General features: G+C 44.3%; 1 protein-coding gene and 1 long non-coding RNA gene across 4 annotated transcripts; one reads left to right on the top strand and one right to left on the bottom strand.

The window, feature by feature from the left end:
- Nucleotides 1–17145: 17145 nt before the first annotated feature.
- Nucleotides 17146–35514, bottom strand: LOC103181031 (E3 ubiquitin-protein ligase TRIM39-like). Of its 3 annotated transcripts, none has more exons than XM_007897226.2 (7): nucleotides 35472–35514; nucleotides 21645–22166; nucleotides 20586–20681; nucleotides 19897–20127; nucleotides 18759–18781; nucleotides 18088–18203; nucleotides 17146–17737 (listed from the first exon to the last, which is right to left on the bottom strand). In XM_007897226.2, exons 2-7 carry the CDS (start codon nucleotides 22056–22058, stop codon nucleotides 17223–17225), a joined length of 1395 nt encoding a protein of 464 aa, XP_007895417.1. In that variant the 5' UTR covers nucleotides 22059–22166; nucleotides 35472–35514; the 3' UTR covers nucleotides 17146–17222. The 3 variants fall into 3 exon arrangements, with proteins under 3 accessions (XP_007895417.1, XP_007895416.1, XP_007895415.1); XM_007897225.1 differs by lacking the exon at nucleotides 35472–35514 and adding an exon at nucleotides 33848–33908; XM_007897224.2 differs by lacking the exon at nucleotides 35472–35514 and adding an exon at nucleotides 33418–33540.
- Nucleotides 35515–38379: 2865 nt separating this feature from the next.
- Nucleotides 38380–48063, top strand: LOC103181030. Its single transcript, XR_488159.2, has 4 exons — nucleotides 38380–38524; nucleotides 44414–44515; nucleotides 44971–45201; nucleotides 47818–48063. It is a non-coding gene; the product is annotated as an uncharacterized LOC103181030 (long non-coding RNA).
- The last annotated feature ends 24026 nt before the right edge of the window (nucleotides 48064–72089 follow it).

Here is a 72089-nt window from a genome sequence, read left to right as displayed (position 1 = left end):
TCAAGGGAACAGGTGGTGGGTTTCAGGGATAGGATGAGTTTGGTGACAGAGGGTGGGGAAACGGGTACGAAACTGTGTAGGGGAGGATGGGTAGGAGTCGGAGTGTGGGAGGGAGGGGTTGGGGGGTGGGTGGAGGTTGGAGGGGAAGTGACCGCGGAGCGGATTCCCTTGATTTTGGATTCAAGGAAATCCAGCATCTCCTCACATTGAAGGTTGGAGGAGATGACCTGCACGGGGTGGCGGGGGGGACGGAGGAGTCGGGATGTGGTAGAAAACAGAAGCCTGGGGTTGTTCTTTGCCTCCAGGATTAGCCTCTTTGAGGTTAAACTTTTCCACGATTGTTGCATTCCTCGATCTTAGTTTTTCGAGCATTTGCCTCGCAAGCGAGAGGACTCGGTTTCGATTCCCAGATGGAACAGTGCAATAGCTTAGGCAAGTTTCCTTACTCCACACACATCCCAATGTTTTCCTAGCAGTATGTCCGAAACCGGATGATAGTGGATTGGTGAATAGTTTTCTGGGGATAACAATCCCTTCAGAAATTAAACAAATTAAATGCAATATATTACAGAGGCTTGAAATATGAAACAAAAACAGAGATCAATGGGAACACTCAGCATGGCAGGCAGCATTTCTGTGAGCAGCACAGAAACCCAATTGGAGGGCTCATGGAGGGAGTGGGAGGAGAGGCAAGAGCGAAGCTGGGATGCAATGGCTCTCTCAAGGACCTTAGAGAGAAAAAGAAGGTTGGAGATGGCCTGGTAGCTGGACAGCTGTGATGGGTCAAGAGAAGGTTTCTTCAAGGTGGGGGTTGTGGATCTGTGGTTTGTAAGTGTTGGTTCACTGGTACTTGAAGATTCATGAAAGTCTATGGAGAAAGCAAGAAAATGAGATATGTTATTGCTGGCCTGTCATTCTGTTTGCTGCATAACCTGCTGTGTATCAAACTCTCACATTTTACACAATTAAGATATGAATTGCATCCCAGAAATAGGACAGTGGTGGATTAGCCATTGACATTTCCAACTGAAAACAGCAGATGAACCAAGTATCTTGTTATGACTCCACCATATACTCAGTTATTTCACTGAATTGCATTCTTCTTTATAAGTAACGTATCTAATTTGTTTTGTGAAGACAGGCTGTTGTTGTGCAAAGCTATTGGTAGAAATGGGAAAGAATATTATAGAAACAAAAATGAAACATACAAAAATGAAAGGAAGGAAGGAAGGAAGGAAGAAAGGAAGGAATGAAGGAAGAAAGGAAGAAAGAAAGAAAGAAAGAAAGAAAGAAAGAAAGAAAGAAAGAAAGAAAGAAAGAAAGAAAGAAAGAAAGAAAGAAAGAAAGAAAGAAAGAAAGAAAGAAAGAAAGAAAGAAAGAAAGAAAGAAAGAAAGAAAGAAAGAAAGAAAGAAAGAAAGAGGATATGGGCCATCCAATCTATCCAACTTGAATTGTATTCCTTTGAGTTTAGAAGGTTGAGGTGTAACTTGATTGAGGTGTTTAAGATGATAAAGGGATTCGATAGGATAGATATATAGACCCTATGTCCTCTGGTGGGGAATCCAAAATGATAGGGCATTGTCTTCAAATTAGATCCAGGCCATTTATGAGTGAAAATCAGAAAGCATATTTTCACTCAAAGGGTGTAAAAATATGAAACTCTCCCCCAAAATGCTTTGGATGATGGATCCATCCACCCCTTCAAGGATGAGGTTGATAGAGTTTTAGTATCAATGGATTTGGGCAAAAACGCAAAATTGGAATTGACAGAATCAGTTGAGGTACAGATCAGCCATGATCTAATTAAATGCTGGAAAGTCTTGAAGTGCTGAATGGCTTATTCCAGTTCCTATGTTCATATGTTCCTAACCATCACAATGATTTACTCCCGACTTCTCTCCTCGGAATTGAATTGCAAATCTAATAGAATTTTTCGATGAGGTAACGGAGAGGGTGAATAAAGGCAGTGCAGTTGATGTAGTTCATATGGACTTTCAAAAGGCATTTGACAAAGTGCCACATGAAAGATTTGTAAGAAAGATAGAAGCCCATGGTGTAAAAGGGAGAGTGGCAGTATGGATCCAGAACGGGCTGGGAGACAGAGAGCAGAGAGTTGTGGTGAATGGCTGCTTTTCTGACTGGAGGGAAGTGTACAGTGGTGTCCCCCAGGGATCGGTATTAGGACCACTGCTCTTCTTAATATATATAAATGATCTGAACTTGGATATAGCAAGCACCATTTCCAAGTTTGCGGACGACACAAAGTTAGATAGGGTGGTACACAGTGAGAAGGATAGGAGCCAACTGCAGGAAGACATAGGCAGAATGATAAAATGGGCGACACATGGCAGATGAGTTTCAATGTAGAGAAATGCGAAGTAATGTATTTTGGTAGAAAGAATGAGGGGAGGCAATATAGGCTGGTAATACAATCTTAAGGGGAGTGAAGGAACAGAGAGACCGGGGATGCAGGTAAATGAATCCTTGAAGGTGGCAGGACAGGGAGATAAAGCTGTAAAAAGGGTAAATGGGATTCTAGGCTTTATAAATAGGGGCATAGAGTACACAAGTCAGGAGATTACGATTAACCTATATAAACACTGGTTAGGCCTCAGTTAAAATACTGCGCCCAGTTCTGGGCACCACACTATAGAAAGGAGGTTAAGGCATTGGAAAGAGTGCAGAGGAGATTTACGAGGATGGTACCAGGAATGAGGGACCTTGATTATGAGGAAAGGCTGGAGAGGCCGGGATTATTCTCATTGGAGCAGAGAAGGTTACGAGGAGTCCTAATAGAGGTCTTCAAAATCATGAGGGGATTTGATAGGTTAGAAGGGGAAAAACTCTTTCCACAGGTGGGTGTGTCGGGGACTTGAGGTCACAGATTCAAAACAGTATCTAAAAGAAGCAGAGGGGAGGTGAGAAAAAATGTTTTCACGCAGCAAGTTGTTCGAATCTGGAACGCATTGCCTGAAAGGGTGGTCAAGGCTGATTCGATAACAACTTTTAAAAACGCGATGGACGGGTATTTGAGGAGGACGGGTTTGCAGGGTTATGGGGAAAGGGATGGGGAGTGGGATTGACATTAATTGATCTATTCAAAGAGCCGGCACAAACTCGATGGGCCGAACGGCCTCTTTTTGTGCTGTACAATTCTATGATTCTATTTCAGAGGAGAGGAATAAATGGTTTGAAATCCAGACTCATAAAATTAAGATTCAGTATTCAACTCGATTGGAAGAGTTTGCAGTAGAATAGGCAGACTAGCCTCCTCCTGTTCACCAATTGAACATGATTCTTGAAAGGACAAGATCCATAAAGCTGAATATCCAACTTCCTGATCTTACCTTTGTAGCACATGAACTGGTACGTTTTATTGCAGCAGTCATCAAACCACAGTCCATTGATCACAGCCACACAGGTTTCAGACTTAAGGTAATCATTTGGCTCCATATATTTCCAGTGTGTATAATTCACCTCTTCTGCATTTGTCCACATCCAGTGGCAGTGGAACCATTTTTACTGAACAGCCCAATCCAGAGAATACAATCTCTGACAATCAGCTGAGATGTGACCATAAGGCCATAAGACATAGGAGCAGGAGTAGGCCATCGGCACCTTGAGCCTGCCCCACCATTTAATAAGATCATGGCTGATCTTCTAACTTAATTCCAGTCCGGTTTTTCAGTTATTCAGTTGGGTAATAATCTGTGCCCACAAGTTTATTCCTCACGGCCCAAACTTAAGGGAAAGTATCATATTAGCGACCATTATAGATCCAAGTTCATTATTGCTGAACACTGAATGCATTATCTTCTCATGCCTTTGCAATGACACTCCTTCCTACCTCAGCAAACTATTCTTGCTTTGTTTTCCTACAAGCGCTTTTATGTAACTCATTGCTCATTCTTCTGTTCCACCATTCATGGTCTCAAAACACTTTACAGAATGTACTGTGAAGTGAATTAACTGTATATTTTGAGGGCAAGATGTTTACAGTGTAAATTGATAGATACATAGGAAGATAATGGTTAGGAGATCTCCTTTATTAAGAAAGACCAGATTGAGTGGGCTGATTGGCCTACTCCTATCCTGATGTTCCACTGGAGCTGAGATGATAAAAATTTACTCACCTTGAGTAAGAAGGAGGATTGCGGAGAAAAGGAAAATGGTTCCAAGTACATGGAATATTTACTGGGGAGATAAAATTGGCAGTTATTTTGCACCAGGAGGGACTTGCAAATAAGAATGAAAGGGATATAATGCAGGGTATTTGGGAGACAAGCTCCCCCGACCCACCTCCCCCTCCCCCACACCCCACCACCACCCCAGGAACATACATTATCGACTCTCTGAAATGCAAATAGAGTAAATGTGGACCCAGGTGAAATTACCAGACAAACAGCACCTAGATTCGATGATTTCTTGCAAAACAAAATGAAAATCTAGTGTAAACGGTAATTATTGTTGTTACAGTACTACAGCATTTTCATATAACACGATGCAACTCATCACTCTGAAAGCAACACTCTGGCTGTCCAAATTAAGGCTAATCTGGAATTTTATACAATTCAACTAGAATTACAATTTTAAGCAACAAATCGTCTTGAGGGTTAAGATGTGGAATTTTGCTATGAAGCTCTCACACACAGTCTTTCTCTGTCACGCAACCTCTATTCTCCTTTCTCTCTCAATCACACTCTCTCTCCCTCTCTCCCCACCAGCCACAGGTCACGATATGCAGTGACCGCAGTTCACTATCTGCAGTGATAGGAGGCAGCAGTTTTACAGAGGCAGTGGATAAGGATCCGCCTTTTTGACAGACTGCAGTAACAGCCTAAAAAAGCCACTGCCCACAGCGCACACTTAGCCTTGGCTCTTGCCAAACTGCATCTAATACTTTCCAGAATTAGATAAGCGGGAGGTATCCCTCCAGGGAGTGAGTTGCATTCCGTGAAAACAATCTATCTCTGGGATTTCTATATGTGGTTGGATGCATTGGAAATCTCAGCTTAATTTGGATACTCTGAAGCAGATGACCAGGTCACTTACCTAGTAACTAAACAGATGACCTGGTCAGTTACCCAGTAACTAAATAGATGAACAGATTGCCCGCTGACTGACCTAACAGACAGCTCACTGACAAACACGCTGTTCTATGGCTTTCTCTGGGGGATTGTTGGCTGGGTTACTGGGAGGGAGTAACTCCCTTCTTTATTCCAGTCGCACTGCAGGAACGTGAACTTACACTTGAACACACAGACGGGAGCTGGGTTTAATGTCTCATGCACACGATGGTGTCTCCGACAATGCAGCACCCCCACCATCCCCTGCACTGTGATGGACTAACATCTTAGACTGTGTGATTCAAAGTCCCCGACTGCGAGGCGAGGCGACCAATAAGATAGGCGAACACACGGTTGCTCCCTCACCTCGATCCCCCGTGTGACGGTGCGGGTTCCATACTTTGCTCATTGTGGCTAACTTCCTCAGCCCCTTTGCTCGTTTCACCCTCCCTTACGTCTCCATCAGCCTTCTTCTAGAATCTCAGTTAATATCCTTTTGAACGCACTGCCTGTCACCTCCCTATCTCTCTTTCCCCGGCTCTGTGCCAAACCGTGTCACTTTCCGAGGTTCCAAGTCGCTGCACTGTGTGAACACCAGTTATCCCCATCGCACCAGCCAAAAGTGGCTGAATTCTTCATGTACAAGAATTATTTTTAAAAATCGCCCACAAAATATAGTCAATTCAGGTTACAGCATATTCTGTGAGGCGTTTTAAGACATATCAAAGACTTGATGAGGCACTGTATCAAATGCAATAATTATTATTATTATTATTCAATCCTTCGTTAGTTTGCCTTGTCACAGAAAATGATTTAATATGTATTATGTCACAAATGGTTTGTAGGTTTTAAAATGGGTGCAGTTTGCAATATTATTGGCATGTGCTAGGGATATTTTTAGTTTGATTTGGGATGATTGAAAGGTTCTTTTATAATCAACTCTACCTTTGATTCAAACAAATTTTTCCACGATTGTTCAAGTCCTGTATCTTAGTGGTTAGAGCGTTCGCCTCGCAAGCGAGAGGACCCAGGTTCGATTCTTGTTAAAGAATATGTTTTTGAAATCCTCCAATACATGAAAAATAAAAGATATGTCATCCATAATAATATGAAACTGGTGGAAATAGCAAAGAGTAAAATGATGGATTTCCTTTGTTTCATCATCTCTGGATCACTGTTAGTCACATCTCTATTTCTGTCTCCATTACTGTGACCCGCAATCTACGGCGGGCTCGACTGGCCACCAGTACGTGCCTGACAGTCAGGGCGTTGAGCAGCAAAATTATAATGAATGGGAGAATTGGGGTTAAAATATAATTAAGCGTGTCAAAAGTAGCCCATGCTAGGGAAGTGAGATAGTTTGCTTTAGAACTGCACCCTCATGGTATATTTTTAACTATATACAGTGGTTCAACTACAAAATACCAGGGAATGTTTTGAACAAAGAAAAATAAACTAAATATCGCTATCACTGTACCAGAAGTTCTTTTGGAAGAATATTTTGATTTCAGATTTTGGCAACAGATGGCCACATATCGATCAAAGGTAAAAGCCACAGTTAACCAGACAGAAATTGCCGATGTTGAAGCAGCCAGGGCCATTAAGATTCCACACACAGGTGTGATGGACACCAATGGATGTTGGAAATAAGAAGGAATAACTAGAAAGAAAATCACTGATATGATAATCACCATCAGATCAGCCACTGACATGGCCACCAGATAGTGAGTGATACATTAGGAGAGACCGCACCGCCCTCGAGATAGGATCATAATCGACATTAGGTTAGCTACAGAGAGAGAAAGAGAAATAACCGTCACAATACAACAACTTGCATGTTCTTAATTCACTGTTATAGTTGATATAATGCTGGTAAATTGAAAGTAATAGACGTTCTGCTGGCAAAATAGTTGTCTATCTCTCCCAGATAGACAAATCCTAACCTTGCGGGTTCAAAGTGAATCGGCTCAAAATCTGCCTCGCAAAGACACAAATACAGGAAAACAGAGAGAGACTGATACAGATACACACAAACAGAAATATACAGAGACAAACAGACAGGGATACAGCTACAGAGACACATACTGAGAGAGAGAGAGAGAGAGATACGGAGACAGACACAGAAAGAGAGAGTGAAAGATACAGAGACAAACAGACAGAAAAACAAATTCAGGGAAACAGACAGACAGAGAAAGAAGGACAGATATAACAAATGGAACAACTTGCATTTATAGAGCGCCCTTTGCGCGGGAAGCATGCTTATCCTTATGCAGCGATTGAATACAGCACTGCGTGCATGTTGCCCAGGCCTGGTCTGAACCCCAGGGCAAAATATTAGCAGGAGAAATTGTCAATCCCTTTCAAACCAGCAACAAGAGAGAGATTCGCACGCACAAAGACACAAACAGAGATAAACACACATGCACACAGGGGAAAAACACTTAGAAAGACAGCGACAGGGAAACAGAAAGATACACAACACAGATAGAGAGACAGAGACACAGAGACACATGGAGAGATTCACAGAGACAGAGATGAATTCGCACATTGCGATAAACACACTCAGAAAGAGACAGATATACACACAGATACACAGACAGAAAGGTACACTCACACCTACAGAGAGAGGTACATAGACACAGCGAGAGAGAAATACAGAGAAAGGGATACACAGAGACACAGAGCCACACAGCAACAACATTTCAAACGAATAGCGCCTTTCACGTCGAGAAAATGTCCTAAAGACAGAGAGAGATATGGAGAAACACAGAGACGGAGTGAAATACCCAGATAAATACACACAGACTGGCAGAGAGACAGAAAAATACAGAGAGAGTGAGATACAAGAAAACACAGAGAAACAGTGAGATACACAGACAGATAAATACATACATACTGGAAGAAAAATAAAGAGATAAACAGAGAGAGAGATTCAGATAGAGAGATATACATTGACAGAGAGGGATAAACACAGGCAGAATGTGATGCACAGATAGAAAGAATGAGATAGAGATACACACAGGTACTGAGATACAGAGAGGGAGAGATACGCAAAAACAGTGAGACGGAGAGACCCAGAGAGATACGCAGAGAGTCATACGCATACCGAGATAGATACGGATACAGTGGCAGAAACAAAGACACATACAGACAGAGAACGACAGATAGAGAGATACACACATACATTGAGCGAGAGATGCAAAGGCACACACAGCCAGAGAGAGTGATAGACATAGAAACACACAATGACATAGAGAGATACAAGGACAGATACAGAGATACAGAGACATACAAAGGCAGAGAGAGGGGACCAGAAAACACCACAGCCAGAGAAAGAGATACATACAGCCACAGACAGACATAGAAATACAGAAACATGCAAAGACACTGAGAAACACAAGCACACGGAGACATAGAGATACAGCGATATACAAAAACAGAGAGAGAAATACATAGAGACACACGCAGACACTGACATACCGAGATATATAGAGACAGAGCGATACAGAAACATACAGACAGAGAAAAAGCTGCAGACAGAGAGAGAAATACAGAAACACACACAAACGGAGAGACACACAGAGACAAATACCTAATTGTTGTAGGTATTAATGTTTGAAAATTTGGATGAAATTATTACACTGCATATCCAAAGTTTGAATTGCAAATCAAATACAGTGTGATTAAGTAACATCGGTATACAATTTGAAACATCGGATTTCTGTATAATTCTTACAGGTTATGTTTCTGAAAGTCAAACATAGAAATATTGCTTATGTGGCTGGCATCCAGCCCTCACTAATAATAATATTATTATTAATAATAATTAGTAAACCTTGCATTCAATTCAGTGCCTTAACATGTTGTTGTGACGTTTCAAAGTTGGTTCACAAAATATCCTGTAAAATAAATTGATAGTATTCTCACCACTGAGCTACAGTTGCCTATTAATATATATATTAATAGCACTATACAGACTGACAAACATTTCGTACAGCATCAGCTGGCGCCTTCCTAACATCTCAAAGTATTTGACTAGATCTCCTGGCAAATATTGTATTTGCTGTCAAATGCGGCAGCTTAGACGGTGCACAAACAGCCACAAAGTAATTATTCAAGTTTATCTCGGAGATTGCTTCCAAACACACCCAAATAATTTCCTTTTCTTTTCATATTGTGCTGTAAGACCTTTAACGTTTGAAGAGGCAAGTCAGACTTTTCTTATTAAGTTCTTGTTCAAATAATGGCTCAACCAACAATGGTCAATATTCCGACACGTGCTTGGAACCCACACCTGATTGAGTGGGGAAAGTGCTACCAGCTTAATCAGGCTACAAACTTTACTTTACTGCAAACTTATTTGACTTATGAATTGGTTAAACCACTTGCCAGGAACTCCAAACACGGCGAGAATAGGATAGTAAATTTGTTATATCCTGTCTATTAGCGCAATTGCCATCCTCGCAGAGAACTGATGATACCTCCTCTGGACCCACACAGCAGCTCACACTAACAAGATGATTTTCATGAGCAAAAAACACAGTGTGATTTATAGCAATGTGAACACTTCATTGAGTAGATTAATCCACGAACATGGATGAGTTTCAGCGATGCGGAAAACATGCACTCTCCTGAGCTGTGTGACATAACTCAATTATTTATTTTGACCAGCTTGTTGTCTCATTCATGCAGAAACCCATCATTATGATTTCAACATGCGAAAGGCTACCCTGCATGAAGGGCACTACATGAATGCTAATTGGAGTCCTGTAGTTCAGTGGTTAGAGCATTCGCTTTGCAAGTGAGAGACCTGAGTTCAATTCCCAGCAGGTCAGGGCGAAACCTTGGGCAAGTTTCCTTACTCCACACAGAGCCTAATAATAATCCCTCCAAAACCAAAAACAATAATAAAATTGGTCATTTTCAATCCATGACTGTTTGTGGGACACTGCTGTGCGCAATTGGCTGCCGCGTTCACCCACAAATATACAGTCAATTCACGTTACGGTGTGTTCTGTGAAGCGCTTTGGGACGTCCTCCCGACGTGAAAAGCGCTATATCAAAATGCAAGCATTATTATTATTATTATTATAATTGTTGTTCTTAAAATATCCAAACATAATGAAAGATCCATTTTTGCAGCCATTTACAATGGAAATCAACCCATGTCTTAAATAAAGGCCCATTCTCTGCCTTAACTGATTCTGGAGGGTATTGGTTACAGGACATCAATGACCAATGCTTTGGGACCCCATTGTTTGCGCTGAGATTCTGTTGGATATTAACCGGCTAATCAGGAAATGCTTGCAATGGAGAATAACGCTCATAATAATAATACTTATTATTATTTGTTGTAGCAATTTATCACATCTTCGAGACGTCTTAAAGCGCTTCACAGAATATAATGTAACGTGAATTAAATATACAGTTTTTGGGCGAAACACACAATTCCAAAATGAATTCTCCTCATTTCATACATTGTGATATATAATTTGGTTTCAGACACAATACATAAAGGTGTCAGGCTGGCTCAGTGGCAGCACTCTCGCCTCTGAATCAGAAGTTTATGGATTTAAGCCCCAATTCACTCCAATGAAGTGTTGGACTTTCTCTCTCCTTCTTGCTGAATTCTATCCCTCTCTTTGACCGCGCATGTGTCTTTCTTTGCCTTTGTGTATGTTTCTGTGTCTGTGTGTGTCTGTCTGTCTGTCTCTCTGTATGTTTCTCCGAGTTTCTCTGTGTATCTCTCTCTACCTGTGGCCCTGTATAATCTCTCATTCATTGTTTATCTCTATGTTTGCGTCTCCTGCTTAGTAATGTCATCCACACACATGGAGTCAATTTCCACATCTTTGTGGATGACACAAACTCTATCTTGCCGACTCCATCCTCGACTACAGGACCATTGATGTTCTGGTTAATTGTCTGTCAGACATCAGATCCTGTACGAAAGCCAAGTTGCTCCAGCTGAATGTTGGCAACACAAAGGCACTTCTCCTTTCCTCCCGGCAGTGTATCCTCCTCGCCTTAGGCACTGATATTGTCACGATACACCTCACAGAGTTAATAAGAAACCGGTTTGTTCCGAATCCACAAGATTACGAGTTTAGATAGGTGAGGCAGAAAGTCCACAGTTTTCGCTTGATCAGTATTAAAACAACAGATCATTATGACTGGTTATTTGTCTTTTTCTCTCTCACTCTCTCTAGCTAAACTAGTGGCGATTGCGATCCTGTCTCGAGGTTGGTGCGGTCTCTCCAAATGTATCTCATGCTGTCTGATGGCCATGTCATGTGTTGATTATCATGCCTTCAGCTCCGCACTCGACTCTCTACCCCCTCCTCGGTCGCTGGAGCAACTTGGCTTTCCCCACCCCTTTACCCAAAACCCTGCAAACCCGTCCTCCTCAAATAGCCGTCCACCGCGTTTTTAAAAGTAGTTATCGAATCGGCCTCAACCAACCTTTCAGGCAATGTGTTCCAGATTTGAACAACTCGCTGCGTGAAAAAATTTCTTCTCACCTCCCTTCTGCTTCCTTTAGAGACTATCTTGAATCTGTGACCTTGAGTCACCGACACACCCACCAGTGGAAACAGTTTTTTCCTTTCTATCAAATCCCCTCATGATTTTGAAGACCTCTATTAGGTCTCCTCGTAACCTTCTCTGCTCCAATGAGAATAATCCCGGCCTCTCCAGCCTTTCCTCATAATCAAGGTCCCTCATTCCTCGTACCATCCTCGTAAATCTCCTCTGCACTCTTTCCAATGCCTTAACATCCTTCCTATAGTGTGGTGCCCAGAACTGGGCGCAGATTTCTGAGGCCTAACCAGTGTTTTATATCAGTTAATCATAACCTCCTGACTCTTGTACTCTGTGCCCCTATTTATAAAGCCTAGTATCCCATATGCCCTTCTTACAGCTTTATCTACCTGTCCTGCCACCTTTAAGAATTCATTTACCTGCACCCCCAGGTCTCTCTGTTCTTTTACCCCCCTTAAGATTGTATTACCAGCCTATATTGCCTCCCCTCATTCTTTCTACCAAAATGCATTACCTTGCATTTCTCCACATTGAAACTCATCTGCCATGTGTCTGCCCATTTTACCATTCTGTTTATGCCTTCCTGCAGTTGGCTCCTATCCTTCTCACTGCTTATTGCCCTACCTAACTTTGTGTCGTCCGCAAACTTGGAAATGGTGCTTGCTATACTCAAGTACAGATCATTTATATATATTAAGAAGAGCAGTGGTCCTAATACCGATCCCTGGGGGACAACACTGTACACTTCCCTCCAGTCGGAAAAGCAACCGTTCACCACAATTCTCTGCTCTTTGTCTCCCAGCCCATTCTGAATCCATGCTGCCACTGTCCCTTTTACACAATGGGCTTCTATCTTTCTTACAAGTCTTTCATGTGGCGCTTTGTCAAATGCCTTTTGAAAGTCCATATAAACTACATCAACTGCACTGCCTTTATCCACCCTCTCCGTTACCTCATCAAATAATTCTATTAGATTTGTTAGACAAGATTTGCCTCTAACAAATCCATGTTGGCTGTCCCTAATTAACCCATATTCTTCTAAGTGAAGATTTATTCTGTCCCGGATTATAGTCTCCAGGAGTTACCCCACTACTGATGTTAGGCTGACTGGCCTGTAGTTCCCAGGTCCCACCTTTTCCAGAACTGAACCCAATGATCCAGAAACCTAAAGCCCTCTTTTCTGGACCATTTCTCCAGCCAAGCATTCATATGCTTGATCCTCCCATTCTGGTACTTATTTGCCCGAGGCACAGGGAGTAATCCAGTGATCGCCACCTTGGATGTTCGATTCTTTAGTATGTTCCCCAGCTTTTGATATTGACCCTGTAGAGTCTCAGCCCTTTTTTTTACCAATATCATGGATCCCCACCTGGACTATCACTTCTGGATGCTCGCCTTCCCCCTGAAGAATTTTATACACCCTTTCTGCGATGTCTAAGACAGTTGCACCAGGGAGGCAACATAACTTCCTTGACTCCCGTCTTCTGTTACAGAAACGTCAGTCTATACCTCTCACTGTTGTATCCCCTATGACAACAGCATTGCTCCTGTTACCTATGTCCCCCTGTTCTACCAGGTAGTAGCAAGTGACAAGTGCCGTGGCAAGTGTGGTTGTGGCAAGTGTGGCAGTGGAAAGTGAGGCTGTGGCAAGTCAGGTAGAGGCAAGTGTGGTGGTGGCAAGTGAGTAGTGAATAATATGGTAGTGGCAAGTGTGCTGGTAGCATTGGGAGTTGTGCGATGTTAATAGGATTAGAGAAGATACTTTTAAGTGGATATAAATAGAAATTCAATGGGACTTGGATAGATTACAACTCTGGCGATTATACGATTTATCTACATCAGACTTATGCGTGTTTCGCTGCACTAACAATAAAAACCTTCATATGTTGTAGATTAATATTGCTCTGATATGTCCTTCTGAAGGGCAACATATAAATGTAAGCGATTGTAGTTTTTATTGTTGCTAGTCTTTGTGGAACTTGATAAAATTTCAGAACAGACATTAGTTAGGAAATTCTGTAGAGACGGTAATTCATCCCATAAGCCTCCCAACGTCCAGTATACATTGCTTTAGCTCCAAGCAACAGATTTTGGATAGTTTCATTGACCTGAAAACCAACAAATCATCTGGGTCAACTGAACTGTACCCGAATGTACCTAGGGGGATATGGCTGGATAAGCATTATTGGTGGGTCAAAAACAAAAGCAGAAGTCAATGGGAACACTCAGCAGGTCTGTTAGATCATGGTTGATCTCTACTTCAACTCCAATGAGCAATGAAATTTAATACTGTTAAATATGAATTACTACATAGGTGATGCACGAATAGGAAACTCAATCGATGTGATAGAATGTATGGGGCCGAATGGTTGTTTTTGTGCCGTACTTTCTGCGTAAATCTAATTAGATTTACTAATTAGATTTACTAGTGAGTTGTTAGATTTACTTGTGAGTTGCAATATTTGGATATTACAAAAGGAATATCATACGATCAATTTTCAGTAAGTTTCTTGCATTTCCCTTGATTTTACAGTGATCTGTATGGCTGGCATTATATAACAGCGAGTTATTTGGTGTTAAATGGAAATTGACTTGAAGACGCTGCAATTATAATTTCAAAATAATTATAGTTCTTTCTATATTTCCATTTAGCTTGAGACTCGGATAAAATGAGATGATAACATTAAATTGAACAGAATAATATGAAGTAGTATTTCAGTTATTACTAACATTGTTGCGCATAACATGGACCACGTGGCCTAAACCGTAAGGTGTTTGTCTTTGGAGTACACAAAGAAGATTCCAAATTCAAGTCCTGCCATGGTCTATGCATAACGCCATTGTCAGTGTTTAGCACCCCACACACCAGCACCCCCACCCCTCACCCCATCCCCCATCCCCCGCTTGTGGCCACAAGCCTTTTTTTNATAAACTGTGGATATTTTTTGTCTTTTGAAATATTTGAGAAAATTGATTTCTCGAGTCATACATTTGTCATATGAAAATATGACCACATTGTCAGAAAGATTTTCTTTGCAAATTTGTCCCAACATAATGAGACGCCTGGATTTGAACTAGGCTTTGCAGTCAATGATTCTACCAATGAGCCACCTAAACTGTTCAGTGATAACTGAACATAATTATACTGTCAATGAATGTATAGAAAATTTAAATGCTCTTGAGCTGGTTCTTCCTTCACCTTATCATATTGTTGTCAAAGATTGGCATTGGTCATCCTTACCTGAATGGCGCTATACAAATGTAATTTGTTGTTGTTGTTGTCTAAGTCTTTTTTCACCAGAAGCTTAATGTTGGTCGGTTACTTCTCATATGTAAAAGCAATAAATTCTCCTGCCCTTGTGCGTAAAGCAATGGAGATTTTCTCCTTATAATAATAATCCTTGCCTTTAATACAATGTCTTATCATGTGTTTGAGACATTTCAAAGCGTTTCCCAGTTTATACTGTAAAGCCAATTTACTATACAGTATGTGCATTGTGGTAAGTGCTGAAGTCTAACAAGCTAAAACCACATATCTTGCTATTGCCTGGCAAGCTTTCCTACTGCTTGTCCAGCCTGGACCACCCTAGATTGTGGCAGAGAGTGACAGAGAGAGACACAGATAGAGGGAAACATACACACACAGCAAGAAAGACAGAGAGAGATTCAGAAAGAAAGAGACCCTGAGTGCGTATATGAAATCCTCTATCCTCGGACTTAAGACTTATTGCAAACAGAATAGATATTCATTCAGAGAGAGAATAATAATATAATAATCCTTGCATTTCATATAGCGCTATTTACATCTTGGAGACGTCTCAAAGCGCTTCACAGAATATACTGCAAAGTGAATTGACTGTATATTGGTGGGTGAAGCGCAGCAGCCATTTGCGCACATGAGCATTTCACAAATAGTCGTGGACAGAGTGAACAAATTATTTTTAAGGATTATTAGCCCCAGAAAAGCAATCCGTCAATTGATTAACAACCATGCCCCTGCAATGATAAAATGAAAGAGCGAACCAGAGAATGAGGGAGAGAAAATGAGAGATAGATTGAAGCAGAGGAATTGAGAGTTTGATTAAGAGAGACAGAAAAAGGGTGTGAGAGGCTGGGAAGCGAGAGGGAGATTGAGGGAATGAGAGAGGGAGGGAAGGGTATGACTGAGGAATTGTCTGATGAGTGAAACCATGATTGAGTGCGTGATTGATTGAGTGAATAAGGGAGGGAGTGAATGAATTACACCGAATACGAGAGTGAGGGAGTGAGGAAGGGAGTGAATGGGTGAGTGAGTCTTGAATGAGAGCTAACTTTCTCCAGTTAAATGACACCTTTCATGCCCTTGGTCCTTCAAGGCCAATCTCAAGACGCTCCTCTTCGACTGTGCCTTTGGTCACATGCCAACATCTACCCTCATTTAACAGTGACAATTCTACACAGTCTGATATAACTTGTGACAACTCTACTTAGTCTGATATTAACAGTGACAACTCCATATAGACTGTCCTACCCTGTTACACTATAATCTAGAGTCTCCTATATCTGCTCCTCATTCTGTGTCGTGCCTCATATCTCATCATAGCCAATCCTCATATCAGAGATTCACAGGTCACACGGAGAGATTGTATATTGGTCCAATTTATTGTGATACCAACACAACACAAATCAAAATGGCGCTTGTATATATCATCCCTCACATCGGGAGGATGTTGCAGGTTATGAAGAGTTAAATTATGAGAACAAGTTGCATAAACGTGTTCGCTATTCCATTGAGTTCAGTAGGCTGAGGGGAGATCTAATTAAGGATTTTAAAATAATAAAGGCATTCGATAGTGTAGATACAGATAAACTGGTTTCCCTGATGGGGGAATCCAGAAAAGGGGGGGCATCATCTTAATATCGGAGCCAGACCATTTAGCGTGAAATTAGGGCTAGTTTTTCACACAGAAGTTAGTGGCAATCTGGAACTCTCTCAAAATGCTGCGGATTATGCCTGGATCCATTCATATTATCAAGATGGAGGTGATAGATGTTTGTTAGGTTGGGGTGCGAAGGGATATGGGGCAATGGTGGGAAACTGGGGTTGATGTAAAGTTCAGCCATGACTTTATAGAATGATGGAACAGGCTCGATAGGTTGAAAGGCCTCCTCCTGTTTCTATGTCGCTATGTCACCTCAATCTCTGCCCGGTAACCCCCATACCCGCTTACTGATTAGTTAACCTCATCCCTCTCTCTGCCTGGAAATAGGTGACTCACGCCCATAGTCCTGTAGCTCAGTGGTTAGAGCACTCGCTTTGCAAGCGAGAGACCTGAGTTCAATTCCAGGCAGAGGGCGAAACCTTGGGCAAGTTTCCTTATTACACACAGAGCCTAATAATAATCCCTCCAAAAAAACAAAACAATAATAAATTGGTCATTTTCAATCTACGACTGTTTGTGGGATATTGCTGTGCGCAATTGGCTGCCGCGTTCGCCCACAAACATACAGTCAATTCACTTTACAGTATATTCTGTGAAGCGCTTTGGGACGTCTAGAAGACGTGAAAAGCACTATATCAAATGCAAGGATTATTATTATTATACCCTTGCTCTGATTTGTCGCCCTCACTCCTGTCAGCGGATCAGTGTTAGGTCAGTGTCCCGCCATGTGCTGAAGTAAGGGAAGAGTTTCCCGGTGAACGTGTGGGTAAATGTGAAGAAATGAGACATATGGTCAGCGTCGTACAGCGACACCTGTCCTCCCGCATAGTCCAGGTACACGCCCAGCACCCGGGGGCTCACACTCAGGGGGAGGGTGGTAAGAGGTGTGGTTAGAGCTTGATATAACCCATTAAGCAGCCTCAGAGCCCAGACTCCAGCCTCAGGTCCATGTGTGAAACTTTCCTTCCTGGGCACTGACTCTTGGGCCACCCCCACTATCCAGTATGTGTTGTTCCCCACCCCCACCTCCCAGTAATGTCTCCCTGATGTGAACCCCTCAGATCCCAGGACACTGGGCCAGTGACTGAATCTCTCCAAGTTGTTAGGAACCTGTTGCTGTCGGAAACCGAGTCTCACTCGGATCCGGTCCTTAGACAGGATGAGGCTGGGATGGGCTGTTTTAGGATCCAGATTCACAGAGGCTGGAGCTGAAACAGAGAATAATAATAATAATAATAATCCTTGCATTTAATATAACGTTTTTTACGTCGGGAGGACGTCCCAAAGCGCTTAAATTTGTTGACTTGTTGGTGTTCGTGTGGTGAACGGTTGATATTATATTTCAATGGTTCATTCAGTGAGGTTTGGATTCCTGCTCTGTGTGTCTCAGGTTACACGTGGGGCACCAGTAATGTCAGGGCTGAGGTGGGCTGAGCTCCCAATGGTCTTATTTAGCATTCCCGACCGAGGGGATGAGGAGCGAAAACAAGACATTTACTCCACATCTATTCCCAGAGTCAGAATCCGATCACAGGAACACAGCAAGAGCGAGTATTACCTGCAAAGATGCCCTTTAACATGAATTTCCACTCTCTGCTCTGCAGAGGCCCAATAAGGTCCCCCTCAGCCACATCAACAGCCACTTTTGTGGGTTTCTTGATTTCAACACCAGACCTGGGAACAGATAGAGATTTGTTTAGTTAAATTCAGATACAACATCGATGACAAAGGTGGAGACTTTCACCATCACCACCATTGTGGAGTCTTGTAGCTTAGTCATTAGAGCACTCACCTCACAAGCCAGAGGATCCTTTTTCGATTCCCGAGTAGGATGAAACATTAGGTAAGTTTCCTTACTTCACACCAAGCAGTAAGTAGAAACATGGTTGTTAGTCAATTCACCGGTCAATTTTCCAGAGATAATAATCCCTTCAAAAATGGGACACTGCTGTGCCCAATTGGTTGCCGCGTTTCACCCACAAATTATACAATAAATTCGCTTTACAGTATATGCTATCAAGCACTTTATGTCACATTAAATATGTGATAAAGCACTCTAGCAAATGCTAGAACTATGATTATCACAAAATAATAATTCCGTACTATTTGAAAACTGGACAGATGTAATGTTCTGGGCTCTCACGCAAGTATGTTTCTCTGTGACCGTCTGTTACACACTGGGTTTAGGGAATGTTAATAACTAGATGGATATAAGGAAAGATTACAGACCTCTCAATGATGGATGTGATGTCCTGAAGAGGAAACAAAACACAAGGAGAGTTACAATCAATCTTGCACACAGCAATCAGGACAACTTAGAACAGGTATTAGGCAGCTTGATGCTGTGAATCATGTTAAATTGAGATAAACTGATAACTCGTCATTTCTCGGCAACAGGTCTCAGTGACGAGGTATGAGGAATGGCCAGTTATGTATCAATACATAAATAAATGTGGCCGCGATAGTGACAACAGGATGACTTAAATGATCGTGACAAGTTAAGGCATCATTGTGTTATCAGCAATATACTGTATTAATGAATTTAAACTAAATTTCTGATGTGAGTCACAGCAGATTGTAGCAATTCAATCACTTCAGGTCACACATCGTCCTTCGCCCTCATCTATATCTCTTTCTAAATTCAGCGTTAACACCCTCATGTGTCTGTCTCTTACACAAGACACAAACCAGCATAAAACACATTCACTGTCTGCGTATCACACCAGACACACACCAGCATTAAGACAATCACTGTCTGTCCATCCAATCAAACACACCAGAATTAAAACATTCACTATGTGTCCATCACAAATCACACACCAGCATTAACACACTCATTGTCTGTTTATCACACCAGACATACACCAGCATTAATGCACTCACTCTTTGTCTATCACATAGACACACACCAGTATTAACACACTCACTGTCTGTCCAGACACACACTAGCATTAACATGCTCACTAACTGTCTACCACACCAAACACACCAGCATTAGCACACTCACTGTCTGTCTATCAGATAAGTCAAAGACCAGCATGAACATACTCATCGTCTGTCTTTCACACCAGACATTTACATACTCATTGTCTATGCACTAGATAGACACCAGCATGAACACACTTACTGTCTTTAACACCAGACGTTTACAAGTTCACTGTCTGTCTATCACACTTGACACACACTGGCATTAACACACTCACTTTCTCTTCAACCCACCATACACACACCAGCATTAACACAATTCTGTCTACCACACCAGACATGAACCAACATTATCACACTCATTGTCTGTCTATCGCACCAGACACAATAACATTAACACACTCACTGTCTTTTTATCACACCAGAAACAAAGGCTATGTACCTTCAGGAATTCTGTGTTCTGCAGATTCAGTCGTGTCTGGATTTCTGCTATTCTTTGGTTAATTGAAGTAATTTCCTTGGAAATGTGTCTCGTATTGTTTTCTATTTGTCCTAAGATGGCCTCCTCCTGCTGTCTGAGTTTGGTGATCAGGTCTCGCTGCTCCTCAGTCAGCAGCTGGTGACGTTTAGCAAATTCAGCGTTGATGTTCTTCCTCAGACGCTCGGCTTGTCTCTGTCACAATAAACACAACATTATCTAACACAAGATTCACCTGTCAGTCACAGTTACGTTGTCTGTGAACCTACGGATATCATCCTGAGTGGGGGGGGGGGGGAGGGAATGTAAACGGGGTGTAATGAATGGGCTCCAAGGTGACCTGCCTGGCAATGGAATGTCGGAATCGAGCCAGACCTCTGTGACAGTCAGTCTCCAGTCAAGTTTCTGAGCCAGGCAGGTCTGCAGTATTCCAGATCATTACTGATGACTGCAGAGCCAAGAGTGGCTCATCGGTACGACCCAAAATAGGCAGGCGAGTCACTGTGGGCTGGGAGTAAAAATACTAAACTCTGGTTAACCCTGCAATATAAAGCCCTAAACTGTAGGGTGGTCTTGGCTGGAAACAGCAGAAAAACTTGTCAGACAGGAAAATTGATGGGATGGGCTTAGAGCTGATTATACAAACCCCTCACCTTCACTTCCAGTTGAGAAGCTCCTTCTTCTCTCTGACACTGGGACATTTCATCCAACTGTTTCTGAAGGATTTCCAGGGCTTCCTGCAGCTTTTGCTGAAAAAAGTGCATGTAAATTAATAGGGAGAAGGGTGAGAGTCATTTTTACTGGTTTAGGATACTCCACGTGTCGATTTGTATGACAGAGCTGTAAATTTTATTCCACTCAATAAATACAACCAGATGGTGCAGCCATTCAGAACTTCTGCATTTACCTACCAGGTCGGCAGCAAGCCAGCCAGCACCTGAGCTTGAACACACAACCTTCTGACCCGGAGGCAGGTGAGATTGGTTCTCAGTGACCAGCTGTAAAGAATATCACGTCTTTCCTAATATGTCACATAGAACGTAAGAGCACATTGACAACGCTTCATCTGCTAGACTAAATTTTAACTTTGTCATCAAACCAATCTTAAATATTAAACGGCTTGTTCAGTTGATCAGATTGTGGCCTCTGAGTCAGGAGGTTGTGGGCCATTGGTGTGCGCAAATAGTCAGCTGTGTTCACAGTTTAGGGCTGCATAAACTTGGTCTGTATTTCCTTGAGCTTAGAAGGTTGAGTGATTATCTGATTGAGGTGTTTAAAATTATCTCAATAGAGTAGCTAAAATGAAATTATTTCCTCAGGAGATGGAATCGAGAAGGGGTACAATTTTACAGTTAGAACCAGGCATATATTATATATTATAAGTGAAATCAAGAAGCACTGTTCTCGCAGAGTGTAGTGGAAATCTGTTACTCTCTCCCCCAAAAGCTGAAGAATATGGCTGGAGTCAAAATCAAATGTTGAAGACTGAAGTGGATAGATTTTTCTTAGGTCAGTGCATCAAGGTATAATGGGTAAAGTTGGGGATTCATAGATAAGGTACAGATCAGCCATCACCCAATGCAATGGTGGGACAGGTTGAACGGTTTCCTTCTGTGCCTATGCTCCTCTTCCTGTTTTACAGTGTAATTTGAAGCACATTGTGACATCCTCCCGACGCTGTATGAAATTTCAGGATTATTATAAATCCATACCTTGCGGAGCTCAGCTGCTTCTTTAATGGGAATGACTGTGTGATCCTTGTGGTCACTGGACATCGCACAGACCACACAGATCGCTCTTTGATCCGTTTCACAAAACAGTTTCAACTTCTCCTCGTGTTCTTCACACTGGATTCCCACCTCTTCCAGTCTCGGATTCAGGCTCAGTCTTCGAATACTCTCCACCATGTTAGACACAAAGCGATTGGGCCGAACACTCCTCTGGGGAATCTGCAGCCTGCACTGTGGACAGGACACACTTCCTTGCCCTGTGCCCCAATACTGTAAAATACAGGCTCTGCAGAAGTTGTGGCCACAGTCTATAGACACCGGATCCATGTAAAACTGCAGACAGATTAAACAAGTGGCTTCATTTCTCATGTTCTCCAGTTCCTGTGCAGATGCCATTTCACCATCAACTCTTTGCTCTGTTTGGGACTTCCACCTTTACCCAAACCAGGACGTGGCTGTGCGGGTGGGGATCACAGACCAGCTGCTGTTTAAAGGGACAGGCACCTGAAGACAGAAGGAACACAGATGTTTAGCACATTCAGGCCATTCGTAAGGTCCATTGATCATAGGCACAGTTCAAAGGAAATATTCACGTTAAAGAGGGGGCAAAGCAGAGTTACTGAGCCAAAGGGTTGAGTAAAGTATTAGGCATTGGTTTGCAAAAACCAAGTCTTGAGGATCCTGGAATGCGCGTTGGGGTGCCTACTGAGTCTAACTAGCTAAAACCACAAAGCTTGCCATTGGAAACACCATCTGGCTAGCTAATCCCTAGGACTACGCTACCCACTGGGGCTTTGGCTTTCAGGGTTAATAATTATAATTAAAACTATCCTTGCGTTTGATAGGGAGCTCCATTCAGCTCAGCTCCCCTCAGCTCAACTCCCCACAGCTCAACTCCTCTTTGCTCAGCTGAGTGTAGCTCATGGAACTTGTTAACATTAGAGGTGAATGGTTTAGCACAAGAATTGGAACCTATAGATATCCTAGTATTTGAATCAGGACTATATTATGTCTTCGAGACCTCACAAACTGCTTCATAGAATATACTGTAAAGTGAATGTAATGAATACAGCAGTGCAATAATCATAATAAAAATCCTTGCATTTCATTTTGCACCATACAACAACTGCGAGGCATCTCAAAGTGCTTCAAAAAATATGAAGTTAATTGGCTATATATTTTTAATGGGCAAAACGCGGCAGCCAGTTGCATACAGCAGTGTCCCACAAGCAATCGTGGCCAATAAAAGTGAGGACATGGGTGGAAGAGATTTGAGTTAATTTGCTTTGATGAATTATGGAGATCAAACCCTTGTTGGTTGCTCCACACAACATGTTGCCGGCTTCTGCTTCCTCAGATATTCTCTATTGCCTTGTATTGGGAGAACATATTTAGACCTGATTGGTTGCTGTGTGTAAAGCCCAGTCAAATCACACCACGTGTTCAATCTCATTGGCTGATAGAATAGGATGTGTTTAGCTGCAATGGTCAAACCCCAATATGTCTCAATGTGATTGGTGTCAACTAAAATCTTTTGTTCCAATTGCTTCCTATTTCTCTAATCAGAAGCCAGTGCACATTCCTGGTAAACAGCCAGACCTCCTTGGCAGAAGGTGGCTCTGGATTTCTGCAGAGTTAGCATTTTATTTTCACTCTTTCCCTACGCTGGGCTATGAGTTCAGTGCAGCCCTAGTGCAGGGAGAGCCCGATCTCACAACCTTTTATCTCAGAGGCCAGAGTCCGAGTAACTGAGCCGAGCGGATTCCAGCAGTGAAAGAGACTTGAATAAAAGAGCAGGAGATGAAATGGTTGGATTGAGCCTTGAGCCTCTCTAACCGCTGACAACATGGCTTTGACAGCCTGACTCACGGCCCAGCGATGCTCTGTGGGATATTCTAAAGGGAACACGTAATGGTGGATTGACTTCAACAACACAAGTTCCACAGTCAGATCCTGAGCAATACACCAGAAAGTCTGCGTGCAGTCTGTGCCAACTAACACATGTTTTATCTCTCTGTATGATTTGTACCTGTAGCTTTCTCTATCAGTCACACCTCTCTCTCTCTGTCCCTCTCACACATACACTGACCCATGGTTTAGAACACGAAAAAAGCAACAGTCCCCAAAGAGGACTTTATAGAGCCTTAGAAATTTATAGCACAGAAAAAATAATTTTGTTCATCGTATCCTTGAAAGTAAAACCTATCAGTCTATCTTTCCCCATGCCAGTGAAGCTTAATTCTCTTCAGATACTCATATCACTCCATCTTGAAAGTTCATAGGATTCCTGGTTTGACCAACACGCCTGAAATTGCTTGTCACATCCTCATAACACTGTAAAACCAATCTCCTCATCTACTTTATTGTTCCATTGCTAATTATTTCAAATTAATGGATATGCACTTCAAATCATCCATCACCATTAACATCCAATTAAATCTCTTCTGCACAGACACTAAGTCCCTGACATCCTTATTAAAATGGGGACCAAATCTGCACAAAATACAACAATTGATATCTGAACAACAACTATTATAAGTTAATAATCAACTGTGTTGTTTTGTATTTTATTCTGGAATAGCTAAGAAAATCTGTAGAGCAATGGGAAAAAAAGAAAGAACATGGGACAAGAAAGTGACGTTTAGACAGAGAGTGTGAGGTGGGGTGGAGGGGAGATGATTGCCGTGGACATGGAGCTATGAGAGCGCAATATGCCTCATTGACAACTTGACAACTCATAGAATCGTAGAATTATACAGTGCAAGATGATGCCATTCAGAGCAACATGTCCATGTCTTTGTTTTTGAAAAGAGTTATCCAATTGAATTGGAATCCCATTACCCCGCTCTCTCCCCATAGCCCTGCAAGTTTGTCCTCCTCAAATAATTATCTACTCTCTCAAAAGTTGTTATTAATCGGCTTCCACTACCCTTTGAGACAAAGCATTCCAGATCCGAACAACTCGCTGTCAGAAAACCCCTGGTTCGAATGGAATGCATCCACATATATCAAAAGAATCGAGGGAAGAGATACCAGAGGCACTATAAGGCATATATAATACCTCGTTAGAAAAGGGAGTAGTGCCAGAGGACTGAGGATAGCTAATGCTATACCATATTTTTAAAAAGGGAGATAGAACAAGCCCAGGGAAGTGAAGACTTGTCAGTTTAACATCAGTGTTAGAAAAGATAGTTGAATCCTTACTGAAGGAGGTAATAGAAAAACATCTAGAAATCGAAAACATAATAAGGAATAGTCAGCATGAATTTCAAAAAGGAAGGTCATACTTGACCAACTTCATTGAATTCTTTGAAGGGGTAACATAAAGAGTAGACAAGGGTAATATGGTGATGTAATATATTTAGATTTCCAAAAGGCGTTCAATAAGGTACCACATAATAGATTAATGAATAAGGTCATAGCATGTGGTATCAGGGGGAAAATAGCAGAATGGATAGCAAGCTGCTACAAAACAGAAAACAGAGTGTAGGGGGAAAATGGTGGCCACTCAGACTGGCAGGGGGTGGGCAGTGGTGTTCCACAAGGATCGGTAATGGTACCACTGTTGTTCACAATATATATTAATGATTTGGTTTGGGGAATCTACAGTAGGTTTGCAGGACAACACCAAATTTTGGGGAATAGTTAATACAGAGGAGGACGCAGCAAATTACAGCAAGACATTAATAAACTTGCTGAGTGGGTATTTAAATGGCAAATACACTTCAATGTAGAAAAGTGTGAGGTAGTACATTTTGCTAGAAGGAATAAGACAGTCACATATATCCTGGAAAATAAAAACCGAAATGGATTAGAGGAGCAAAAGGATCTAGGTGTAAACTTACACAATTCACTAAAAGAAACAATGCAGGTTAATAATAAAAAGCAAACCAGGCATTAGGGTTTGTTTCTAGAGGTATAGAAATGAAAAGCAGCAAACCTAGGGTAAATTTCTATAGAACTTATCTAGACCACACTTAGAATACTGTGTGCAGTTCTGGATCCCACATTATAGAAGGGATGTAGAGGCACTGAAGAGGGTGCAAAAGAGATTCACAAGGATGATCCCAGAACTGAGAGGTTATACCTATTATGCATGGACACTTATCTTTTGAAAAGAAGAGGTTAAGGGTTGACCTGATAGATGTCTTTAAAATTATGAAAGGTTTTGATAGGGCAGACATAGGGAAGATGTTTCCAATTGTGGGGCAAACCAAAACCAGGGGCACTCAATATAACATAGTTACAAATAGATCAAATAGAAAAGTTAGCAGAAATTTTACACACAGAGAGGAATGGGAATGTGGAGCACACTACCACAACGAGCTGTTGAGGCAAATAGCATAGATGTATTGAAGGGAAGGCTAGACAGGTACATGAGGGAGAAAGCAATAGAAGGTTATGCTTGAAGGCTTAATTGAGGAAGGGCAGGAGGAGGCTCATGTGGAGCATAGACACCGGCATAAACCAGTTGGGCCAAATGGCCTGTTTCTGTGCTGTATATTCTATTGTGTTCTAATGTATCACAACTGCCTGACTTTTGTATTCTATAGCCCCATTTATAAAGACTAGCATCCTGTTTGTTTTTTTAACAGCATTATCTACCTGCCACCTAAAAAGATTTACTTAGAACCTCCAGGTCTCTGTTCCTTCACCCCCTTTAAGATAGTACCATATAGCTTATAGTTGCTGCTCTTTATTGTTCCTCCCTAAATGCATCATTTCACATTTCTCCACACTAAATTTCATCTGCCAGGTGTCTGCCCATTTCCCTCGTCTTTCTATGTCCTCTTGATGTCTGTTTCTATGCTCCTCACCATTTACTACTTTTCCCACCTTATTATCATTTGCAAAGTTGGAAATACTCCCTATACTCAAGTCCATGTTACTTATATGGATCAAAAAGAGCAGTGGTCCCAATACCGACATCTGGGGGATACCACTCCACACTTTCCTCCAGTCATAAAAACAACTGTTCACCACCACTATTTGCTTTCTGTCTACCAGCCAGTTCTTAAAACTGTAGGAATATATTTCCTGAAAGTGTTGTTATGTTTAAAATAGAAAATATTTGATATGAATAGTACAACACTTACCAATAATTTGTCCCAGTAGTGTGACACAGCTGATGTTCCTATCGAGGTTTACTCACCAGTAAAGTCCATTTTCTGCACACACCAATTACCAAATTTCACCACGCTAAGCATGCATGATCGAAGTCGCTCAGGCCAGAGTAGCAGGGTTGAGCAAGCAGCACGAAAGGCCTGGAGCCCAGCTCACTGTGTGTAAAGGTTAGTACCCGAGGGACTGTTTGTAGCAGGTCTATAGCGAAGGAGGACCAATATAGCAGAAGTGCGCTCGCACATTTCAATTTGCTCAGCTCATAGTTCATTCCTCTAACACTGACAATCATCCTGGTTGCTCTCCACTACTCTGTCTTAACAACCTGGGCAGCTCTTGCAAACTGTGCCTATTACTTTCTGGAATCAGGTAAGCTGAATGTGTCCCTCCAGGGCAAGAGAGAGTGTGCATCCCATTCCAACAATCTCTCACTCGGAGTTCTATGTTCAGGTGGGATGCATGGAATTAACAGTTCGGTTTGAATACTGTTCAGCATGGGGATGGGGTTCCTCTGCTGATGAAAAAAAATCAGTTCAGAATCAAACCATAACACTGCTAATTGCTCCGAGACACTACCCTGGTGAAGGGTGCTACATTGTTGAGTTGATGTTGCTGCTATTGTTCTTGTTGTCTCCTCTGAGACTTCTATTTTCCCCAGCTTGTCTCACACAGCCTCAAAGTCCCTGGGTTTCATTCTAGTGTGAATCTGGAGATAGTGCAGAGAAGCTGTAATCTTTGTGAATGCTGCTCACTTGCTTTCATCCTGTAGAAATTGGACTCGATCATGTTTACATTTTAATCTTACTGACCTAATACCACTATTTTCTCTTTCCCTACAAGTACAAATGATTTTAGATAAGATGATTCTGATGTTGTTCCCTTCATTTAAGGAGGGAAAGGATGAAATCACTCAGGCTTATTCAAACTTGCTGATCCAAAGTCCGGACTCCCAACTCACAGTTAGATTACCTGAAAATATCCATAAGAGACAATGTTGTATATTGTCCTTGATAATGGTTTACTGTTGGTTGCACAATGAGTTTTAAAGAACAGGAACATGAGAACAGAGCACTGAGCAAAGTGGATGTGCTGAATTGGGCAGATTAATGAAATGCAACATAGGGAAAGTTGAAGAGGGAGGTGGCAATGTCACACTGGTGTTGGTTTGATAATGGATGGGAAGCCCTGTGATTGGGGAAGAGAAATGTTTACACGACAACAGGCTGATCAAGATGCTGATTGTAAGAGGAACTATAAAGGGTGAAGTGAATTGTTTTATTGCTCTAAAATAGAGATTAACAAAAGGAGTATCAGCACAATCTGCATGATCCAGGGCAAGGTGTAACATGTGATAGCCTGGCTCAGTGGTAGTGCTGTGTCAGAAGGTTATGGATTCAACCCCAAGTAGGGACCTGAACTCATATCGGATAAGATCCCAATGCAGTGCTCGTGTTTTGTTACATTGTCAGAGGTGTAAAAAGAGTTGTAATTTTTGGGTGTGTTTAGTGGAATGCTGTTAGATTCAGAAGTTTCACCCTATTGATAGTTCAAATATTTCTGTGTATAAATAAAATCTGCGGTACTGATATTGTAGAAAAAAGCAACTAAAACAATTTTACATTAATATAGTACTTTTTATGTTAGGAGTGTGGGAGTCACACAACGAACTGGGAGCTCTTGGTGAGTATGGAGGTGGGGATTGGGGGAAATGAGAAAGATAGGGGAAAACTAAAACTGACTGAAAGTTCAATCAAACGGACAGTGGGTTTAAAGGTGGGGAAGACACCAAGCGACTCCAGGATAAAGTTCTAGAGCCGGGAAAGAGTGGCTCAAAGCTGGTCTACTGATGTTAGGGAGGGTTATGCATAAAGTAAACCTATGCCAGAGTGGAGAGAGAATTTGGGGAAGTGGGATTGAAGATGGAGGCAGAGATATAGAGGGCAAGCCATGGAGAAATGTAAACAATAGGACAATTATTTGAATTTGATCTCTTTGGAAGATTTCTAAACTGTCCTTTTAAAGGCAAGCTACAGATTTAGCTAGTTAGCTAAATCCCCCGTCCATAGCCCTAGACTGTGAGATCCCTACACTCTAACAATTGCATATTGGTGCTTATTACTTTCTGGGATACAACAACAACAACAAAATTACATTTATAGAGCACCTTTCACATTGGGAGAACGTCCCAAAGCGCTGAACGGCCAGTTGTTGGAGCCCGGGCATGGGAGAGGGGGGGGTGTAGGGTTGAGGGAAGGCAGAGAGGTGGGAGGGCGACGAAAGGCACGATCGAAGAGAAGGGTCTTGGGACCGGCCTTGAAGGAGGCAAGGAGGAAAGCGAGGTGAAGGGATCGTGGGGCGGAGTTTGGGAGCGAAGAGAGGCTGAAAGCTCGGCCACCAATGGTAGGGCACGTCGGGCAGGAGACATGAAGCAGACCGGAGCCCGCTGAACGGAGGAAGCGAGCAGGTTGGTAGGGAGTCAGCACGTCAGAGAGGTTGGAAGGGACAAGGCCATGGATGGCCTTCAAAGTGAGGACGAGGATCTTGAACTCGATCCTCTGGCGTATGGGGAGCCAGTGGAGTCGGGCAAGGGTGGGAGTGATGGGGTCTCAGAGCTGCAGAGTTTTGCATTATCAGCAGATTGTGAAGGGAAGAGTTGGGAAGGCTGATGAGGAGGGAGTTTCCGTCATCGAGCCTTGATGTGATGAATGCGTGGGTGAGGGTTTCAGCAGCCTGAGAGATGACAGTGGTGGAGTCAGGCAATTTTGCGATGGTGGTTGTAGGCAGTGCCGGTCATGGCATGGATATGTTGGAGAAAGCACAGTTCAGGGTCAAACAACACACCCAGGGTCCTGACTGGCTTAGTGAGGTTGAGTGTGCAGCCATGGAGGCTGATGCTGCCAGCGCCCAAAGTGCGGAGGCAATGGCACAAGCTAATCAGCAGGGCCTCAGTCTTGCTGAAGTTGAGTTGGAGAATGTTGTCCCTCGTCCAGGACTTGATGTCGGAGAGGCAGTCGGTCAGGACACCAGTAGTCCTGGAGTTGACGGTGGAGGCAAAGAGATAGAGTTGGTTGTCATCCGCATACATGTGGAAATTTACTCCATGTCTGCGAATGATGTCACCAAGAGGGAGCATGTAGAGGGTGAAGAGGATGGAACCGAGGACAGAGCCCTGAGGAACACTGCACGAGACGGTGCGGGGAGCTAGAGGAGAAGCCGTTTGCTGTGACAAAGTTGAGGGGGTGTGAAAGTTAGGACCTGAACCAGTCAAGGACAGAACCTTTAAGATTGAGGTGGGAGGGGAGGCAGTGGAGGAGCATTGAGTGCTCCACGGTGTCAAAGGTAGCGGAGAGGTCGAGGAGGACAAGGTAGACAGAGGGAGCCCTGATCGCACATGGTCAGTATGTCATTTGTGATCCTGACCAGAGCAGTTTCCGTGCTATGGGCAGCATGGAAACCCGATTGGAGTGGTCATGGAGGGAGTGGGAGGAGAGGAAAGAGTGAACAGGAAAGGGAGGTTTGAGATGGGTCGGTAGCTGGATAGCTGTGATGGGTCAATGGAAGGTTTCTTCAAGTTGGGGTTGTTAATGGCTGTTTTGAGTGGGGGAAGGAACAATGCCAGATGACAGGGAGAAGTTGATGACATCTCCCTGTCAGTAGTGGGGCAAGGAAGTGGAGCTGGGATTTAAAGGGGAGGGTTGAGGATGGGGTCAATGAAGGTTGTGGGCTTCATGGAGGATATGGTGGTGAAGACAGAGGAGGGGTTGACAGGTTCAAAGGTGTCGGAGTGTAGGGTGGGGGTAGGGAGGAGGTGGAAGTTGGGTGGGCAGTGGCAGTTGAGCAGATTCCCTCGATTTTGGACTCGAGGAAGTCCAGCATTTTCTCGCAGTGAGAGTCAGAGGAACGAATCTGCAAGGTGTGGCGGGGAGGGTGGAGGAGCCAGTTCGTTGTGGAGAACAGGAGCCTGGGGTTGCCCTTCGCCTTAATGGAGGCATCATTCTATGGACATTCCGTTCCGAACACAGAGGTTTAGATGACACAAAATGAAGATGCTGAGGTGGGGAGGAGGATGCAATAATGTACAATTGATGCTGGCTCAAAGAATAAGATTTAGGGGTGACAAGTATTGCTACTGGGAGGGAGCTCCCAAGGTTTGAGGTATAGGAACTGTAGGCATGGCTATGGTTTGGGGAACACTGCTGCACGCAACTGGCTGCTGCGTTTCGCCCACAAAATATTCAGCCCTTTCACTTTACAGTATATTTTGTGAAGCGCTTTGAAAGACAATAAGGTTCTATAGCAAATGCAAGGATTATTATTACTTACTTACCTGCCCATACCCTCCGTTCCTCTGGCTCCGGTCTGCTCCACATCCCCCGCCCCAACCACACTACCATCGGTGGCCGGGCCTTCAGCCTCTCAGCCCCGAGGCTCTGGAACTCCAGCCCCCAGTGCCTTCGCCGCTTCCTCCCTTTCTTCCTTCAAGGCCGGTCTCAAGATCTTTCTCTTTGACCGGGCCTTCAGCTCCCCTCTCAACTCTCTACCCTATCCTCGCCCCCTCCCTTCCCTCCCCTCACCCTGACCATTTCCTTCCTGCTCGGGTCCTGATCCAACTGTCCAGCGCCTTGGGACGTCCTCCTGACGTGAAAGGCGCTCTATAAATGAAATCTTGTTGTTGTTGTATTGTTGGAATGTGGAGCAAGCCTGACTTAGTCAGTGAGTTGGAGAGAGCAGCACAAATACGAGATGAGCAGGAGTACGGTGTAAGGTGTAACCTTCTCAGCTCCTGTCAAATGTGCACTTACTTCTCAAATCTCTGTTAGTAACTGAAGCCACATATCACTGGCAAAATGACACACTACACCTTTTGATTGTTTTGATGGTTCCTATCATGAGGCACCCTAAACTTTGCAGAACAGAATGTGAGACAACCAATTCACATTGTGACATTGCTGTGGGCGTGCTGCTACATTTGCCCACAAAACTGAGTCACAATACTTTATCTACATACTATCATGTGTGGTGCTGGGATTTTGGGTCCATGTGTAAAACTCTATACGAAATATAAAGATAAGTAGCATTTATTCATAACCCTTATTTGATACATCTCCTTTCACACCAGTGAGCATCTCAAAGTGCTTTACAGGATATTCTCCAAAGTGTAGTGAGTGTGCATTATGTAGGCACAAGTGGCAGTCAATACGCACACTGTAACATCCCACAAGCAGCCATGAAGTGAGTGATTATTTCATCTGGTAAACTGTTGGCCTTAAAAAATTCCTTTCACTGTTATGGGATGTTTAATGGATAGATGCGGATACACTGGGACAGATTTGACTACCTCAGAATGACCTCAAAATGGCCAGCAGAAATTTGTGACTATCAGAATGGCTGCCATAGTGTGCTGGGGCCTGGTATAGCCTGGTTTACTCCATCACACCCCTAGCATTCTGAACTGCTCGTACCCAGTCCTCTTCCCGTTCACTTTACTTGGCCAGCTCGGGACTGCTGAACAGGTTTTTGCCGCTCAACTCTGCTGTCCGCTGCCGTGCTTTAATTTGCTTTGCCCCACTGTCTGCATATCTCTGCCCCTTCTATAAAAGTGATTCATTCCAGGGATTATATTGTTTATAAGACTCTGAGCTCAGTCCTGTAGTCGGTGTAGCTCAGGCTAGGAATTATAATCTCTATGGACATCTGAGCAGTGAGAGAGAATGAGATAGAGAACATGAAAGAGAGAAAGAGTGTGAATGTGAGAGAGTGAGAGAAATGACAGCATGCAAAAGCTCCTGAGTAAATGACTAAGGCCACAAATTGCCCAGATTCTAGAAATTTCAGAGTGTTTCACAGAATACACATAGAGTGAACCGACTGCATATTTTGTGAGTGGAAAGTGGTAGTCAATTGTGCACAGCAGTGTCCCACAAACAGTCGAGGATTGAGTGATCAAACTATTATTATTTTTTTCTTGAGGGATTATTATCAGGCATGTGGAGTAAGGAAACTTGCCCAAGGTTTCACCTTGCTGGACATCGAACCCAGGTCTCTCGCTTGCCAGGCGAGTGCTCTAACCACCAAGCTACAGGTCTAGCCTGAGATAGGCTGATTTTGCTTATTGCAGACTCCAATAATACACTGAATTAATAATAGTAGTAATAATAATAATAATAATAATCGTGCCATTTGATATAGAGCCTTATCACATCAGACATTTTAAAGCGCTTCACTCACATTCTCTCACACGCAGACGCATGCTTTCATACACATGCACATGCTCTCACATGCATCCATACTCTCACCCCTGCATGCTCACACATATGTGCATGCTCTTGCATGCTCACATGCTTTCACAAGCTTGTACGCACTCACTTGCTTGTATACACTCACACACACGCGCAAGCTCTCATAGGCACACACTCAAACATGCACATGCTCTCACAAACTGCACACCCTCTCACCTGCGCATGCACTCACACGCGCGCATGCTCTCACATGCACGCACGCTCTCTCATGCATGCACACTCTCACTCATGCATTGGAATAGTCCAGGCAGGAGATGATGAAAGCGTAGAAAGAGTTACAAGTTTTACTTGATGTTAGCTAAAGGATGAGAAGTAATCCTTCGTGTGTTTCCTACCTTGTTAAGCAAACTGCAGTAGTTCCCAGGGATATGTCTCTGACACTCTCCCCGCAGTGAAACAAGCAGCTTCCGGACTATTGTAGGATTTCTCTTCTGCCCTAACTTTAAATGCATCTACATATCAGCGTACCGTTGGTGAATGAGTTTGATAGAGGAGGAACTTCTCTGACATGGAAGGTCACATGTAAGTGTTTGGTTCACTGCCAATATTTCCCTTCAGTCACAAAAGTAAACAGAACGCTGAGCTATTATGCTAAAATAGTTAAGTCAAATCTCCAGAATTAAGCTCAAAATATCGTAAAGTATTGTTATGCGTTTACTTTCTCAAACCAATTTAGAATCGAATCTAACTCTACAAGGTTAGTAGATGTTTCTTTTCATGCTACATGAAGAATCCCATATTATACGGTTACTCCTCACAACTCACCTCTAACAGTGGGTATTCCCTCGTCATTCTCCTCAGCACTACATCCGGGATCTGGGCACACATTTTATTCCTGGTATCGGATATACTCAGAACTCCAGGTGTGACCCTAGAACTGTGCTAAATACTCTAGGTGTGGTCTGACCATAAAGTGCTCAGTGCAGGTCCAGAACTGGATCCCAGAGTCATAGTTTCATAGAATTATATAGCACAGAAGGAGGCCATTAGTCCCATTGTGTCTGTGCCAGCTCTTTGAAAATAGCTATCCAAATAGATCCCACTCCCTCGCTCTCTGTCCAGGGCCCTGCAAATGTATCCTCCTCACATTACTATCTGCTTCTCTCTTAAAAGTTGTTATCAAATCGGCTTCCACCATCCTTTCAGGCAATGCATTCCAGAACCGAACTACTCACTGTGTGAAACAGTTTCTCCTCACCTCCCGTCTGATTCTTTTAAGAACTATCTTTAATCGGTGCCCTCGGGTTACAGTCCCACCCGCTAGTGGAAAGTTTCTCCTTGTTTACCCTATCAAATCTCATCATTATTTTGAAAACGTCTATTAAGTCTCCTCTTAACCTTCTCTACTCCAGAGGAGAATAATCATAGCTTCTCTTGCCTCTCCTTATAAGTGAAGCCTCTCAATCCTGGTAGCATCTTAGTAAATCTCCTTTGCAACCTCTCCAATGCCTTGGCATCCTTCCCAAATTGTGGTTCCCAGAACTGAACCCAGCACTCTAGCTCTAAGGCCTAACCAGTGTTCTTTTAAAGCTTTGTCATAACTGCCTGTATACTATTATATTGTATGCCATATTTATGAGTAGTGCTTTTTGGCATCCATTGTCTCAATCCTTCTGTCTTGTGGTTTTAGTTGGTTAGACTCCAGCAGTTACCCCAATGACACATTCTGGGTTCTGCAAGCCTTGGCTCCTGCAAACCTGTGCCTGTTACTTTCTGGAATTAGGTCAGCAGAATGTGTCCCTCCAGGGAGAGAGAGAGTGCGCATTCCATTTCAACAATCTCTCACTGGGATTTCGATGTTTAGGTGGGATATACAAAATCAACAGTGTGGTTTGGATACTGTTCAGCAAATCATGTGTGTCAAACACTCGGTTGACGAAAAAAATTAAGTTCAGAATCAAACCACATATTAAGTGCCCCGAGACACTACCAACGTGAAGGGCGCTATATTGTTGGGTTGTTGTTGCTGCTATTGTTCTTGTTGTCACCTCAGATAACTACATTTCCGTGCCTGAAGCTCACCAGCTTCATTAATACTGCCTTAAACTCAGTCTCCTTGGGGGTTCAGTCGAGTGTGAATATGGAGATGGTGAAGAGAAGCTGGGATCTTTCTGAATGCTGGTCACTTGCTTTCATCTTGTGGAGACTGGACTCCATTATGTTTAAATTTTAATCTCACTGACGGAATGCAGCCGTTTTCTCTTTCTCCTCTATTTCAAATAAGATGGTTCTTATGTTTTTCCTTCCTTTTCAGGAGGAAAGGGATGAGATCACTCAGACTCATCCGAACTTCCTGAGCCAAAGTCCGGAGACCAACCTGCAGTTACATTACCTGTAAATATCCATAAAAGATAAAATTGTATTTTGTCCTTGATAATGTTTTACTGACCGTTGCATAATGACGTTCAAAAGTGTCCATTGCCTCTCCCCCTTCTCCTTAGCTTCTCCATTTTGTGTCGTATAAATCTCTGTGTTCGGAATGGAGTGTCTATAGAGTGATGCCTCCTTTCAACCTTATCCCTGAAAGTAATGAGCACAAATTTGCAATAGTTCAAGTTTGGGGACCTCAGAGTGTGCAGTTGTAGGTGTGGGGCTATTGCTGTATTTTAACTAGCTAAAGCTATTGGTTGCCTATAAACAAACTGGCTAGAAAGCTTCCCACAGAGATCAGTTTCAGTTTTGATTGAACGTTCAGTCAGTTTCAGTTTTTTTCCCCATCTTACTCATCTCCCCCTCCCCTACACCCCAACTCCCCAAGGGATCCCAGTTAGTTGTGTGACTCCCATGCTCCTAACATAAAATCAATGTAAAATTGTTTTTGTTGCTTTTTTCCACAATATCAGTACCGCAGATTTTATTTATACACAGAAATATTTGAACTATAAATATGGTGAATGTAACGGCATTCTACTAAAACCCCCAAAAATTACAACTCTTTTTACACCTCTGACAACATAACAAACCACAAGCACTGCATTGGGATCTCAGCTTAGTCTATATGAGTTCAGTTCCCGACTTAGGTTTGAACCCAGAGCATTTTGACACAGTGGAGAGGACTACCACTGAGCCAGGCTGTCACATGTCACACCTCGCCCTGCATCATGAAGATTGTGTTGACACTGCTTTATTAATCTCTACTTTTGAGCAATATAACCATTCATTTCACCTTTTATAGTTCCTCTTACAATCAGTATCTTGTTAAGCCTGTTTGTGGTGTAAGTATTTCTCTTCCCCAAATCACTGGACTTCCCAACCATCATCAGACCAACACCAGTTTGCGATTGCTACCTCCCACTTCAACTTTCCAGGTGTTACATTTCAGTAACTTGCCCAATTCAGCACATCCACTGTGCTGAGTGCTCTGTTCTCATGTAGAATTTGAGGCTGGCTCATTGACATAAAAGGAAGGGTAACACGTATTACTACTGTGAGAGCATTTTGACCTGCTCACACTCACTCCTCCACCTATTCACTTTGCTTGTCCTGTACAGGCCTCTGCCCCTCAACTCTGCTGTTGGCTGCCGTGCTTTCAGTCGCTTTGCCTCACTGTCTGCATATCTCTGCCACTTCTATAAACGTGAGTCATTCCAGGGATTATATTGTTTATAAGTCTCCGAGCTCAGTCCTGCAGTCTAGAATTTATAGTCTCTATGGACTTTTGAGCAGTGAGAGAATGAGACAGAGAGCGCAAGACTGGGAGAGAGAAAGAGTGTGAATGCAAGAGAGGCAGAGAAATGAGAGTGAGTGAAAGCTCCTGAGTAAATGGCAAAGGCCACAAATTGCCTACCGGAGGTGCAGGCATTGGTTTGTACAACCTGGGTTTGCTTATTGCAGACTCCAATAGTACACTGAAATGATAATAATTATCCTTCCATTTGATATGGAGCCTTATCACACAGGACATGAGAAAGCAATTCACACGCGCGCACGCTCCTACACACACAAATGCACTCTCTCACACACCTGCACATGTTCTCACATGCTGTCACACACACGCGCACACTCTCACACACACTCGCACGCTCTCATACACGTGCGCATGCTCTCACATGCATGCACACACTCTCACACGTGCATGCTCTCACACACACCCTCTCGCATACGCCCACGCTCTCACAAGCACGCACCCTCTCACACACGCCCACGCTCTCACAAGCACGCACCCTCTCACACGCATGCACTCTCTTTCCCTCTACACCGAATTTCCACTCTCACCCAAGTCCTGCACAGAATTCCCACTCTGTTCCGTCCTCTCTAAGGTATGTTCTTGCTCTGCTGCGCTCTCTGCTCGAGTTGTCTCTGGTCATTATTCTACAATTCTCAGACTATGTCTGAATATATTTCTTGCATTCAACATGGAGTTACATGTTATATTTTGGTGTAATAATTCTGGTTAAGATCACTAACATCTTATTAGCATTCAAATTCAAGGTATGAACTCTATAATCCTTGCATTTGACTCTATGAACACTTCATCCACGAATCCATCTATCCACGAACTCTTCAGCCTTATGTATGCTATGTAGTGACACCAGCCAAGCTCAGAAACTCTGGAGACACTTCCTACACATGTGGTTATCCAGGACACATATTATACGTATTATATATAAAATATATTTATGATCTGTGCATTTTAATATAGCTTTGAAGACAAATTTGCATGCAAACAGAAAATATCGTGAAACACTATGAGACGTCTCCAATACATGGCAAGGTGCTGTACCAAATGCAAGGATTAATATTAAAAATGCAATCAATTTCCAAATTCTAAATGATCGAATTGGTTTCAGTTTGATGCTGTTCGATGTCATCTTGTCTGACATGTGCAGCATCTGGAATTGTGAACACGTTACTTCTGTCTGTGTGAACAGTGTAACATGATGAACGGGAACTAAGTTGGAGGCTTCCAATGTCACCATACCTTATATTATCCAATACTTAACAGCCTGTCTTCCAGGAGGACAAAGACCACAGCATCCGCACACTCTTCAGTCGCCTCTTCTACCCTCTGATGGTAAAGTGAGTCACAGTGTTTAGCTGAATCGGTGTATCTCTCCTGATCAGTTTGACCTTTTTTATCTCATGTTTAAGAGCATCAATAGTTGTGAATTGTCAACATTCCAGCAATACCTTTCCAAGTAGATTGTAATCGTTTTTGCATTTTACACAACAGGTTGAGTGCTATTACTTTTCAGTTGCCTTTATTGTAAAACTTGTGTTGCTTAGCTCTTGTTTTCTTTGGTGATGATCTTAACTGCTCACAATCTCTGCTTCTGCTGTCTTTACAGCCCCTTCTGTGTGTGTGTGTGTGTCACCACCAAGTTGAGGGAGGAGTTGGAAGCCAGCAACATTTTACTGCAAGGTCAAACCGCAAGTAGAGTCGCATTTCGCATTGAAGATAAAATTAATCGGACGCAAAATAAATTAAAAAATTACTGACCAGTAAGTATTTCCACCTATCTTATATATTGAGGAGCTCGTCCAGGTCTCCTCTGTGTCACAGTGATAACAAACAGCAGTTTTTGTCTAGCTTCTTCTCAGAAACATTACCTCGTCGTTCCTTGTGGTATTCCCTTGTGAATTTGCTTTGCACCATTTCTATGGCTTTGGCATCCTTCCTAAAGTTGGTCCTCACAACTAGATACTAGACTCCTACTCCAACTAATGACTTGTACTATTTGAACCTCCTGTCAGCAAGAGATCAGCAGCTTACAGGATAGTTTAATTATGTTCCACAAACTCGACTCTCTAATTATCATAGATTTTCAAACCTTGTATCTTACTATTTAAAAAGCCATGTAAATCTTCAATACGTTTCTGTTATGTTTCACCACCTGATCGCATCCAGCAGCCTCTGTGGCCAAAGGCAGCAGCTCACTAATTTACAACAGCCTCAGACAGAGCATTAGGCTCCAGAAAGAGATCTGAATCTATTCTTACTCCGTGCATGAATGCCATTGAGAACATCTAGTCAGTTTCACCCCTGACTGCACTGTAAAGAGAGGGCACTGGTGGGAGATTGCATATTTGATGATTACTGTTTGCTTGTGAACCTCTTACTTGTTAAGGGTAGATATTCCATTGATAATCTTTCTATATTTATGGGGTTCCTCGTACTCTCTGGTTTCAGTTCTCTGGGTGGATCTGCACCTTCTGCTTTGATTGGATCAGGGTGTATAATGTCTCTATGTCAAGGATAATTAAAGGGCATAGGCTAAATCATCTGAAATGGAAATGTGAATAGATCATTGTACAGGGCAAAGCTGAGATAAATAGATAAATAGATTGTGTACCAAGGAAGGTTAAAGCTGTCTAGGAGGTATGGGAGGCAAGGTGCAGGAAATATGGACAGAATCATGAGACAGGTTGGTGCCAGGTACTAAGGCAATGTAATGTGTGTGAGGTGAGCAAGGGCACCTATTCAGAGAATGCCCCACTCGTACACACACAAAGCGAGCCTGGAATTCAAAAGATGGGGAGAGTATAAGGAGAGAGATACAATCTCCATAGTCAAACAATAACAAGGTGCTTGTTGATTATGTGTCAGGTAAAGGAGAGTTCATGGAAGCTATGATCAGACGCAACCAACTCATATGTTGTTTTTTCAGGATATTGTTCTTTTCTGTTTTAAACACTCATTCGCTTTACCAGAACTGAGACATATATATCGAGAATATAAACCCTGGACTGAGTTACACTGACTGCAGCGCTGATCTGGGAGATATTTAGGGAATTTAAAGATTGATGAGCATTGGAATATCCATAGAGTGATGCCTCCTTTTAATCTTATCCCTGAAAGTAATAAGCACATTTACAATTTTGCGGACCTTAGAGTGTGTAGTTGTGGGTGGGGGATTATTGCTGTATTTTAACGAGCTAAAACTGTAGCTTGCCTTTAAAAGATCTGTCCAGAAAACTTCCCATAGAGATCAAATTCAGATCCTTATCCTCTTGTTTACATTTCTCCACGGCTCACCCTCTATATCTCTGCCAACTTCTTCACTCCTACTTCCCCAACTGCTCTCTCCTCTCTGGAATAGGTTTACTTTGTGTCCCATGCATGACTCTCCCTAACATCAGTAGACAAGCTTTGAGCCACACTTCCCCAGCTCTGGAACTTTATCCTGGAGTCGCTCGGCCTCTCACCCACCTTTAAACCCACCTGAAGAACTTTCCGTTTGAATGAACTTTTAGTCAGTTTCAGTGTCCTGCTTTCCTTCTCATCTCCACCTCCCCCACCACCACTAACTCACCAAGGCGATCCCAGTTAGTTGTGTGACTCCCATGCTCCTAATTTAAAATGTACTGCATCGATGTAAAATTGTTGTTGTTTCTTTCTTCCACAATATTAATAATGCAGATTTTATGTTGTACACCAAATTTTTGAACTGTAAATAGGGTTAAAACTCCTGAATTTAACGGCATTCCACTAACCCCTCAAAAAATTACACCTCTTTTTACACCTCTGACAATGAAACACACCCCTAGCACAGCATTTGAATGTTAGCTCAGACCATATGAGTTCACGTCCCGACTTGGGGTTAAACCCACAGTCTTCTGACACTATGGAGAGTCCTACCACTGAACCAGGAAGTCACATGTTGCACATTGCCCTGCAATGTGCAGATTGTGCTGACACTCCTTTAACAATCTCTACTTTGGACCAATAAAATCAATTCACTTCACCATTTACAGTTCCTCTTACAGTCAGCATCTTGTTCAGCCTGTTATGGTATATTTCTCTTCCCCAGTCACTGGGCTTTCCATCCATCATCAGACCAACACCAGTGTAATATTGTCATCTCCCACTTCAACATTCCCTGTGTTACATTTCAGTAACCTTCCCAATTCAGCACATCCACTTTGCTCAGTGCTCTGTTCTCATGTTCCTGTTCTTTGACCCTCATTGTGCGACAGTCAGCAAAACCTTATCAAGGCCAATATATAATGTTGTCTTTTATGGATATTTTCATGTAATCCAACTGTGGGTTGGACTCCGGACTTTGACTCAGGAAGGTTGGATCAGCCTGAGTGACATCAACCTTTCCCTCCTTAAAAGAAGGGAATAACATAAGAACCATCATATCTAAAATCATTTGTACTTTTAGGGAAATAGAAAATGGCGACACTTGTTCAGTAAGATTAAAATTGAAACCTAATGGAGTCCAATTTTTACTGGATGAAAGCAAGTGAGCAGCTTTCAGAAAGATCCCAGTCTCAGGGAAGAGGAACTGATTGCTTCTCAATCTCCCTGTTCATTAGTGACTCTTTATTTTCTTAAGATGTTCATTAAATACTAGACTTACCTGCTTTCACTTGCTATTGATTCAAATAATGAAGTTGAATTGTATTATTGTGGAGTATTTTAGCGTAGTGGTTAGAGCACTCGCCTCACAAGCGAGAGGACCTGGGTTTGATTCCCAGGCAGGGCGAAACATTGAGCAAGTTTCCTTACTCAACACACATCTGTTTACCGAGCAGCAGGTAGGAACAAGTTTCTTAGTTGATCGGTGGATCACTTTCCCGGGAGCAATAATTATTATTAGGTAAGGATTATTATTACAATTACTGCACTGATATGGTCATTAAATACATTTTACAGAATGACCTGTGAAGCGATTTGAGACGTCTTGAAAATGTGATCAAATAGTATATCAAATGCAAGGATTGTAATTATTATATCTATGGTTTCCAGTCCTTATGCTAAGCCATTCACCTCTGTTGTAATAGGTCTTCTGAACTACACTAAGCTGAGCTCAGGAGAGCTGAGCTCAGGGGAGCTCTGCTGAGGGGAGCTGCGGGGAGCTGTGCAGAGGGGAGCTGAGCTGAGGGGAGCTGAGCTGAGGGGAACTGAGCTGAGGGGAGCTGAGCTGAAGGGAGCTGAGCTGAAGGGAGCTGAGCCAAGCTGAGGGAGGTGAGCTGAGCTGAGGGGAGCAAAGCTGAGTTGAGGGGAGCTGAGTTGAAGGGAGCTGAGGTGAGTGGAGCTGAGCTCAGGTGAGGGGAACTGAGCTGAGGGGAGCTGAGCTGAGGGGAGCTGAGCTGAGGGGGAGCTGAATTGAGGGGAGCTGAACTGTGCGGAGCTGAGGTGAGCTGAGGGGAGTTGAGCTGAGGGGAGCTGAGGGGAGGTGAGTTGAGCTGAGTTGAGCTGAGGGGAGCTGAGCTGAGGGGAGCTGAGCTGAGGGGAGCTGAGTTGAGCTGATGGGAGCTGAGTTGAGCTGAGGGGAGCTGAGCTGAGGGGGAGCTGAATTGAGGGGAGCTGAACTGTGCGGAGCTGAGCTGAGGGGAGCCGAGTTGAGCTGAGGGGAGCTGAGCTGACGGGAGCTGAGCTGATCTGATAGGAGCTGCGGTGAGGTGAGCTGAGTGTAGCTGAGCTGATCTGATGGGAGCTGAGCTGAGGAGAGCTGAGCTGCGGTGAGCTGAGCTGAGAGGAGCTAAGCTGCTGGGATCTGAGCTTAGGGGAGCTGAGGTGAGCTGAGCTGTGGGAAGCTGAGCTGCATGGGAGTGCTATATCAAATGCAAGGATAATTATTACTATTAACCCTTAGCCTCCCGGACAGTGTCTTCAATAGAAAGTTGTTTGGTTTTAGCTGGTTAGATTCCAGCAATTAACCCAACATGCTATCACCTCCCGCCTGGATTACTCCAACCCACTTCTCACCACTCTACCCAGCTCCACTATTCACAAGATGGAGATCATTCAGAAATCTGCTGCCCACATTTGGACTTGGACTAAACTCCATACCTACATCTCACCAGCTCTGGCCCATCATCGAACAGATCGACTTCAAGATCCTCACTCTCGTGTCAAATCCATTGAGTCCCTGGCACATCTATGAAACCCAGCTTCATAGCTGGATAACCCAGCTTCGGACTCCAGCTCAACATTCGCACCACGCTCTGCCCCACCATCGGAGGTCGTGCTTTCAGCCACTATGTACCTCTGGAACACTCTCCCACAAGCCCTTTGCCTTGTCCCTTCTCTCCCCTCTTTCAAGTCCCACCTGAAGACTTTTGTGTTTGACTATGGCCACCTCACCCCTCCCCCCGCTCGGAGTCAGGCTCTGCCTCTGTTAAGCACTCTGAGATGCTATCCTGCATGTAGGGCACTATATAATTGCAAGTTGTTGTTGTTGTTGGGGTCTTCAAGCTGTGGCTCTTGCAAAACAATGCCAAGTACTTTATCCGATCCCTTGATACCCTCACAGAACAAAAATCTATCCACCTCAGATTTAATCCACCAAATTTCTCCTTTACCCAAACCAGGACGTGGCTGTGTGGGCGGGCTCACAGACCACCTGCTGTTTTAAGGGACAGTTACCTAAAGACAAAAGGAACACAGATGTTTAGCACATTCCGCCCATTAGTAATTTCACATCTCAGGATGTTTAACAATAGCATTGATAGACATTGAGCCGGGGAGAAATGGGAGTTGACCATAAGCACAGTACAATAGAAAAGTGATCCATGTATAGCATCGGTAGGACGTCCCAAAGTTCTTCAGAATACACTATAAACCTAGGAACATAGGCACACGAGGAGACCAATCAGCCCTTCAAGCCTTTTTGCTATTCTATTAGATCATGATGATCTTTACCTCAACTGCAAATCATCACATTTGCCCATATCCCTTGATACACTCACCTAACAAAAATCTATCCACCTCAGTTTTAATTCACCGAATTTTGGGAATTAAATCCAGATTTACAAAACCATTTGTGTTGAAAAATATGCTGCCTGATTTCACTTATGAAGGCCAAGTTCTAATTATAATATAATGCCCCTTCTTCTGGATTCCATCAGCAGAAGAAATACTGTCTCTGTAGCTACTCTGTTCAAATCATTTGTTATTTTAACCAGCTCAATCAGAACACCCCTCAACCTTCTAAACTGGATTGTGCAACCCTAAACAACACCACCAAGATTAAATTTGTATTGCTAAGTGAACTCACTGTGAAAACAGCAGCCTATTTGCACATACCAATGTCCCACAACCTTCTGACACAAAGGCCACGATCTGATCAACTGAACCAGGCGTTTTAAATGTACGATTGGTTCGATGACAAAGTTAAAGTTTAGTCTAGCAGATGAAGCTTTGTCAATGTGCTATGTGACATATTAGGAAAGACATGATATTGGGTACAGCTGGTCACTGAGCAGCAATCTCGCGGGCCTCTGGGTCAGAAGGTTGTGCATTATAAATGTTCCCAGAATCTGGATGTGTTGATGGAGTGGAATGGAATATTACAGCTCTGTCACACAAGTGGAATATCCTAAACCAGTAATAATGACTCTGGCCCTTCTTCCAGTTTTTTTGCATTCACTTTGTTTCAGCAAAAGCTGCAGGAATCCCTGGACATCCTTCAGAAACAATTGGATGAAGTGTCCCAGTGTCAGAGAGAAGAAGGAGCTACTCAACTAGAAGTGAAATGAGGGGTGTGTATATCAGCTCTGAGCCAAACCCATTGATATTGCTGTCTGACAAGCTTTCCCGCTGTTTCCAGCCAGGACCATCCCGTAGGTTAGGGCTTGATATTGCAGGGTTAACAGAGGATGAGTAGGTTTACTCACTGCCCACAGTGATTTGTCTGCCTATCCACATCCTGCCGATAAGCCAGGATGGGCTGTGCTGTTATCAGCAGTGCCCTGGGATACTGCGGACCGGCCTCGCTCAGGAACTGGACAAGAGATCGTCACAGAGACCTGGCTCAATGCTGTCATTCCATTGCCAGGCAGGTCACCTTGGAGCCAGTTCAGTTCAGGAGACCTCGATTCCCACCCCTCAGGAGGATATCACCAGATTCATGGGCAATGTAACCGTGACTGAAAGGCCACGGTTACATTACATGTTCTTGTGTTGAGTAACCTTAACACTGTGTTTATTGTGACAGAGACAAGCCGAGCATCTGAGGAAGAACATCAATGCTGTATTTGCTAAATGTCACCAGCTGCTGACTGAGGAGCAGCGAGACCTGATCACCAAACTCAAACAGAAAGAGGAGGCCATCTTAGGAAAAGTTGAAAACAATAAGAGCCATATTTCCAAGCAAATTACTTCTGTTAACCAAAGAATAACAGAAATCCAGACAAGGCTGACTCTCCAGAACACCAAATTCCTGAAGGTACATAGGCTGTGTGTCTGGTGTGATAGACAGACAGTAAGTGTATTAATGCCGGTATGTGTCTGGTGTGACAGCAAGTCAGTTAGTACGTTAATGCTGGTGTGACAGGCAATCAGTGAGTGGGTTAATGCTGGTGTGTGTCTGGTATGACACGAAAATATATCTGAAGGAGCCAAAGAAAACAGATGTAACTGGAAGTGTATTTGGAGATGGGGGTGTTGGTGATATCCTTATTTACCAGGCTAACGCATAGTTGAGTCACGCAAGCCAGAATGGTGTGGCTTTTTATCAGTGCTACGTTTCTGCAATATATAAGTAATTTGAGACATTAAAATTGTTGTATTATTCAAAGAACTAGTCAACTTTGGATCTGAGGTTCCCAAAGCTTTACACTGTGATGTAGACTGATCCATGCAGAATTAATTGCTATCAACATCTCCATTATTGTAGCTTGCGACAACCAGGTGTGGTAGAAGGTGGACGAGATTTATCTTGGTCTATTTTTTGTCCAGCCTTTCCTATATTCCTGTGCTTTGTGTGTAGTACATGATGGAAGAGGTTTTCTCCCAGATCTGTAAGTGACCACCTGTTACATTGCTGCTCAGCCCAGCTGACACCTTCATTTGCACTAGGCAGCAAGTTCTGCACTTGAAGCGTGGACAGCGAGAGTGTGAACAAGACCTGATATTGAGACACCAACTGCTTATAACAGAATTGTGCAAGGAACTTCCAAAATGTCTCCTTTCACTTTGATTTGGGTTACTTTTGGGGGGGGAAATTATAATTTGCTCACATCAGAACTTGGTTATAACATGACAGTGAATGTCTCAGTTGATTTCCCAGTGATGTGTTTCAAAACAGCGCTGGGAATGTGAGTTAAAAATCTACGATGATAGATTTAGCCAGAGATCTGCTAGCTCAATCAGTCTTGTTTCTGAGACCCGTTTTATAGGTAGTGAAGGCAATGTTTCCTCCTGCTGGTGGTCGTAAACATCCATCAATAAAATAACAAACTAAGGCCGAAATTCCACATCTTAACCCTCAAGACCATTTATTTCTAAAAGATTTAATTCGAGTTGACTTGTCACTACACGGATCTGGTCAGTATCCCGAGTCCACAGAGACCAATCGCCCATCTCAGCTGATTGTCAGAGATCATATTCTCTGGATTGGGCTGCTCAGTAAAAATGGTTCCACTGCCGCATGGACGGGGGCAAATCGAGAAGAGGTGAATGATACACACTGGAAATATATGGAGTCAAATGATTACCTTAAGTCCGCAACCTGTGTGGCAGTGATCAATGGACCGTGGTTTGATGACAACTGCAATAAAACATACCAGTACATGTGCTAAGAGTAGGAAGTTGGATATTCAGCTTTATGGACCTTTCCCATCCAAGAGTCATGTTCAATTGATAAACTAGTCTGCCTATCCCATTGCAAACTCTTCCAATCGAGCTGAATATTCAATCTTGATTCTCAGAGGCTGGATTCCAAATCATTTATTCCACTCAACTGAAATACTTTTGGAATTGAAATCCGAGAAGAGAAGTCAAAAATAAATAATTCTGATAGTTACGAACATAGGATCATACGAACATAGGAACAGGAGTAAGCCATTCAGCACTTCGAGCCTGGTTCAGCATTTAAGTAGATCATGGATACCTCAACTAATCCTGACAATTCCAATTTCCCGTTTTTGCACAAATCCGTTGATACCAAAAATCTATCAATCTCACCCTTGAAGGTGTGGATGGACCCAGCATCCAAAGCATTTTGGGGAGAGAGTTTCATATTTTTACACCTTTGAGTGAAAATGTGCTTCCTGATTTCACTCTTAAATGGCCTGGTTCTAATTTTAAGACAATGCCACCTCGTTTTGGATTCCTCCACCAGAGGAGATAGGGTTTATATATCTACCCTATCAAATCTCTTTATCATCTTAAATACCTCAATCAAATTACACCTCAACCTTCTAAACTCAAGGGAATACAATCCAAGGTTGATAGACTGGATGCCGAGATAGAACGAGTTTCTATCTTTCCTGTATTCTCATTCATTCATTCATTCATTCATTCATTCATTCATTCATTCATTCATTCATTCATTCATTCCGTATTTTCTTTCTTTCTTTCCTTCCTTCCTTCCTTCCTTCCTTCCTTCCTTCCTTCCTTCCTTCCTTCCTTCCTTTCTTTCTTTCTTTCTTTCTTTCTTTCTCTCTCTCTCTTTCTTTCTTTCTTTCTTTCTTTCTTTCTTTCTTTCTTTCCTTCCTTCCTTCCTTCTTTCTTTCTATTTTGTTACTTTTATGTTCTCTCCCATTTCCAGCAATAGCTTTGTACTACAACAGCCTGTCTTCACAAAATAAATCAGATATATTACCTATAATGAAGTATGCAATTCAGTGAAATAACCGAGTATATGGTGGAGTCATAACAAGAAACGTGGTTCATCGGCTGTTTTCCGGTGGAAATGTCAATGGTTTATCCATCACTGTCCTGTTTCTGGGAGGCAGTTCATATTTTACTCATGCAAAATGTGAGAATGTGATACATAGAGGGTTATACACCAAACGGAATGACAGGGCAACAATAAAATATTTAATTTCTTTCTCCACAGATTTTCGTGAATCTTCAATTACCAGTGAACCAACATCTATCTCAACACAAACCACAGATCTTCCTGTAACCGAAAAAAATCCACCCACAATTTTGTATCCTACAATCCCTCAAAATAACTACATAGAAGGTACATTCTTATTTCTCAGGCCAACAACTCACTGCAGGGTCTCTGATTTGATGGAAAAGTCCATCTGCAGCTGTATTGGAAGAAACTGAAATTTGAATCTATTTCAAATGTGATTTTTTTGCCAGATCGACTCACAGGAACTGAATCCATGAGCAGAGAATATCACCAGATTAATCTAAGGAACAACTGTTCTGAAGAGCTTATATATTGTCGCCGTTACTATATAGATTTTATCAGTATTAGGAGCCCGGAGGATCAGCGATCTGACAAAGATACTCCTCTCTGGATTGGGCTGTAGAGCAATTACTGCTCCACGAAAGCCAAGTGGAAGTAACTAAATGGAGAGGAGTTCAAATCTGCATACTAAAAAGACACAGAGCCAAAATTGATTCAGACAACTTGGTCTCTGTTGCTATGAGCAATGGTCTGTAGTTTGATGATGACTGCAATCAAACTTACCGCTTTAGTTGTTACAGAGATAAGATCAGGGAGTGTGAGGTGTAATGTAATGTGTACCTGCATTCCAGGAGTCATATGGTGGAATCTATTTGGTGCATGGATTTAATTATGATTCTACCAAATACTTTTCTTCTATTATTTATTTTTTCTATTTTCATAATTTTTTCTAGGTTTCCTCTTTGTTTTCTCTACCTTTTATTCCCTCTTCTGTTCACTCTTTCTCAGTCACTATATTTTCGGTGCAGGTAGACGGAAAAACTGACAGAATTGCAAAATAAAAGTGGTTGCTGTGTGAATATAATCTTAGTTCGATCAAAACATATGTTTTTGTTCTTCTGTCTTCATAGATCTTCTGGAATCTTCAAATTACATGATGACAATGCAGTTATTTCCTGGCATCTGAATTCTTCCCTGTCTGCAAGAGAAGATTCCTAACCATCGTCTTCAAAATATCTCCTCTCTCCAAATAATGATGGAGCAGGCAAAATGATATCTCTCGGTTCAAAGACATTCTTTTGGGTTTTGGTCATTTGTATCTATCCCTATCAGACACACCAATAGTTGGAACTTGTTTGATACATATCAAGAAGAATGAGTGTCTCAAAGCAGTTTGCAGGTATGATTGAGGGCAACAACAACAACAACAACAACAACAACAACAAGATTCCATTTATAAAGCGCCTTTCACGTCAGGAGGACGTCCCAAGGCGCTGCACAGTTGGGTCATGACACGAGCAGGGGGGATATGGTCAGGGTCAGGGGAGGGAAGGGAGGGAGCGAGGAGGGGGGAAATGGTCAGGGTGAGGGGAGGGAAGGGAGGGAGCGAGGAGGGGGGAAATGGTCAGGGTGAGGGGAGGGAAGGGAGGGAGCGAGGAGGGGGGAAATAGTCAGGGTGAGGGGAGGGAAGGGAGGGAGCGAGGAGGGGGGAAATGGTTAGGGTGAGGGGAGGGAAGGGAGGGAGCGAGGAGGGGGGAAATGGTCAGGGTGAGGGGAGGGAAGGGAGGGAGCGAGGAGGGGGAAGAGAGTCAAGAGGGGAGCTGAAGGCTCGGTCAAAGAGAAAGGTTTTGAGACCGGCCTTGAAGGAGGAGAGGGAGGAAGCAGCGAAGACACTGGGGGATAGAGTTCCAGAGCCTCGGGGCTGAGAGGCTGAAGGCCCGACCACCGATGGTAGGGCGGTTGGGGCGGGGGACGTGGAGTAGGGAAGTTTTGATGTTGCTTTCTTCAAATTATTTATTGTCAAGACAATGACAACAGATAATTTGAAGAAAGTGGGGAGACAGGAAATAATGGGATTTGCTGATTGTTTGATGGTGGCTGAATATTTGATCACCAATGGTCAGGTCAGAAGAGTGAGCTGACTGCTTTGCAGTATAATACCACTCAACAACAACTTACATTGATAAAGTGCCTTTCATGTGGGTAGAATGTCAGAGGAGATTTGATATGTTGGGAGGCAGCAAGACATAAAACAATTTGAAAATAAAAATAATTATCTCAAAATCAATCATCTTGAATACTCCCGGACTTGTGGCGCTTGATATATTTACTAAAGAAATATTCTCTCACAAAATGCGTCTTTTGCCGCTAATGCCCTGAAAAGAGAGTATCACCAGATCGAAAAGAGGAAAAGATGGTCGTAAGCTCGGAGTTACTATACCACTTAACACACGGATTAGAGTCGGGTAGTGGCGGCAGGACAGTGCGGGGAGGAGCCTGGGCCTACTGACCCAGGTATTTAAACTCGACGCCGGAGCGAGATCAGCCAGTCGGGGAGCGGTGGCAGGACAGCGCGGGGAGGAGCCTGGGCCTACCTACCCAGGTATTTAAACTCGACGCCGGAGCGAGATCAGCTCGGGGGGGCTGAGCGGGGGGGGGGGGGGGGAGGTGTAGGGGCGGAGCGGGGGAACCGCTGACGTCATAGATTAGTTTTCAGGTGCGTGCGCGCGCAACAAAAAAAAAAACCCTCTGCGCCCCCCACCCCCCCCCCCAGGGCTCACATCAGAGCCCACTATGGTCCTGTTGGGTTCGCTGCCCCAATCTACGGGATAATGCCATCCACCTGACCGCTCGCTCCCGGTCCCCGCGTGCGCACTATGGCTGCCGCTTTGACCCGAATCCCCTCACCCCCTCCCTCCTCCCCCCTCCTCTCTCCCCCAAACCCTCCCCCTCTGCATCTCTCCCGCTCTGTCCTCCTCTCTCTCCGTCCCTCTCGTCTTCTATCCCCACTTGACCCTCCCACAACCTCCCTCTGTTCCAGCCTGGGAATCCTCCGCCGGGCTCACCGTGGCACTCGGCGTTGGCTGTCCAGCAGCAGCCACACCGACTGCCCCATTCCCCACCACACTCGCCAGCCACCCCGGACACAGACCCGGGGAGCCAACCTCTCCTCCCTCATCCCCATTCCCCCACCCCTGCCTCACAACCTGGACCCCCCTCCCCTCCCACACACCCTTCTGTCAACCGCTCCCTCCACATCGGACTGCAAAATGTCCGCTCCCTCTGCAACAAGGCCCTGGTCATCAACGATCTCATCCTTGATGAGAACGTTGATATCATGGCCTTAACAGAAACCTGGCTCACCCCAGGCGACACCTTCCCCCTCACGGAGGCCACACCACCCGGCTACACCTCCCACCACATCCCCCGCCCCAACCGCCGTGGCGGTGGTGTTGCCCTTATCTCAAGGACACCACTTGCCCTATCCCCTACTCCACTGGCTCTTTCCCCTCCTTTGAGCACCTCACCCTCTCCCACCCCTCATTCCTCTCCTTTAAAATCCTCCTCCTCTACCGGCCCCCTAAAACCTCTCCCACCTTCATCTCTGACATTTCAACACTCCTCACATCTCTTTGCCTCTGCTCTGATCGCCTCATCATCCTGGGCGACTTTAACCTACACTTCACCCCCTCCTGCTCCATCTCCACAGACTTCTCTTCCCTGCTCTCCTCACTCAACCTCTCCCTACACATAAACTCCCCCACTCACAGTCACGGCCACCCACTCGATTTGGTGATCACCCGGGGCCTCAGTGTCTCGGATGTCACTATTACCGACAAGGCCATCTCTGACCACCACTTCATCTCCTTCACCACCTCCACCCCCCTCCCCACCTCCACCAGACCCACCACCATCTTCTACCGCCCTTGGAAGAAGTTACCCCCACAATCCCTAACCGATGCCTTGGAGTCCTCTGAACTCCTCTCCCTCTGGCCTTCAACCCTCACCGACCCCTCTTCTCCTCTCTCCCTCCTCCACAATACCCTCTCCTCCACACTCGATACTCTTGCCCCCATCACTTCCCGCACTGTCTCCTACTCCCGCTCCTCCCCCTGGTACACCACCCACCTCCGCTCACTGAAAGCCAGGTGCGGGCTGCTGAACGCACCTGTGTCAAATCTGGCCTAACGGTCCACCGACAAATCTGGCTGGACCTCCTCAAAATTTACCGCTCCACTCTAGCCTCGGCCAAGTCGTCCTTCTACTCCAGGATAATCCTGGAGGCGAAGAACAACCCCAGGCTACTGTTTTCCACCACAACCCGACTCCTCCGTCCCCCCCGCCACCCCGCGCAGGTCATCTCCTCCAACCTTCACTGCGAGGAGATGCTGGATTTCCTTGAATCCAAGATCAAGGGAATCCGCTCCGCGGTCACTTCCCCTCCAACATCCACCAACCCCCCACCCCTCACTCCCACACTCCGACTGCTACCCATCCTCCCCTACTCACTTTTGTACCCGTTTCCCCACCCTCTGTCACCAAACTCATCCTATCCCTGAAACCAACCACCTGCTCCCTTGACCCCATCCCCACTCCACTCCTTATCTCCCAGCTCCACTTTCTTGCCCCACATATCACCGACATCGTCAACCTGTCCCTCTCCTCTGGCTCTGTCCCCATTCCCTTAAAAACTGCCACCATCACGCCCACCCTGAAAAAACCCTCCCTTGATGCGTCGCAGCTATCAAGCTACCGGCCCATCTCCAACCTCCCCTTTCTCTCCAAGGTCCTGGAAAGAGTTGTCGCCTCCCAACTGCGCTCTTTCCTTTCCACCCATTCACTTTTCGAACCCCTTCAGTCAGGTTTCCGTGCTGCCCATAGCACAGAAACTGCCCTGGTCAAGGTCACCAATGATATCCTGACCATCTGTGACCAGGGCTCCCTCTGCCTCCTCGTCCTCCTCGACCTATCGGCAGCATTCGATACGGTCGACCACGCTATCCTACTCCACCGCTTGTCCTCCCACCTCAACCTTCAAGGCACTGTCCTTGAATGGTTTAGGTCGTACCTTTCTCACCATCTTCACTTTGTCTCAACAAATGGCTTCTCCTCCACCCCCCGGACTGTCTCATGTGGTGTCCCTCAGGGCTCTGTCCTCGGTCCCCGCCTCTTCACCCTCTACATGCTCCCCCTCGGTGACATCATCCGCAGACATGGAGTTAACTTCCACATGTATGCGGATGACAACCAACTCTATCTCTTTGCCTCCACCCTCAACTCCAGGACTACTGGTGTCCTGACCGACTGCCTCTCCGACATCAAGTCCTGGACGAGGGACAACATTCTCCAACTCAACTTCAGCAAGACTGAGGCCCTGCTGATTAGCTTGTGCCATTGTCTCCGCACTTTGGGCGCTGGCAGCATCAGCCTCCATGGCTGCACACTCAACCTCACTAAGCCAGTCAGGACCCTGGGTGTGTTGTTTGACCCTGAACTGTGCTTTCTCCAACACATCCATGCCATGACCGGCACTGCCTACAACCACCATCGCAAAATTGCCTGACTCCACCACTGTCATCTCTCAGGCTGCTGAAACTCTCACCCACGCATTCATCACATCAAGGCTCGATGACGGAAACTCCCTCCTCATCAGCCTTCCCAACTCTTCCCTTCACAATCTGCTGATAATGCAAAACTCTGCAGCTCTGAGACCTGGCTCCCCATATGCCACAGGATCGAGTTCAGGATCCTCGTCCTCACTTTGAAGGCTATCCATGGCCTTGTCCCTTCCAACCTCTCTGACGTGCTGACTCCCTACCAACCTGCTCGCTTCCTCCGTTCAGCGGGCTCCGGTCTGCTTCATGTCTCCTGCCCGACGTGCCCTACCATTGGTGGCCGAGCTTTCAGCCTCTCTTCGCTCCCAAACTCCGTCCCACGATCCCTTTACCTCGCTTTCCTCCTTGCCTCCTTCAAGGCCGGTCCCAAGACCCTTCTCTTCGATCGTGCCTTTCGTCGCCCTGTATTAGACATTAAAATATCCCGACATAGTCTTTCCACTCCATATTAAAAATATCAGGCATTAATATCAGGTCTCTCATGTAGAAATAATAAAATGTTGAATAAGATATAGCACCCTACACACAGGTACTTTCACAGAGAAGTGAACCCCTCTTTTTAAGGTTTTTAAAAGCCATATTGGAAAACACCAGTCATAGACAAAAGAGGTGAGGAACCATTGATTAAAATCAAAGTCCAAAAGATAAGAATGTTTTGTGTGGTAGGGAAAATAATATCTTGGAATGAGATCTATGAATGGGAGGATGACAGAACTCAACAGTAAGTGGAATTTGGACCTCTTACTTCCTGATGTTACCTTCTCTCACCAGAAATTAGACAGAGGGTATTACCTGATAGACCAAAGAAAAAGCTCAGAGAATAACCGGGTCTATTCAGTTGCCCAACCTTGACAAACAAAGATATCCTAATTCACTGTTCTAATAATTAGAACAAGACTGGCGAAATATGAGATGGGAAAATATTTCTTCAAACAGAATCGAGCAATATTATGGAGATGGGACGGGGGACAAGTCAATTTGTCAGAGAATGGAAGCGAGGTTTTAAAAGATAGCTATACCATTATATTGAATTATTTCTTAACAATCAGCAATTTTTTTTTTGCAAAGCCTCTTTCATTTGGGATCATTATATTCTTGGGGTCTGGCTCCAAAATAGAAATGAAATATTAAAACTGAGTTGACGTTCCCTGTGGTTTCACTGATCCAGCTCCTGATGTACTTAAGGACAAAGTACTCAAAACTGCTGTTGATAATGGATCAGCTCCTGTTAGCTCTTTCAGTCATGATGTAACATAGGTCAAACTGGACAAGCAGCCAGACACTACCCAGTGTTTGCAGTGGCAAACTATAATAATAACAAGCCTTGCTCTTCATCCAGCATTTTATCACATCAACGAGATGTTTCAAAACACCTCAGTGGATTTTACTGTGAAGTTTACTGATTATGAATTGGTAGGCAAATGAAGCAGCCAATTTCCACACAGAAATGTCTTACAACCAGCATGGAGTGAACAACCAATATTGTTGTTCATGGGTGGTGCAGGGGTTGTTGGCTGGGACACCATGTTTGAATCCCATTTCTTTTTGAATAGGGTCATGGGATTCTGCACATCTACTTAAGCTGGCAGATGAGAACTTGATTTAAAGACAAGTCCCAAGGATGACATCTCTGATAATTCAGGATACCGCCAACACTGCAATGGAGTGTCATCCTAGTATAGTAGTTACTGCTGTAATATAATAATAATCCTCGAATTTGACATAGTGCCTTATCATGTCATCGTGACTTCTCGTAGTGCTTTGTGGCTTGAGCCCACAACCTTCTAACTGAGTGGCGAGAGATTCCTGACTGATCCAGGCTGACAAACACTTGCGATTTAGTTAGTTAAACTAAAGTTAGTTTAAACTAAACCATTAGTTTATTTTATTTAGTTTAGTTGGTTATACAAAACCAGTTTCCCTCAATTCACTTTCTGGGGTCAAACAAGATGAACTTCATACTTTCTGGAATTAGATCAGCAGTGCCCATAATAATAATAATAATCCTTGCATTTGATATAGCGCTTTTCACGTCGGGAGGACGTCCCAAAGCGCTTCACAGAACACACTGTAAAGTGAATTGACTGTACATTTGTGGGCGAACGCGGCAGCCAATTGCACACAGCAATATCCCACAAACAGTCATGGATTGAAAATGACCAATTTATTATTGTTTTTGGTTTTGGAGGGATTATTATTAGGCTCTGTGTGGAGTAAGGAAACTTGCCCAAGGTTTCGCCCTCTGCCTGGAATTGAACTCAGGTCTCTCGCAAGGTCTGCAAACTCCATACTAGAAAAAAAAAACTCTTGAGTTATTTGCTTTGGAGATATCAAAGCAGAACAATGGGTTCCAGGCGTGTCTGACAACCATCTAATCCCCCCCTCCCCACCCCACTGCTCCCCTCAAAGAACAGGAACAATATTGGTGCATTACTGCATTGTTTGTTCAGTTGACTGTAAAATATATCATTAAATGTCACATTTATGCTTTGACTATTATATGTGTTGATTTAAGTTAACTTTATAGTTACCTATTTCAGCGAACTATTGTAGGGATTACTTACATTTTTGCATTTATTGTAACTATTATAAATATTGATTGTATAATTCCCAATATTTCAGAATGTATTCATGTCAGGCTAGTTGTGGGACACTGTGCGCAAATCATTACTCTAATCCCTTGCAAAATCCACAATGACTTTTTTTTGTTAGGTCAGTGGATGAAGGGATTTGGGGGCAAGTTCGGGTAATTGGACTTGAGGTACAGGCCAGCCACGATCTTATAGAATGCCGGAACAGGTTCTGTGAGCTGAATAGTCTACTCATGTTTCTATGTTTCTACACTTTATTTTAAATCATGAGAAACATTTGAGACTGTTTGCCAAGATGTATTCTTGCCAGTTTATTAAGCAGGATTGGAACCAAACAAGTGCGGTTCCACTAAGTTGTTGACATATACCGACTATCATCTGAGGATGCTTTGCTTTATTTCAAGCAGCAACGGAATACTCCAGAAAGTCTGATAATTAAATGGTTAAAAGTAGCTTTGCTGGACAGGTTGAGGTCACCTTCTGATTACATTTCATATTTTCCTGGGAAGATGTTCACTCCTCTGAGATAATGACCAATCAGGTCTTTTAGCACAGATGTAAGAACAATTGACCACAAAGGAAAGGCTACATCCTCAGCCACCTGCCTATCTCAAGGCTGGGAAACACGCTGGCTGTTGAAGGCTGCCAAAAAGTTGTCCATATCTCCCCTTCTGCAAAGCAGCCAGCGAAGTGTGGAGGCTATTTCTGTGACAAGGGGACGTGGAGTTAGAAACACATAAAAGAAAGATGTAATGTTAAATAGTTGGAGTTGTGTAGACGGTGAGCACACTTCCCAATAGAATATATATAGATACTTCTGTATCTTTGTATATGCAGGTGGTGAGGGAATTTACCTCCAGTAAAAAAGTGACCTTTAAAAGTGAAAGAGGAGAAGTAGTGAGTAATATGGTTTTGATTCTGTCTGTTGCCTAGTATATCTGTTAAGGGATACAGTATAGCAGGTTTGTCGTTCAAACTTTAATAGAACCTATATTTGAAAGTAATGTGGTGTCAAGTAAATTTGACACCAAATTAATTTGTAAGCATCGGCAATATTACTCACGTGAGCTAGATAGACCCGTTACCCAGTCCCCATCTATTGCCGCCTTCTTGACTGGCCAATTTGTAGACAAATGTAATTGACACCACATTACTTTCAAATTTAGATGGAGGAGGAGAAAGCCAGGCGGGAAGGTGGAGGATAGTAATTGGTTGGGGAATAAGCAGGTCAGAGAGTATGGAGGTGGCAGGGAATGAATAGATTTGAAGGTGAGTGTGAAGATCTTAACATCGATCCATTCGGTAACAGGAAGTCAGTCTGACTAGAACTGGGGTGATGTTTTGTATGGGTGAGTTAGCGGGCAGTTGAGTTTGGAGTCAGCTGCATCTAGTAAATGGTAGAGCTGAGATGTCCAGCAAAGAGGGTATTTCAAATTCGAGTCGGAGGGTGACGAACATTTGGAAAATAATTTTGGCTGCATCCGGGATAAAGTACAGTTGGAATCGGACAATATGGAGGTGGAGGAAGGCTGTCCAGTTCAGGGACCGGATGAGGGGTAAAAAAGACAGCTGGGGGTCAAACGGGATGCCAAACGCACGGGTTTGGTAAGTCTGAGGAACAGGCCTGGGAGGTTGATGCTCATCGTTACTATTATTTATATGTAGATTTTTTTGTGTCTGCTGATGACATCGGCAAGAATGAGTATGTAGATGAGGACAAGGAGGGAGGCCATGGATGCAGTCCTGGCGTACACCACAGGATGGTGCAGCAGAAGAAACTGTTTGATAAGACAAAGTGAAGGCAGTTTGTTAGGTCAGACTCGAACAAGGTTAGTGTGGTTCCACTAAGGTGGATGAGGCAGGAGAGGAGGTGGTGGATGAGGATGGCATAGTAGACTGTGCAGTGGAGAGGTCCAGCAGGACGAGAAGGCAGAGGGAATTCTAGTCAAAGAAATAGAAGACGCTGTGCGCAAATTGACTCCAATATCTGCTACCAGATTTACCAATATTATATATACCTTTACTGGGTGTTCTAAAATAAATCTTCATGGCGATTTGAGAGAAAAGTTTACAAGCTTTACAGCATACTAATATGCCACTTGACCCATCCAGTCCATACCAACATTTATATACCACATTAGACTCCACTCACTCCATACTCCACGTGCTAATCTTATCAAGGATTTCTTACTCCATGCCTCAGTTTACCTACCAATAAGTAAGAAATCTGATGTTACTCGATTAGCGTATTGGTCTTCTGGGGGCAATAATTCCTTCAAAAAAAAATTGATCACTCAATCCATGACTGTTTGTGAGTCACTGCTGTGCACAATTGGCTTCCACATTTCACCCGCAAAATATACAGACAATTAGCTTTACAGTATAATCTGTCAACTGCTTTAGGAGGTCTTGAAGACGTAATAAGGTATTTTAACAAATGCAAAGATTATTATTATTAACTTGGACACTCATAACAGAAGCTGTATAAATATGATCAGTTGTCCTTTCAATATACAGTAAGGCGGCAATAGTGATATTGTTCTCAGTAATCTTGCTGATTATTCTGTCTCTTACAGTTAACTTGGTGGCGATTGTTACCCTCTGGAACGGAAAGTGTGGTCTCTCCAGGTGCGTCACTCGCTACCTGGTGGCCATGGGGCCTCCTCTGATCTACTGGTGGTGATCACTGATGTGATTTTAAACCGTGTATCCAATCTTTACTTCCCCGCTAGCTTCCTGTTTTACACTCCTGTGTGTGCTGTGAAGCAAGTGCTGTATGCCATAGCTCTGCTGAGCTCAATGCTCCTCACAGTCGCTTTCACTTTTGATCGTTTTGTGGCTATTTGCTGCCACAGGTTGAAAGCTTATTACTGCACCAAGCGGACAGCCCTTGGCATCATTGCCAGCCTCTGGGTGTTCAGTTTTTCACTGGCCATTCCCTGGTACTTTCTTTGTGAGCCCCTCTTTGTAATTGACGGGATTCCCTGGTATTGTGTCGAGAGGTCCATTTTTTACACGTCACCGCCATGGAGGGCTTTCAAGTTCAGCATCCGCATAGCGACTCCGCTGCTTGTTCTGACCTCAGTTTGTCTCCTTAATTCCCTGACCATGGGTGGGATCATCATTTCCAGTAGAACAAGGAAGAGACTCCAGATCCACAATATCGGCGAGAAACGAAATGATCCAGAGATGGAGAGGAGAAGGAAGTCCAACATTCTGCTCTTGGTGGTGTCGGGAAACTTTGTGGTGCTCTGGGCCACCTGCATTGTCCATTCAGTCACCTCGCGGCTCACCATCTTTTACAACAATGGATCGAATGGTAACACCTTCATAGACGTTCTTCAGAAGGTGTCTTTTATGCTGGTGCTCCTCAGTTCTTGTACCAATACCTGTCTTTACGCTGTGACCAACGCTAAGTTTAGACAACAGCTGAAAAATGCCTTAAAATGCAATGCAGTTTAATGCAATTCAACCTGATTGCGAAGCTAATTGAATAACATCACATTTTTCATACAGTGAAGAGACGGATATGTACAATTACCAGGACTCGTGGCAAGTACAGAAAATTCAACAGTGCCCATAACAGTGAAGAGTAACAGCTTGCCTCGGGCAGCATCACTCTGCTCGTTGTCTTTGTGCTCACTATCAACAACAACAACAACAAAATTACATTTATAAAGCACCTTTCATGTCGGGAGGACGTCCCAAGGCCCTGGACAGTCAGGGGTCAGGACCCAAGCATGGGGGAGTGGAGGGGTGAGGAAGGCAGAGAAATGGGAGAGCGACTGATGGCATGATCGAAAAGGAGGGTTTTGAGACCTGCCTTAAAGGAGGCAAGGGAGGAAGCGAGGTGAAGGGGCTGTGGGATGGAGTTCCAGAGTGTGGGGGCAGAGAGGGTGAAAGTCCGGCCACCGATGGTAGGGCGGGAGATATGGAGCAGGGGAACAGAGGGATCAGGCAGGTTGGTAGGGAGTCAGCAGATCAGAGAGGTACGCGGTCAAACTCAGCTGAACTCTTTTGCAGAAAACTGATTCTGACTCTCTTTAACCTCCTACTTCTCTTTCTCTCTCCTTATAACCTTTTCTCTCCCTCCAACTCCATTCATGTAAAATTACTTTTCTATGATCAGAAGAGGAAACTTCATTTGGAAACCTGGACAGATTTGTAAGCAATACATTAGATAGTCAGTGTGACTGTATTTCATCAAAATGCATTAAAGTTCTTCATATGCAATTATTAGTGTGCAGTGATTGTATTTAAGTGAAAGCAGTAGTCGTTTTTCATACAGCCATATCTCACACACACCCATGAAGAGAACAAATGAGCAACACAAAGGAAAGTCTCCAAAAATGCCATATCAGTCTGCATAATCTTCTCAAAATCTCTGATGTGAGATAATAACACAAGAAACTGAACCATGCGATGACCTGGATGAGGCTACTCTTGTGTCATACAACTGGAATCAATTAAGGTCTGTAATATTAATGCTGATGGTCAAATACATGATTTCAGCACAGAAACATAAGCACAAATATCATGAGAAAAGCAACAATTAGCAATCATATATATTTTCGTTAATGCAGTTGGCTGTGAGTCAGGGGGCTGTGGGTTCAAATCCCACATCGGGATTTTTGATCAGATAGTCTAAGCTGACACACTCCTATGACTGGTTCAGGTCCTACCTTTCACACCCCCTCCACTTCGTCGTGGCAAACAGCTTCTTCTCCAGCCCCCACACCGTCTCGTGTAGTGTCCGTCAGGGCTCTGTCCTCGGTCCCCTCCTCTTCACCCTCTACATGTTCCCCCTTGGTGACATCATCCGCAGACATGGGGTAAACTTCCCCATGTATGCGGATGACACCCAACTCTACCTCTCTGCCTCCACCATCAACTCCAACTCCAACTACTGGCGTCCTGACCCACTGCTTGTCCGACATCAAGTCCTGGATGAGGGACAACTTTTTCCAACTTAACGTCAGCAAGCCCGAGGCCCTCCAGATTGGCTCATGCCAGTGACTCCGCACCTCAGGCGCTGGCAGCATCAGCCTCCACGGCTGCACACACAACCTCACTAAGACAGTCAGGAACCTGGGTGTCTTGTTTGACCCTGAACTGTCCTTTCTCCCCTATATCCACGCCTTGACCGGCACTGCCTACCACCACCTCTGCAACATTGCCAGACTCCGCCACTGCCACACCCCTCAGGCTACCAAAAACCCCACCCATGCATTCGTCACATAAAAGCCTGATTATGGGAACTCCTCCTCATCGGCCTTCCCAACTCTTCCCTTCACAAGCTGCAGATCATCCAAAACTCTGCAGCTCGTGTACTCTCACGCACCAGGCTCCGCGACCCCATCACTCCCACCCTCGCCCGGCTGCACTGGCTCCCCATCCCCCAGAGGATCGAGTTCTAGATCCTCGTCCTCACCTTTAAGGCCATCCATGGCCTTGCCCCCTCCTGACCTGCTGACTCCCTACCAACCTGCCCACTCCCTCCGTTCAGCGGGCTCCAGCCTGCTCCATGTTTCCCGCCTGTCTTGTCCTACCATCGGTGGTCAGGATTTCAGCCACTCTGTCCCCACACTCTGCAACTCCATCCCACGGTCCCTTTGCCTCGCTTCCTCCCTTGCCTCCTTCAAGGCCGGTCTCAAGACCCTTCTCTTCGATCGTACCTTTGGTCACCCTCTCACCTCTCTGCCTTTTCTCACCCCTACACCACCCCTCCCCCATGCTCGGGCCTCGACAGCTGACATTTCAGCGCTTTGGAACATCCTCCCGACGTGAAAGGAGCTCTATAAATGTCATTTTGTTGTTGTTGTTGTGGATTAAAATGACAGTGTTCATGTTAAATATAAATATATAAACCTGCAGTACCACGTTATTGCCAACAGATGGTGGTGTTGCACTGAGAAACTTCACCCCAATGTTCACAGTAAAACAACAATAATAATCATAATAATAATATTTGAGAAGTGCCTTTTCATGTCAGGAGAACATCTCAAAGCACTTCACAGGATTCACTGTAAACATAAGAGCTGAGACGTTATAGGACATAGTTACACAGTGAAACTCACATCAGTATAATTGCTGACGTCACACCTGAACCCGAGTAAATTCACCTTTTCCTCGTGTCTCCTGATTGATGTTGTCATTTGCTGAGGCTAAAAACGACAGTGAGGAAGAGCGTATACAGTGGAAGCCACTTAAGACGGACACGCCAGGGCCGGGCATTTTGTCCGAATTAAGAGGGGCCCTAAAGTTAACTGGTTTTAATTCATTAAATCTCACCCGGTTTTCTTCACCCAATTGCTACAGCAACAAATTAAATTTGTAAGTGTCTTTCACGTCAGAAGGACGTCCCAAGGCGCTGGTACCAATTATTGGTATGTAAAAGCCTGAACAGAAAGCTCAGTGTCATTCACAAACAATAAAAGGTAATTTTCTCTTTATAAACTGTATTTCCAGAAAAAGAGAGAAAAATTTACAGAAATTGAAACATTTTTATTAAAAACTTCTCTCTAGTCGGCCTACACAAGATCAGCGTGGCATCTCTCTCTTTCTGATGCTCACAACAATGACATAAAGTGCGTTCGAACACTTGCCCTGGAGTCCGCTCTTTAGTAAGAAGCTTTCTGCCTCTCGCAGGCCGGTCAGAGCTGTGCCGGCCGTCACAGACGGGGCCTCGTTCTCCTCAGAGTCGGTGTCGCTGTTGTTCTCGACTAGCGGGCGCTCGGTGGCCACAGCTTCAGCCACGATGGCCTCATGGTCCTGGGGATCACGGTAGAGTAGATCAGCATCAATGTCCAGGAACTGGTCAGTGATCGGCCTCTCGCCCTTGGCCTCTGCACTTGTCCTCCCCTCAGCCTCAGTTCAGGGAGCAGCGTCACCAGTCACAAACCCGGCCTTTGTGAAGCAGTCGGATATCATCTTAGGCTTCATGCTCTCCCAGGCCCTGGCAACCATGCCGATGGCATCCAGAGGCTGATGTGTCTCACCACCTCTCCCACCGTGGCATTGGGGACTGATCACATTGCCTTCGATGGTGTCCAGGAGGCGCTTTCGTAGCTCCTCGCGGTAGGAGAGCTTCAGGTTTTCGGTGACTCCTTGACCCATTGGCTGGATCAGAGTGGTGTCCCGGGGAATCAGCTCCAGGCAGACTTACCACTTATTCAAGATGTCTCAAAGGGCTTCACAGGATACACTCTGAAGCGTAAGTGACTGTATATTTTGTGGGCGAAGTGCAGCAGCCAATTGTGCACAGCAGCGTCCCCACAAACAGCCATGGATTAAATTAAACAAATTATTATCGTAAGGATTATTTCCGCTGGAAAAGTGACCCAGCAATCGATGAACAACTGGGTGAAGTGAGCGAGAGGGAGTGAGAGAGAGTCAGAGAGAGGGAGAGAGAGAGAGTTAGAGCGAGGGAGTGAGAGAGAGTCAGAGAGAGAGTGAGATAGAGTTAGAGCGAGGGAGTGAGAGAGAGTCAGAGAGAGAGTGAGAAAGAGTTAGAGTGAGGGAGTCAGAGAGAGTCAGAGAGAGAGAGAGTCAGAGATAGAGAGAGAGAAAGATAGAGAGGGAGAGAGAGAGAGAGGGGGCAGGGAGGGAGGGGAAGCAGATGACAGAAAAAAGATAATAAACAGTAACTTGTTGATTTCCTGGTTGTTTTGGGGGAAATGGCGATTTCCTTCCTGTCCACCGGAAGCGGTCAATGACTCGCCCCCTGCCCTCGCTGCTGGAGCCGCTGTCAATCCCCTCTCCGGCCCCGCCCTCGTTTCGATCCCCTTCGCTGATTGACAGCCGTTGGATGGAAACCGGTTCACAGCACAACCCAACCGGGACCTGGCGTTTTGTGTCCGAATTAACCGGTGTCCAACGTTACCCGAATACCGCGGCCGCCATTGTGTGTTGTTATATCCTGCGGTGACGCTGTGTCACCAACAGGTGGCGCTGCAGCCACTCCGCATTGTCAGTGATACACCACCACCATCACACAGAGATAGGGCGCTTTCACCCGCGCAGTGCATTGTGGCTCTCGGGCACCGCCATTGTTCCTGTTCCTTCTGTTCAGTGTCAGCAACACTGTGTGTGTGTGTGTGTCTCTGTGTGTGTGTCTCTGTGTGTGTGTGTGTGTGTGTGTGAGTCTCTGTGTGTGTGTGTGTCTGTGTGTGTGTGTGTGTGTGTGTGTCTGTGTGTGTGTGTGTCTCTGTGTGAGTGTCTGTGTGTGAGTGTCTGTGTGTGTGTCTCTGTGTCTGTGTGCGTGTGTCTGTGTGAGTGACTCTGTGAGTGTGTGTGTGTGTGTGTGAGTGACTCTGTGTGTGTGTGTGTGTCTCTGTGTGTGTCTTTGTGTGTGTCTCTGTGTGTGTGTGAGTCTCTGTGTGTGTGTGTGTGTGTGTGTGAGTCTGTGTGTCTCTGTGTGTGTGTCTGTGTGTGTGTGTGAGTGTATGTGTGTGTTGGGGGTTGTGACCCTGAGAGAGAGGAGGTGGTGACCCCCTGTAATCCACAGTCAGGACACTGATGAGCTTTGTGAGCAAAGCTGTTGTTTTGAGGCCTTCACACGGAGCGCGGAGTGGAAACCGCCATTCAGCCCTTCGCGCTGCGCTGTGTCGTTCCCGCAGTTTATATTAAAGAAAACATTAATAATTGATTGTACAACAATCTAATCTGTGATGTTTCTTGATGTTTAATTGATAATCATTGAAGTGAAAAATTATAGTTTAGCAGTAAAATGTACCTCTCAACAACATCAATCAACTCCTCGCACTTTTATCCAAAATGTGTTTAGTTAAAAGCCCACAATTTGGGGCAAATATTTCCACAATTTTCTATTGGCCCCAACCATCACCGTACTTGAGAGTATCCAAACCAATCTGAGGATCCCACACATCCCCTCTGCACATAGAAACCCCAGAGATAGATTGTTGGAATGCAGACTCTCTCCCTCGAGGGACACCTCATTTGGGAAAGTATTAGATTGTGTGTAGAGGTCCCACCCGAAGCGAAGGGGAGAGGAAGGGGAGAGGTGACTGTAAGCACAATCAAAAAGGAATGCCTTTAGGACAGAATGTGAATATAAAATATAATAATCTAATATAAAGTATAATAATTTAATATGAAGTATAATAATTAATAACAAGTATAATAATATAATAATAATAATCCTTGCATTTGATATAGCGCTTTTCACATCGGGGGGACGTCCCAAAGCGCTTCACAGAACACACTGTAAAGTGAATTGACTGTATATTTGTGGGCGAACACAGCAGCCAATTGCGCACAGCAATGTCCCACAAACAGTCGTAGATTGAAAATGACCAATTTATTATTGTTTTGGGTTTTATTAGGCGATTATTATTAGGCTCTGTGTGGAGTAAGGAAACTTGCCCAAGGTTTCGCCCACTGCCTGGAATTGAACTCAGGTCTCTCACTTGCAAAGCGAGTGCTCTAACCACTGGGCTACAGGACTCCACAAGTAATAATGCTGAAATCTACATTCCATATTGGATGCTTAAGTTGCTACTTTAGCTGCACCAAGTACATCCCTGCACTGTATCACAATGAGCATCCCTGCACTGTGTCAGCTATTACCAAGTATAAAGCCACGTGAAAATATTCCCCACGTGTTTTGCCTTCCTAATCCCGTCCCATTAAACAGAGGCAACTCGAGCAATGCTTTCAAATTCAGAATGGATTGAGCCAGGTTTAATGTGAACAGAATCAAGGGTTAATGTAATCTCTCCCCAGGGGGGGATTTACAACATGGAGATCATTGGGTCAGTCTATCCAAAGGGGAAGTGAAGTCATGTCAGAGCCTCGATGGCGAGCAATAAAGTAAAATATAACAAGTGATCAAACAGCGGCTGTAACCAACGCTAAATGCAGAGATTACGAATGTTGCAGAATGATTGGTGAGTGAGGTTAGTGCTGCTCACCCCATTAACCAACATACTTTACACAGATCAGCCCAGGTTACCCCGTCTCTTACCCTCAGCGATTCCTGTAATAAAAGAGAGAAATGTGCAGGTAGAACAGTGTACATAGTGAGTCACTACACCCTGCAACACACCGATTGGCCGTTGTGTAACTAGTGACATTAATTATAATAATAATAATCCTTGCATTTGATGTAGCGCTTTTCACGACTTCTCGCGCTTCACAGAATAGACTGTAAAGTGAATTGACCGTATATTTGTGGGTGAAATGCCGCAGCCAATTGCGCACAGCAATGTCCCACATACAGTCATGGATTGAAAATGAACAATTTATTGTTGCTTTTGATTTTGGAGGGATTATTATTAGGTGTGTGGAGTAAGGAAACTTGCCCAAAGTTTCGCTCTGCATGGAATTGAGCCCAGGTGTCTCGCTTGCAAGGCGAGTGTTCTAACCACTGAGCTACAGGACTCCGACAATAATCTTTGGAACTCACAGCAAAACTGGGCATGATTCAACACTGAACTAATATCACAGAGTTCTGAGATGCCACCCAGCGTGGAGGTTGATATATGGAGGGTGAGGTATGGACTAGGGAGGTATGGAAAGTGAGGTGTGGAGGGGGACAGAATGGAGGGTGAGGAGTGGAGTGGGAGGAATGGAGGGGGGAGGTGTGGAGGGTGAGCTATGGTGCTTTATGTCCCATGCCTCGCTCATCGATTATTGGTGGGCGGGCCTTCCGCCACTCTGCCCCCAGCCTCTGGAACTCCATCCCGCAGTCCCTCCACCTTGAGCCCTCACTTGCCACCTTTGAGACCCATCTCAAGACCCTACTCTTTAACCGTACCTTCGATCTCCCTGCCTCCCACCCGCCCTCCACCCTCACCGACCCCGACCCCCAGTTCAGGTCCGAAACTCTGTTTGTCCAGCACCTTGGGATGTCCTCCCATTGTGAAAGGCGCTTTACAAATGTAATTTTGTTGATGTCTCACTGAGGTTAACTGTTGCAGTTCGGACACATCTGACAAGAGGGTAATTAACAACTGGACCATGTTGTCAGGAAGCCTGGCTAAGGCCAGGACACTGGACCTATCGGAAAAGCAGCTCAATGCAGTGTGAGTGAGTGGGGGGGGGTGCATTAGGATGGATGTTCTGGAAGGATGTGATATGATGGGACAAAAGTTCTTCTTCAGCTAAACCAATCTTGGAACTTGAGATCTCGTCCCGGTATTGAATTTCTGTTAATATTACGGTTAAGGTGGGGATCTACAGGCCGGGTTCAAAAAGGGAAGGGAGTTTCTCTCTCCCGGTGCCCTGGCCAACAACTCTCCCAAATAAAATTGGTCACTCGTTCCATGGCTGTTTGTGGGATATTGCTGTGTGGAAATTGGCTGACACAATCGCCGACAAAGCACACAGTCACTACATTACACTGTGAAGTGTTTTGGGACGCCTCGGTGATGTGATTAGATGCTGCACCAAATAATAATGATTACTATTTGGTGCAGCACCTAATCACATAATCAAATAATAATGATTATTATTATTTTGCTATTGCAGTTTTGTTCACACCGTGTGATTGGTTTCTAAGTAGTTTTCAGTGACAGGTCAACCAGACCAACAACGCTGTCACATTACACTGGAATAGATGTTACTTTTTTCAGTATGTTTGAACTTCCCAATACAATTATTTTTTNGCAGGATGTGGACATTTTGTACACCCGCTTCGTTGTTAAATCATTTCTGAATTGTATATTAACAGTCCCATTTGCACCAATAATTATAATAATAATAATCCTTGCATTTTTTGTTATAGCACCTTATCAAGTCTTTGAGATGTCTCAAAATGCTTCAAAAAATGTAATATATAGGTAGTGACTGTACATTTTGTGGGCTAAACACGGCAGCTAGTTGCACATAGCAGTGCCTTACAAACAGTCGTGCGTTGAGTGATCAAATTCTTCTTATTATTTTTGAATGGATTATTAGCCATTTTGTGGATAATAATCCCTCAAAAAAAAGTAATGGTCACTCAGTGTTTGTGGGACACTGCTGTACACAATTGGCTGCTGCATTTCACCCATAAAATAGAATGAGTCAATTCATAGAATTATACAGCACAGAGGAGGCCATTTGGCCCATCGTGTCTTTGAAAAGAGCTGTCCAAATCAGTCCCTCTCCCCCGCACTCTCCCCATAGCCCTGCAAACTTGTCCTCCCCAAATAATTATAATAATAATAATAATCCTTGCATTTTGATATAGCGCTTTTCACGTCGGGAGGACGTCCCAAAGCGCTTCATAGAACACACTGTAAAGTGAATTGACTGTTTATTTGTGGGCGAACGTGGTAGCCAATTGCGCACAGCGATGTCCCACAAACAGTCGTAGATTGAAAAGGACCAATTTATTATTGTTTTTGGTTTTGGAGGGATTATTATTAGGCTCTGTGTGGAGTAAGGAAACTTGCCCAAGGTTTCGCCCTCTGCCTGGAATTGAACTCAGGTCTCTCACTTGCAAAGCGAGAGCTCTAACCACTGAGCTACAGGACTCCACATCTACTTCTCTCTTAAAAGTTGTTATCGAATTGGCTTCCACCACCCTTTCAGGCAATGCATTCCAGATCCGAACAACTCGCTGTGTGAAAAAAGTTCTCCTCACCTCCCCCCTGGTTCTTTTAACAGTTATTTTAAATTGGTGCCCTTGAGATCCTGACCCACCCACCAGTGGAAATAGTTGCTCCAGCTCATCTTGCAATATACTTTGTGAAGTGCTTTGAGACGTCTCAATGATGTCATAAGGGGCTACATCAAATGGAAGGATTATTATTATTATTATTATTATTATTATTGCAAGAGCTTCTATTTCGGCTCTCACATCCCTATTAGTCAAACCAGCTGTATTTCCTAACTACACGAAACTGTCCCCGGGGCAGCTTTCCTGATTGTGCCCAATGTCAAGTGTGTGATGAAGGATAATTCCTCTCTCAATTGGTGATCTCACTCAAAGCAATGCTCACATCTGAATCCTACGTTTGTGGGTTTGAGCCCTACATCAGGACTCTGGAGTCTAAGATGCAGTGCCGGGGAGAGTATTGCAAACAGAAAATGCTGTAGAGTGAATTGACTGTATATGTTGTGGACGAAATGCAGCAGCCAATTGTGCACAACAGCGTCCCCATGAACAACTATGGATTGAGGTGACCAATTTATTTTATTTAAAAAGAAATTATTACCCCCAGAATAGTGATCCAGCAATTAAATAACAACCGGTTAGAATTGTATGAAATCACATGCCCTCACTTTGAGCCGTTGAGGACAGCTAAGCCACAAACACGACACGCAGCTTCATTAAATACATTTTAATAATAATAATAATTTATTATTTATTACATGAAACACATCACACTCTCACAATCTACCTGAGAAATCCCGCACACAGGTAGGAATCCTCAGGCAGGTTATTGTGGGGTCTCCAGCGTTACAGGCAAATCATCTCTGCCGTTCTCTTACTGGTTATTCAGAACTCTGCAGCTTGTGTCCTCTCCAGCACAGGGCTCCGCGAGCCTATCCTCTCCGTTCTTGCCCGGCTTCACTGGCTTCCCACCCTTCAAGGAATTGAGTGTAAAACTTTCGTTCTCACCTTCAAGGCCCTCCATGGTCTTGCTCTACCTCTCCCAATCTCCTAATCCTATATCAGTCTGTCCGCTCCCTCCGCTCAGCAGACACCGGCTGCTTCAGGTCCCCCCGCACTTCATACCACACCATTGGCAGTCGGGCATTCAGTATCTCTGCTCCCACACTCCGGAACTGTATCCCACAATCCCTTCACCTCACCCCCTCACTTTCCTCCTTCAGCCCCATCTTCGACAGTGCCTTCGGCCACTCTCCAGTAACAATTACACACAGTCTGGAGCAGAAAGTCAAAGTCTGGCTGTTAAACAGCCCAGAGATTTTATTGATTATTTGGTATATTCTGATGGCGACTCTGCTGCTGTCACTCAGTACAGAACAGTCACTGCGGTGTCCCTGCAAAGCCAACATCCAGGGACACGTCAGCTGTGGTTATCCTGGGATCAACATTTATTCATCTGTGGGAGAATGTTATCATTTACCATCTAATTACAGTGTAATCCTCTTACTGTTCTAATTACTGTATCTACAGTTGAGTACAGATACATCTGTCTATCTGTCTGTCTGTGACCAGGGCTCCCTCTGCCTCCTCATCCTCCTCGACCTCTCTGCTGCCTTTGATATACCATAGACCACTCCATCCTCCTCCACCGCCTCTCCTCTCACCTCAACCTTTAAGGTCCCTCAGAGGATAGAATTCAAAATCCTTGTCCTCACTTTCAAGGCCCTCCTCGGCCTTGTCCCCTCCTACATCTCTGACCTGTTGACCCACCACCAACCTGTCCGCTCCCTCCATTCAGCTGCTCCACTGAGACACACAGTGTGACACACACTGTACATTCAGAGACACACATACTCTCTCTCTGTCCCACACTCATATACACACGGTGTCGCACACTGAGACACACCCTCTCACACACTCTCTGTCACCAGTCTGTAAACACTCTCTCACAGACATTCTCTCTCTCTGTTATGCACTGTAAACACAATCTTACACACTCTGTCACACACACTAAACACAGACACACAATGTGCTTGTTTCACATACGCTGTACACACAGTCTGATACTCTGTCACACGCACACACTGTACACACTGAGATAAAGTGTCACACACACTACACACACTATGTCACAAACACTACACTAAGATACACACTGTCACACATACTATACACACTGTCACACACACTGAGACAGTGTCACACACACTGTCCACACTAAGACACACTGTCACACACTGTACAAACACTGAGACACACTGTCTCACACACATTGTGTAGACTGGGCCACAGTCACACACACACTCTATCACATACACAATGTACTGTACATATACACACACTCTTGTACACTCTGTGCACACACACACTCACTTTCTCTGTACACACACACTTGTTAATTCTCTCTGTGCACACAAACAGTTTTGTACACTCTCTCACTCTGTGCACTCTCCCTCCCTCTCTCTCTCTGTACACACACACACACACTCTCTCTCTGTACACACACACACTCTCTCTCTCTGTACACACACACTCTCTCTCTCTGTACACACACACTCTGTCTCTCTCTGTACACACACACAGATCAGATGAAGGAAGTTTCTCAGGAAACAATGTGTTTTCACAAAACCCGGAAATGAAGCAGTTGCTGTTTTTGCTGCAGAACTGAAGGTAACTGTGAGGAGTGACCAGACAGCAATGTGAGGAGTGACCAGACAGCAATGTGAGGAGTGACCGGGCCAGATAGCAATGTGAGGAGTGACCGGGCCAGACGGCAATGTGAGGAATGACCGGGCCAGACGGCAATGTGAGGAGTGACCGGGCCAGACAGCAGTGTGAGGAGTGACCAGGCCAGACGGCAATGTGAGGAGTGACCACGCCAGACAGCAATGTGAGGAGTGACCAGGCCAGACAGCAATGTGAGGAGTGACTGGGCCAGACGGCAATGTGAGGAGTGACCGGGCCAGACGGCAATGTGAGGAGTGACCAGGCCAGACGGCAATGTGAGGAGTGACTGGGCCAGACAGCAATGTGAGGAGTGACCGGGCCAGACAGCAATGTGAGGAGTGACTGGGCCAGACGGCAATGTGAGGAGTGACCGGGCCAGACGGTAATGTGAGGAGCGACCAGGCCAGACGGCAATGTGAGGAGTGACTGGGCCAGACAGCAATGTGAGGAGTGACCGGGCCAGACAGCAATGTGAGGAGTGACTGGGCCAGACGGCAATGTGAGGAGTGACCGGGCCAGACGGTAATGTGAGGAGCGACCAGGCCAGACGGCAATGTGAGGAGTGACTGGGCCAGACAGCAATGTGAGGAGTGACCGGGCCAGACAGCAATGTGAGGAGTGACCGGGCCAGACAGCAGTGTGAGGAGTGACCGGGCCAGACAGCACTGTGAGGAGTGACCGGGCCAGACAGCAATGTGAGGAGTGACCGGGCCAGACAACAATATGAGGAGTGTCTGTCAACATCAACACTGAACATCACAGGACTTTTCCCCACTTTATATTGTGGGGAATATTTGAGCTGCACTTTCCCTGTTTTCGGGTTCAGAAAGTAATTGGTGAGACTAATGATGATCTTTATAGCAAGAGGAATATCAAAGTGAGGATGTTATGTTATGTAATAATAATCCTTACATTTGATATGGTGTATAATAATATATAATAATATAACATAATATATAATTATATATAATA

The sequence above is a fragment of the Callorhinchus milii genome, unplaced genomic scaffold, assembly GCF_018977255.1.
Source record: "Callorhinchus milii isolate IMCB2004 unplaced genomic scaffold, IMCB_Cmil_1.0 Scaffold30, whole genome shotgun sequence".
Taxonomy (NCBI): Eukaryota; Metazoa; Chordata; class Chondrichthyes; order Chimaeriformes; family Callorhinchidae; genus Callorhinchus; species Callorhinchus milii.
This window is presented reverse-complemented; position numbering and strand designations above follow the sequence as displayed.

Coding starts and splice junctions, on each gene's coding strand:
- LOC103181031 (XM_007897226.2), bottom strand. CDS start 22,058: ATGGCATCTGCACAGGAACTGGAGAACATGAGAAATGAAGCCACTTGT. Junction 20,682..21,644: donor AAGCAGCTGAGCTCCGCAAG/GTATGGATTTAT, acceptor CACTTTTTTCAG/CAAAAGCTGCAGGAAGCCCT. Junction 17,738..18,087: donor GTTAAAGGGCATCTTTGCAG/GTAATACTCGCT, acceptor TCTCTGTTTCAG/CTCCAGCCTCTGTGAATCTG.